This window comes from Brassica napus, chromosome C9, assembly GCF_020379485.1.
Source record: "Brassica napus cultivar Da-Ae chromosome C9, Da-Ae, whole genome shotgun sequence".
NCBI lineage: Eukaryota > Viridiplantae > Streptophyta > Magnoliopsida > Brassicales > Brassicaceae > Brassica > Brassica napus.
The window spans coordinates 31,915,637-31,980,185 of record NC_063452.1 but is presented as its reverse complement, the minus strand read 5'-3'; the positions used below and the strand labels follow the sequence as shown (position 1 = coordinate 31,980,185).

Genomic DNA, 64,549 nt, shown 5'->3' with positions numbered 1-64,549 from the left:
ACCTAGAGGATGAAAAAAAAACTATAACCGATACAACTTGGAATGAATGAGAAAAATGAAACTATAAAATTTAAAACATCTTACATTACATGAAAACAAGAATTGGTCTTCACTTGTGAAAGTTAAACCAATTATAATTTTAGTTCAATTATAAATTCCGAGATAATTATATTATTTAAATGAATAAATTAATGATTTAAGCTAAAACTAATAAAAACATGTGGAAGTTAAAATAATTATAATTCCAATTATAAATTTTGAAATAGTACACTATTTAAATCAATAAATTAATTAACAATTTCCAAATCTATATTTAAATTAATAAATTAAATATTTAAGCTAAAAACTAACAATAATATAACAAATAATTAAAATTTAGCTAAAATCATGGAGAATGTGACAAATCAGCAAAATCACTTATAATAAATAATAGAATAGATATATGATTCAAATTTAAAGTAAAGCATTTATTTATTAAAAAAATTATAAATTACTTCATCTTATAATTGTGAAAATAAAGTATATTAAATAAAATTTTAATAATTATTATCCGATAAATTATTTTAAATATTCTATAATTAGTTGACATATTATATTTGAATATATTTTATATCCCTAATAAAAAAATTAGTGCATAATGATGATTTATGAGAAATTTTCATGTTTACTATAAACACTAAATCTTAAACCCACAATTCTAAACCCTAACTGACTGACATAAGTACTTTTTGGGTCCAAAATTCTTTTACCCGAAAGAACCTGGAACCAAAAAGAACTGATCCGAATAGACTCAAACCCGAAAAGAACCGACCCAGATAGACCCGACCCGATAAGAACTGATTTGTACCCGACTTAAAAATATGTATATCCAAAATTTTGTATTCTATTATATATATATATATATATATATATATATATATATTATTTTATGAATTAGTTGAAATATCTTTTGTTAACAATATTTTTTATTATTTTGCAACATTTTTAAGTAAGGTGAAATTTTAAAATGAAAAACTTAGAGTTTAAAAATGTTTTAGTTTAATTATTGATAGTATAATTTAAAGTATTTTGTAAAATTTTAGATATATATGATAAATATAGACTAAATTTGATGGAATTTGATGGAATTTGAGTATTTCATGTCTTGTTTTAGATTTTAAATACTCAAACTCGATCCCGGCCTGAAAATTACATGTATTTTACAGGTATTTTAATTTGAGATCTGAACCGATCCGGACCCGAGAAGAACTGACCCGAACCTGAACCAAAAATTTATAAGTACCAATTGGATCTAAATATTTAAGACCCGAAAGGACCTGAACCCAAAAGAAACCGGCCCGAATACCCATGCATACACTAGAGTGTACACCAACGCAAAAAATACCAACGCCAAAAATACCACCCCGTACACCAGAAGGCATGTACACTTCAAGGACCGAGATATAGATAAGTATAAATAATGTCATTGTGACAAAGACGTGTTTAGCCAACTAATAATTCGTCATAAAAATAGTGTAGCAAAGGTTAATTAAGTAAAAATAAAAATCAGTGGTAATTCGTTCATCCATATCAGTCGGATTCTCCACTGGATTCAGAAGCGGACTTGTGATGTTTTTCTAGGTATTCCTGATAGTCTTCAAGATCTACCTTACTCTCGGACTCATTATCACTCCCTTCCACCGGATTCAGAAGAGACCACTCACTTTCATTATCAGCATCATGTCTCCACAACGTTTGTACACCTCAAGGCATGTACACCAGTAGGCCGTACACCACAAGACTCGTACACCACAATGCCCGTACACCACAATGCTCGTACACCACAAGGCATGTACACCTCGCACATAGTGTACATACGAGTGTACACCTAGTGAACTCTTAATCCATTTAATGAAGAAGACAAATGTTTAATTACAAAAGTAACCCTTGTTTAAAGAAATCATGAAAAATAACAAAAATGGGGTCTACGGTGATCGAAATCATGACCTCACAGTGCATAAAAAGACTATATACCGTTAGACTGCGCCAATTTCATTGTTAGATCTACCATAAACAATTAATTATATATTATTTTTAAAAAAAAAAAATATAGATTACACTCAAAATATCCTGAATAATACTTAGGTTTAAATTCACCTCATCTGTTGTCACCAATCAAAATGTCATGTATATTAGTAAATAAAAATATTAAATTAAAAATTGAAAAAAAATTGAAAAAAAATTGAAAAAAATTGAAAAAAAAATTGACACCAATTTTAAAGATGCTAAAACCGCCAGTTAAATCCTAAATCCTCAATCATAAACCCAAAACCCTAAATCTAAACCCAAACCCTAGAACTTAAATCCTAAACCAAAATTTACACCCTATACCCTAAATCCAAACCGTAAATCCTAAACCCAAACCGTAAACACTAAACCTTAAAATCAAACCTTAGATCGTAAACCCAAAAACTGCATATAAAAAGATCAACTGATGTTGTGAATTTGGCTAAACTTCAATTAGTATAAAGTGGTATCCCCTAGTTGTGAATACGTAGGTCACTTTTTTTGTCAATATAAAAAATATTAAATTAAAAAATAAACCAAAATAACTGAAAAAAATGACGTCAATTTTAATAACGCTAAAACTGCCAGCTAAATCCTAAATCCTAAATCCTCAATCATAAACCCTAAACCCTAAATCTAAACCAAAACCATAAACCCAAACCCTAGAACCTAAATCATAAACCAAAACCGTAAACCTTAAACCCAAACCGTAAATCTTAAGCCCTAAAACCAAACCTCTGTTCCTAAACCCAAAAAATGTATATAAAATGGATCAACTGATGCTGTGAATTTGGCTCAACTTCAATTAGTATAGGGTGGTATCCCCGAGATTTGAATTTCACAATAGGTCACTTTTTCTAATTTTTTAATTAAGAAGTTAGGTTTTCAATTTTATTATCGTCTTCCTCTTCTTTCTCACCTCTGCCGACTCTGTATCTTTTTGCTTTTTGATTATTTTGTTTATCAGAAAAATCGCTTACTACGTTTTACATGTTCTAAACTCTACTATGTTTCCCATTCCACGTCGATGTGATTTAGTGTTAGTTCATTTTTGTTATTAACACTTTATTATAATGATGTTTTATTTGGATTTGAAATTTAATTTTGTTATTCACATTAGAAATTTAAATATTTATGAATTTTAAGTTTTGATATTTTTTGTTAGATGTCATATATCTTAACTTGTTACATATTTTTGTAAATAATCTAAACTATTTTTCGATATTTTGTATGTTAAATGAAAATAAAAGTACAAAAACTAAAGATAAATATTTTTTAAATGTTTGAAATATTTTTAAACATAAGATATATACATATCCAAACTATTATTTTATGTTTTAAAAGACATTTCGAAAATACTTAACTTTATTTTCTATATTTTTATTTTCATAGTTAATATATTATTATATAATAAAATTTATTCATTTATTAACCCGCGGTCGGCCTAATGACTAGGTGAGATATTGAAGATGAAAATACAATGGAAGTTGTGAATATAACAATAGGTCACTTTTTTCTTATTTGATTTGTTTAAAAAAAAAGAAAATGGCAAGGCTGTAAATATATGTGTTTCTTAGGGATTACATAGATTTTTACAACACTTTTGCATAGGGTCAAAAAAATAGGTAGTCCTCTTTGCAAATTAAAATTTAGCATGACTCATATTCCTAATTGATAACTTACTCACCACACATTCTCCCAATTTTTCCTAAATTAATAATGTTAGGACTTAGAAATTTTCTTAATTTATAGAAATATTAATTTATAAAAAATTTCTTATTTAGATTTATTATTTTAAGATATATTTATTCTCAGATAAGAAACACATTTGATTTTAGTGCATAGACATTAATTGTTATTTTTTAAATTTTGAAATTTATATTAATTTTATTATATTATTTGGTGTATATTATATATATTGCATAAAATTAAGTGTGGTTTTAGGTATAATATTACTAAATCTCATTAAAAATATATTAAGTGTTAAGAAAATATAAAGATAATTATATTGTGAATATAAAACAAACAATATAATAATAGGTTCTTACTTATATAAAATATAAATACATATAAGTTATTAATTTATAATTTTAATGTGATCAAATATTTACATAGAATTTTCTAAAAGATTATTACCTTATTATTTTATCGATTTGTGTCAAATTTTGAACCGGCTCAAATTGGGACCGACAAAATTTATTAATTTATAGAAATTATTAATTTATTGAGTATTAATTTATAGAGGTTCTACTGTAATATGATTTGTGAGTCTATTTGAAAATTACATGATAACTATCTTACAAACAGTGGAAGCACCCTTACTTAAAGGCTTTTACACCCATGTATATGGTTTAAATCCCAAACTATACACTTTCTTGCAGATTATAAGATGCAAGCTTTCGGGGGTTCCAGAGTACTGTAGGCTGAGCAGTTCGTTGTGATCGCATGCTACGGAGAGAGCATGTACATTGATGATGCGTACATGCAGAACCGTCCGTTGATCCAAATGTTTTGAAAACAACTTCATCATGAATCCTTATTTGTGGAGTTGTTCATCAATATTATATATGTTGCAGGTCATTAGATATGGAAATTGGGAACCTGGACCCAGGCCTGGCCCAATATAATACAAGAAAATATAGTGACTCCCGACAAAATTCTCAAAGGAGAAAAATCCATCAGAAACTTCTAAAGGATTTCCGACCAAATATCGACAAAATAAAAAGTCTAGAATCCGTCGGAAATTTAATTACTAAAATCCGTCTGAATTTCCGAAGGAATGTTTTTAAAATAAATATTTATTTAAATCCATCGGTAATCGTCAAAAATTTCCGACGGGTTCCCAACAGATTTCGGGATTAAGGTTGAAAAATAGGTGTAAAATTCATAAAATTTGATTCATTATAGATCCATGAGTACTATAAAAACATTTTAAAACTCCATATGATATAACATATGGTCAATAAACGTATATTACTAAATTTAAATAAAATAAATCAAAAGAATCCCTTTGAATGTTAACATATCATATACTTACATGAATGATTTTGAGAATTGGTCCATAGTATTTTCAAATCTATATTAAAAGTGATTCCGAAGGTGTTCAACCATAAAACTCATTAAATCATTTGTATAATGAATATGGATATTTTTGATATGTTTTTCTTTGTATTTGCTAACTTTAAACCCCCCCTCCAAAATCGTCAGATATTCGTCAGAAATTCGTCATGAATCCTTCAGAAAATTGATTTTCGATAACTCGGTGTTTAGAGTTGTTGAACGAAAATAAAATTCATGACGGATTACAAATGGAATCGGGAATCTAAAAATCCCCCCCCCCCCCCGAAAAAAGAAAGCGCCAATTTTTTTGGCAACCGTCTAAAAGTAAAAATTTCCAACGGATTTCCGACGGATGCGGATCCATCAGGAATTTTTAATACATAATTTGGTCTCTTCTCTTCTCCTACTTCATTCTATCCTCTCTCTCAAATATACCAAACTCTTTTCTCTCTCAAAAATACATTAAACTTCTCTCTTCTCCTCAAGAACACAATCAAAATCAAATCTTTCTCTTTCATATTTTTCTAATATGTAAGTTTTTTTATTTAAAATAGATTGTAGAGTAGTTTTATGTTAAGTTGTTGGTTTTCAGGACTTGAAGGTGGGCAAAAAACCGAACCAAATCACGCGTCAAACCTTACCGATCCAAACTGAAAGTCTATGATCAAATAGTTTGGTTTAAGATTTTCCTAACCCGAACCAACCAAACCGAAACCAATCAAAACAGAACCGAACCGAGAAACCAATGTATTTTTGTTATTATTTTAATTAAACATACTAGCATTATACAAGATACTAAAACCCTAAGACTAATGTCACTAAACCCATATATTTTCCATTTTTATTCAATAGCATATATTTTCTAAAATAATATGTAATCCAAATTTTTGATTTAAAAAAAACTCTTGAATTATTTTATGTAAACGGACGCTGCGTAATACCAAAACTAAGTATCATTTAAAACAAACATTCTCCATAACGTCTCTTTCCCTCTCCATAATTTTTTTATTTACTTTAGTTAATTTTGGTTTGATTGTGTTTGTAAAAACTCTTTTTGTGGTTTTTAAAGGTTTAAGTTTTAGTTTTCTATTGACTTTAGTTTACATAGTTTATTTTATTATCACTTGCGTGATAATTTCATAACCATGCGTTTATGTTTTAAAACATTATTTTCTTAAAAGAACTAAACTAGAAGAACCCGATTAAACTGAACCGAAACACAAACCGAACCGAATACAAACCAAACCAAAACCACTCTAAACCAATCTAATTATGGTTTACTTTATTTGGAAAATTATAGAACCGAATTAATCAAATCGAACCGAACCGATAAAATAACCGAATCGCCCATCCCTAGATTTCATTGTTAGTTTTAGAAATTTAGATGTTAGTTTTAGGATATAAGTTTAGATGTTTGTTTTTCGATATAGATTTTAGTTTTAAGATTGAATTAATTTAGGATTTAGATGTTGTGTAAGATTTTGATGTTAATTTTAGGATTTGTTAGTTAAAGGATTTTTGTGTTGGTATAATATTCAAAAATATTTATAAAATATATTTTGAATTTAACGTAATTTTGTTATTTTAAAAACATTTTTCAAAACATTTATTATAATTGTACAAACTTATCAACGTTTTATAAATGCTTTTAGTTTACAAATTTTTTTCTCATATTTCATATTTTAGAAATACTTTTAATTATAAATAATATTTTACAAAACATGTAATTTATTCAATTTCCAAGACATTTCTTTATCTAAAACGATTTTCATAATTTATAACTTTTATTTATATATATATATATATATATATTATGGTATAATTAAAAATATTTTATAAATTTGTTAGTTTATAATTTGTTAATTTATGATTTTTTGTTTGAATTTGTTAGATAAAGGATATAGATTATAGTGTTTTTAAAAGAAACCTTTTTATAATTTATTTATATATTGGTATTTTTTTAAGAAAATTTGTATTCTATGTAATTTAAAATTTAAAATTTAAAACGTTTTATTTATTTTATTCTTTTGGTTATTTTTAAAAAAACTTTCCGACGGAATCCGTTGAAATTATTTAGTTGGAATTTTTTCGGAAATGTTTTTGACGGATTCCCCACAGATAATTTCCGATTATTTTCGGGAATCCATTAGAAACTTAGTTTACAAAAAAAAAAAATCCATTGGAAACTACTGACCAATTCTCAACAAAAAGTATTTCCGACTGAAATAGAATCGACGATACGTTTCGTTGGGTATTCATGGGGAATGATGATTTTGACGGAAATATCTGTCAAAAATGAGATTATTTTTCTTGTAGTGATAAGAACTGTAGCGGGGAGGTTTGGCCATCATTTTTTAAACCTAAAAAGAAACGGGCCTCGTGGGAAGGACCCGTGCGGTATTGGGCCATTTGCAGATTGGACTTGATTTGACCTGCGGGAAAAAGGAACCGGCAACAAACCTTTCATTTTACTGTTCAATTGGCGAAAGAACAAGAGAGAGAGAGAGACTCTGTCGATGGCGATCTTCACCGACAAGACTGAAGGGGCTCCGGCGATGGCAGTTCGAGGTCCGATGGTGGTCCTGTCTTCCGTTCGTCTTCCATATGAATACATGGAGTTTCAACGAATACTACTTTTGTCCTTTCTCAGCTGTGATGATACGCAAAGGTCTTATTAATGTTTTTTTTGGCTGTCTGTTTGATATTTGATTTTCGAATTGATGGTTCTTATTGTCTCCAACAGACCGTGTGTAAAATTGTATATATATGATATTACTCATTTTCTCTTCTCTAAATACTGTATTTTCCAATGACTGCAGAATCAACAAACTTGGAGCGTTCGATGGCTGCATTTTTGAGTTTCAAAATCGTGTCATCATTGTGCTGGACTAAGCTCATTTGCTCGCCACTCAGGTCTTTTCTCACTTAGTTGTTGAAAATTTCAAAGATGGATAAACAAAAAAATGGTAACAAAATACTCAGGCAAAGGAGAAATCTCCCAAAAACGTAAGATGCATCAAGGTTTTGAACTTAAGGTAAATAGACTAATAATTACCCTTCTCTATAACTTGGTGTCTCAACTTTCTGATGGCTACCATCTACATCAGCGATAACATAGAAGAGTCAGAGATGGAAAATGTCAAAATAGATCAGATTGCAACCTTAAAGTAAAAGCCACTATCTTTTGAAGTAGTGTCACGTTTTGCAGTTATGATACTAGATGTTGCAAGAGGTATGAGTGTTTTTTCTTTCTTAAAACTATACTTACTACTGAACTTAGGATTTAGAACTCTTCAATTAGTTATTAGCTGACATTGACTCTTCTCCAACAAAAATCAGGTGAAGCAAAGGGACAGGCTCTCTGTAACCAATTTGAAGAAAAAGATGATCCTATGAATGAAAAAGAAACAGTGTGTAAGTGTATTAAAGTGGTTTTGGATGCCTCAAGCTAGGAATAACTGTACTTGAAAACAGAATTCTCTAACCAGGTTCTCAAACCGGCTTTTTCATCAATATACCATTTTATCATACTCAGCTTTGTTCTGCTGACCATGAGCTCCTTTTTGACTCCATCAATGAACCCATCTTTGAGTTTTACAAGTTTCCTCAGTGGGTCTCCTTTTTTTAAACCAAGAACACAAGTCTTCTCACTCAGTGGTGAGTGGTGAGAGCATCGTTCACGAGGTTTAGTGTCGTCTATTCCCGTTGAAATTTGATATCAGGTGTAACCTAACAAAATAATATTTAAAAATTAAAACCAGCAGCTTAAACAAATATCCACGCCACAAGCTCACTGTAAAAAAGAGAGTTTGTTGAATACAAACATATTCACTCTTATCATTGAAAAAATGGATTGACATATATGATATACATAACGCAAGGACACGGAAGGTGTAAATAAAACTTAGAAATTCTTCACCGGAAGACGGCCGTGATTGACCAAGTGGTGCTGTGACGCGAACAGAAATGCGTCATTAGCTTAACACCGTCCAGCCTCATTACACCACCTCATTATAGGATCACCAAACAATCATGGATTTGGTCAACCTAATTTACTCGCACATGCACGTCACAGAAAATAAATAATCTAATACAAATTAAGTAAATGCATTATATTATTACAAATGTTAAACTCCATCACGTATGCAGCAAAATTGAAAACACGACCTTAGTGAAATCAGACATGAATATTTGGAATACATCTCATTAACTACAGATTGATTCTTCTACATAAGTTGACGGGAATTTACATGTCAGGATTAACATGTGAGTCAAAGAATAAGCTTTAATCGGGTAAGGAGGTATGAGTGCGAGTAATGAATCTCTCTCAAGCTGACTAAATCGAAGATGGAGGTGATTTACGCGAAGATAAATTCATCGGAGGAGTACAATATGGCGACCGGAGGCGCATGGGATCAAGTTATTTTTGACCATTCAGTAAATCAGGGATCCTAAAGACACAACAACAGAATCTCGACTGAGTCGATGAGATTGTCATCGCAACAGAACAAACAAGAGTTTATTCGAGTCAAGAAGCTTTGGGGTTCTATTCAGACAAAGCAGTGGCAATGGGATTCAATGCAAGGATAAACTTGGAGGTTAACGATGATGGAGTTGATGGAGTTCGTCGGTGTGGAGAAGAAGACGAAAGGGGGCTTTTGTTTGATTCTTGGTGAACCGAGAAAATAAGAGAAGGTTAAAGTTGGGTCATGTGGAGATTATTAAAGGGCCTCAATTTTAATTTTGTTACGCACCAGCTCACTCCAAAGCCCAACTTCAAGATACTTGCACTAAGACAAGTCGGTTAATTTCGTATGTGAAATAGGAAAATAAGACATTCATACAAAGTGTGGAACTTCTAAAAGTTTGTATCAATAGAGGATGTCCCAAGCTTTATGGATCATCCGGTGAATCATAAACACAAGAAACAAAGAGATAGAAGAAATTAAAGAACAAAAAAATCATTCGAGACATGTCGATAAAACTTTTTAAAAAGAAAACATAATAAAGAATAAGAAGATCAATAAAGCAGTGCCAAACCAACAAATGTACACGAATTTTAATTTAAATCCTTTTTTTTAACCACTTATTCTTAGGTTCGATTCACCAAACAATAGGATTGTGTTATTTCATATTCGAAATCTTTTATAAAAGAAACAAAATATTGTCAAGTTATACTATATTTTTTAAATAAAAAAGTAAAAAGAAATAAATAAAAAATAGTAACAATTACAAAAACATATTTTTTAACAAACAAAACACTAAACCCTAAATCTTAATCCTTAAATCCTAAATCCTAAACCCTAAACCCTTGGGTAAACCCTAAACCCTTGGGTAAACCCTAAACCCTTGGATAAATCTTAAACTCTAAATCAAAAACACTAAACACTAAAACACTCAAAGGTTTAGGGTTTAGGATTTAGAGTTTAGGGTTTTAGTGTTTAGTGTTTTTTATTTAGAGTTTATGATTAATCTAAGGGTTTAGGGTTTATCCAACGGTTTAGGATTTAGGATTTATGGTTTAGGGATTAGAATTTAGGATTTAGTGTTTTGATAACGACGTTAAAAATATATTTTTTAAAAATTATTTTTTCTGTAACTACTATTTTTTTATTTTTTATTTTAAAAATATAATATAATTTGATAATATTTTGTTTCCTTTTTTAAAAGATATCGAATTTGAAATAATGAAATTCTATTGGTTGGTGAACCCAAGAATAACTCATTTTTAACGACTTATTATTGGGTTCACCCCCTAGGGTGAACCTAACAACCAATAGAATTGTGCTATTTCATATTCGATATCTATTTAAAAAGAAAACAAAATATTGTTAAGTTATATTATTTTAAAAATGAAACGGTAAAAAAAATAAATAAAAAATAGTAGTAATAGAAAAAAGAAAGATTTAAAAAAAATATTTTTAACGTCGTCGACAATACATTAAACCCTAAATCCTAATACCTAAACCCTAAGCCATTGGATAAATCCTAAACTCTAAATCAAAAACACTAAACACTAAAACACTCAAATTTAGGATTTAGGGTTTAGGGTTTAAGGTTTAGGGTTTAGTGTTTTAGTGTTTAGTGTTTTTTATTTAGAGTTTAGAATTTATCCAAAGGTTTAGGGTTTACGTAAGGGTTTAAGGTTTAGGGATTAGGATTTAGGGTAGTGTTTTGCTGACGACGTTTAAAATATTTTTTAAAAAATATATCTTTTTTGTAATTATTACTATTTTTAATTTTTAATTTTAAATTTTTTACTTTTTTATTTTAAAAACATAATATAACTTGACAATATTTTTTTCTTTTTTAAAAAAATATCGAATATAAAATAACACAATTCTATTGATTGGTAGACCTAGAGGTTCATCCTAGGGATGAACCCAAACATAACTCTTTTTTAACATTGTTACAACGATTTAATTATAAAATATTTAGCGAGAAACATTAAGGCACACTACATATGAGGGGTACAAAACCATTTTCATAATAGCAAAACTGATGAATGTTTATAATATCTACACACAGATAAAATATATCACACCCTTCCGACGGGTCAATCAAAGTATATATATATATATATATATATATAAAAGGAAATGGTAGATTGCATCACCATAAATATATTTATTTCTTCTCTGTTTCTTCAGTGAATATTTTTTCAGAATGTATTTTTTTCTATAAAAAATGTTATAATTACAAAAAAAAAACACTTTCACAGAATTACATAAATATCATGATCTAAACTACATCACTTTCCGAAGCTGTTTACTTTTAAAGGCACTTTGGAAGACCTGATGAAACGTCTGATTTCTTTTTTCTTTATAGTTTCATGTATCTCAACCAGTCAACCAGTAGAAGTAGATTAGGATACATACCTGGATTTGGTCATGTCTAAATAATGAGTAGGATCAAAACGGCTGGGAGCAATATACACTGTGTAAACGGGATTGACTTTTATGCTCAGATACTCGACCTTATTGACCTCGTCCGCAGCCTACGCTATGCTTTGGGATTAATTATACTTGTTGAAAGGATTCATAAACCCCAAAGACATTCAAAGTCTAATAAAATTTCATAAATATTCGATTCAATTTGGACATAAGATCGAAGAATCTAACCGTCAAAAACTGAGAGATATCTTGGGTATTCAGAATTTAGGAAGAATGAGATCTTATTTGAAACTGCTAGAAAATCTCAGAGGATCTAAGATACAAGTCTTTGGATTTATTCAGGATCGCTTGAATAACAAGATTAATGGCTGGACATTTAAGTTTTTTACTAAAAGAGGAAAAGAAGTGATTATCAAATCAGTGGTTACACCTTTACCAAATCATGTGATGTATTGCCACCGTTTACCCAAAGCAACCACAAAGAAACTGACAAGTGTTGTAGCACAATTCTTGTGGAGCCCAGGTGGTACTCACTGGAAATCATAAGACAAATTATGTTTAAATAAGGATAAAGGAGGATTAGACTTTAAAGACCTAACAGATTTTAACACGGAGATGCTTGGTAAGTAATTATGGCGACTGATTTTGAAACCAAATACCTTATTTTCACGAGTTTTTAAAGGATGGTACTTCAGGAATGCATCACCTCTGGAACCGATTCGATCATATTCTCCGTCGTATGGCTGGCGGAGTATTGTTTTTGTTAGATCTCTGGTTAGCGAAAGACTAATTAAAATAGTGGGATCAGGATCTTCTATCTCTGTATGGAACGACCCCTGGCTCCCAGCCACTCGCCCGAGACCAGCAAATAAAAATCATCATAACAGTTACCCTGACCTTACAGTTGATTATCTCATTGATTCAGCTTCGCGAACTTGGAATTCACAGGCAATTCAGGCTTTAGTGGAACCCCATGATGCAAAAATAATAGAAAGCATACCTCTGAGCATGACTCATATGGGAGATAGGGATGGATTGTATGTTACCAATAATGGAAAATACACGGTTAAATCTGCCTACCAAGTAGAACGGGTCTATCCAGATAGGGAAAAACAAACATCAGTGTTTGGACCCACAATTGATATCTTGAAAGTGTTCTGTTCGAAAGTTAGGTGCCCACCAAAAATTCAACATTTCTTGTGGCAACTGGTGTCAGGATGTATAGCAGTTAAAAAAATGTGCAAGCGCGAGGACTACAAGGGGATATATGTTGTGCTAGATGAGGAACTTCAGAGGAATCGATAAATCATGTGTTTTTTTAATGCTTTTCAGCTCGTCATATTTGGGCCCTCTCAAAGATACCATTGAATCAAAATATTTTTCCCATTGGGTCCCTCTTCACAAATATTGATCATCTATTCTGGATAATTCACCCTAAAATGGATGATCACCAATTTGCATGGATTCTATGGTACATTTGGAAAGGAAGGAATAACAAGGTTTTTAGTAATCTTGACATTGATCCCCGGGAAACACTCAAATTGGCGGAAATGGAATCAACGCTTTGGGCTGAAGCACAAGTGTTGAAAACTCAGAGGGGAGTACAACATGTAGAGGTTTTGAACCTCCCGTCAATTCCCGGGCGCTGGTGTTTCATAGATGGCTTTTGGAAAGAGAATGAGTTGTTTTCAGAACAAGGTTGGTACAATACTCTATAGGGTTATGATTGTTTGATGGGAGCAAAAAATGTCAGGGCTAGTTTCTCCCCCCCCCCCCCCCCCCATCACTCAGGAGGTGGAATCGCTACTCTGGGCAATGGAACGTATGAGGAATTTGCGTCAGTTTCGGGTCACGTTTGCAACGGATTGTTCTCAATTGGTGAAGATTGTGTCAGAACCAGAAGAATGGCCCGTGTTTGCAAGTTATTTGGAGGATATCAAGGCCCTGCAAGAAATTTTCCTCAGCTCAGAGATCATTCATGTACCAAGAGCAAAAATTTTGATGGCGGATAGTCTAGCATGAAGTGTCAGGAAACAGCCGTCTTTTGTCGTTCACATGGATGCAGAGCTACCGATATGGTTCACAGAGTCAATATGAGTCTGTTTTTTATGACAAAAAAGGTCTCAAAAAAGATATTGCAAGACCCTAAAATTGTAAATTAACAATAATATTTTTTTCATCTCCAGGATATACTTGAAGTTGAAGATAATTCTAACGTAATAATTTTGTAGCTAAACTGTGTAGTTTTTAAATTGTCAACAATATCAAAGTTTAAAACATCATATAAAATGTTTTGTCCTAGTTTTGATGTTACTACGTTGTTGTTAACTTTACTATTATTGGTGATGGTGACAACCCGAACTTGGTGGACAAAGTGGAAGACGAAAAGTCGCCCATTTGGCTGAACTAGTGGATGAGGTAACAAGTATACGGTTACCAATTTTACTGGTGGAAATTCATCACTTCCTCCCATCCCTTTATTGGAGAACGAGGGTAACTCAACAAAGGAACCCAACCCACTTTTGTGACAGCCCTTTAGCAGACAGATTCGTGGTGGACGCAATGTAAAAGAGAAAACTGTTAGTTTTGTTCAGCCTTCACAACGTACATTCCACTCAACGATTAAACAATTGACATAAACGATGTTTAATTAACATGGTGTACATATCCAAGCCAATTCACATAAATCGTCGAGAAAGATAAAGATAAATTTGTATATTTAAGGGTGTGGAACTGAGACCAATTTTTATCATTAAAGAATAAATAATTTACATTTGTAGGAACGAAGATGACTAGTCAACGTCCAGATACATCACCCATCCAGCCTGCGTAAGTAAAGCGGAATGTAAAAACATTGTACAACAGTCCTAAAAATGTACAAAATATGTAGGAGTGTAATACATTTGAGTTCAACAGAAGAAACGTAAACATGTAGTTAATGATAATGATACTACAATGTATCATAAAGATGCACATATGCACATGTCTGACTTGTTTGGTAAGAAGATATCATTTTGGCTCAGTAAAATTCTTTCAAAAAAGAAGACTTTGTCTGCATAACGAATTTTTATCGAATGCATTACATGTTGATACGTTAGTTAAGGCTGTCATGGAAACATCAAAGGTCAGATCATACAATTAATCCAAATGAGTTGAATACCCATGTACCAAAAACCTACTTTGTGAATGAGATATCATCTGGATCACCTGAAATTGAAGATGACAAGGTTATACTACCTTTTGTGGATGTACAGTATATGGTGTTTTTTTATTTAGTCATTTTGTACATCATATGTACATGTCTTACAACCTATAAAGTGTGATGAATGATGTGGCCGATGGTTGTTTATAAATATGCACCTTTTTAAACTTGTATGCACCATTTCTAAATATTAGAGATTGATATTTGTTCGATTGTTACTCATCAATAATGTCGCTGATGGTTTTAATGTGGATAACTTGATGTAGTTTCCTTTAAGGAAGCTTGGGATGATTTTCGCTTGACTCAATTCTTCAAGAACACTAAAGAATCTATGGAACAGGTTAAAGCATAGTTTGATGAAGCTAGAAGTGCACCTTCAGAGGAGAAGAAACTCGCCAAGTTTGAGGACCCTGAGAAGTTAGTCGTTCCCTGCATTATCAACATTAGGTCTTGCTACAAAAGCTCCTAAGATTACTCTAAAATTTATAGACTTCTCCACCAAATATCATAATGGTGTTTGTGAGAACCGAAATTTGCACTGTCGATTTTAGTTAATGGAGGAAAGCCAAGATTCTCGACTTTTCCTGAGGATCTGGATTATCTGTGTAAACACACGAATACGAAAAAGAAAAACAAAATATCAATGGTAAATTGCGCAAAGGCGTTTTATTGAATAAGATGAATTGAGATACAAGGTTTCACCGAAAATAGATGAACAAGAAATCGTTAACAATGGAGTATCGCAAAACAAAGCGGAAAAACGTTTTAAGTACGGAACGCACTAGTCTAGCCACCTAAGTTCTAAGTTCTCCTAAAGCTAATAGAAATCTCCTAGGTCTAAATTTTTGGATCCCCTTTGCACTTCGTCTTGGCTCTCCTTATAAATACCTCCAAGGTCGGTTGCCTTTCCCTTCCTGTCCTTGATTTGAGTTTATCCCTTTGCGGAAATCTTCTTTATCCTTTCGATCTTCACGATTACCTCGAAAACTTGACACTTATCGTCTTTTCCATTTATCTTCTGTGAAAATTGAGCTTGTGCCGCGTTTTGGACATTTTTGGACCGTATTTTGACTTAAGCGTTTTTATGATTTCCTTCAATGAAATCACCTTTCGTATGATGCCAGTTCTCGTATTTCTAGTTTCCTGAGACGATAATATTAATCGTCTAGTCGAGATAACAAATGATGTTATGTTAACCGTTTTCGTTTTATATGATTAATTCAAACTTTTACGGAAAAACAATCTTTGCGGTTTTTATCGTAAAACTTCAAAGATGAATCCAATCGAGACGAAACAAGGATTGATCAATCAAGACTACGGAGGAAGGTGTCATGACCGCCCTAGGGCGGGGAAGAGAGACACATGTTGTGCCCGCCCAAGGGTGGGGAGGAGAGATAGATGTTGTCCCCGCCCTAGGGCGGGGAAGATGGACGGTCGCCGTGCCCGCCCCAGGGCGGGGAGGATGGACGGTCGTCGTGCCCGCCCCAAGGCGGGGAGGATGGACGATCCTCGTGCCCACCCTAGGGCGGGGAGGATGGACGGTTCGGCGTGCCCACCTTAGGGCGGGGAGGAGATGGTTCATCGTTGATATCACTCAGATTACCCCAATGAGTGAATTTTACTCTCTCAAATAAGAGGTTTAGTCATAGTACTTACGGATCAAGTCCACACGGAGTTAAGGAATACAATAGATCCTAATCAGTTTATGATTAAGGTAGGCAAACATAGTAAATCAATAAATAGCAGAGGTGAACAAGGTAGTTGTTCAGTTGATTGATTGGTTGGTTGAGGTTGTGAACAATTATGAGAAAGTAGCTAGATGTAGGGTTTTAGGAAATCATGATTATAATGATATAGATGCTTAGGTTGTCAATCCTAAAACTCGAATTTAATGAGAAAGTATTCCAGGTTCCGCGTGCAAATCAATTCTATTGACTAAGTTTAATATCTCAGCTGTCGCTTGTTGATATGGATCGAACGTCTATCGATGCTATGAGATTAGCATCGTTCAATGTTTCCTTATGAAAGCTTTAGCGAGTTGATCGATAGGTTCTCTAGTCTTAACTAAATCAGATGTCGCTTGTTTCTATCAATCCTAGGTCAAGAGAATTAATTCAGATAACAGACCATGCCGTAGCGTGCACCTAATTATCCTAAGTGTAGGGTTCTAGTTAGCTACTCTAGAACACAAACATTACAAACAATTATTTTAAGGATTTTTATCACCTTAACAGTTCTATAGTTTGGGCAAATCCCTCATAATATTTCACTTAAACCCTAAATCTAACAATAGAAATTACTTAAACATAACAAAGCAGAACATAACAAGTATCTGAATAGAATAAGGTAGAAAAAACTGGAGTGCCAATACAAAGCTCTAAAGAAGTCTTGGATATTTTCTCCAAACTACTAAAAACTCTAAATATATTTACTGTGAAAGTAAGAAAGTATGAAAGCGTGTGTTGTCCAAAACAAAGGCAGAGCACATAAATATTAGGTTAAAGTTGATCAAGGGTATTTTTGTAATTGATGTGGAACTTGGGCTATAAGTCGGCTGGGAACCAAGTTGGACCTTGCGGGCTTCGCTGTTGATCAACGACAAGAGATGTCTGCCGATCGATGTTTGACTCTGAATGTCGACACTGGACTTGTTCGACGGACCGGTACGAGTTTCTTCTAGTTTTATCTCCAAAATGCTCCAAAATCACCACATATTTCCAAAACAGTCATGAACCTGTAAATACTCTAAAAAGACTCCAAACATAATAAATATATTCTAAAATGTCTATACCTTGGCTAAAAACTGGTAAAATCCATGGTATATCAACTTTTTCAAACTTATTCTTTTGCTTCTCCTAAAAGAAAACAAGACAAAAAAAACAAGAGTAGTCGCAATGAAAGATATTTTTGAAAACAACAGGAACTCAAATAATTTAAAATCATTACTCTTATTTATGCAAATATGAGACGTGAAAGTGAATCATTACTAACATTGGATGATTTAATGTATTACATTTTAACTTAGTCACCGGTGTTAAATAAATTTAAATAGTTATTTAACAACAAAAATTATATAGTAAAAAGATATATATATATATATATATATATAATATCATTTAGTATAAGATTATCTATGTGTGATGATTGTGTATTCTATTAAAACAAAATAATTTGTAAGTAATATCCAAATTACAATTAAAAATCAAGGGATAATTAAAAAAATTGTGACATATTATGTTATATATATCGTAAATTCGTATTATGATTTTGTTTTAGTAAGATAGATAGATTTCAAACTTTTTTAATGAAGAAATATAAATACAAGAATAACTAATAACAAAAATTAAATAAAAATTTTAACTTTCAGTATACCACCCTCGTAGTAACTTATTTTAACTTGTAACGGAGTATAATTGTTTCATAATAACCACCTCCCTAGAAAAAGATATGAAAAGAGGAAACAAATTTAAAGATAAACCACGATATAAAAAAATAGAAGTAAAACAAAATGTCTAAAAGGTGAGGAGGGCCAACCATATCCATCTCTCGTCCACTTTGCTAATATGTCCCTCTCTCTCATATCCTAATCTGCCAATAAAATTTCAGAACAATCCTCAGTACATATATCATCATTATCCTTAATAGTTAAAAAAATACTATTATTACTTGTTAGCCATATTGATTTTTAAAATATATGGGTTCATATAGATTAATCCATGAGTTGGAATCAGTTAACTCTTTTATTATGCTACACGATTCTTATAAATTTATTAGAATCGATTCCAGAGACCAAAAGTATCAGATTCTTTTTGTTATTTTTGAACATAGAAAATGGGAAATTTATAGCGGAAGTGAATGGAAAACTTGTGAGTCACAGTTGATTTGATTTCCACTGGATAGGGATAATATTTCAAGTGGGAGAAATACAACCCAGATAGAAATAATAACAAAACTTGTGGTGGAAAATAATTCTATGAAATCTCGTCGTGTGAACTGAATCATTTTTCCTAGTGTCCACTCTCTCTCTCTCAACGTCCAAGTTCTTTGTTTTTTTCTCTACAAAATTATTTGGATAATTAATCTAATCTATTAAAACTGAAATACAATTAGAAAATAACACTGATTTTTTTCTAAATATTTACAAAAGAATGCCACCGACATTAAAACAAATCCTAGGGCCTAATGATAATCAAACCGGCTGTACATTTTCTATTAAATATCACATGCCTTATATGTATGTAACTCATTAATCTTTTTAAACGACATTACTATATTTATCAAGTAAATCAGTTTTGTCTTCTACCTATATATTACAAGATATGATCACACTGTATAAATAATCATGACTTTAAATTTATTGCATCTGTAATGTACAATAAAATAATAGAGTTGTTGGTTGTTGTTTTGATACAAAAAAAATTATGTGAAAAAAACTTACACCATTTATAATGGTTATCGGCCTTTCGTAAACTGTGTTAGTGTTTCAGTGAATTAGTGGTTTCGTAAATTGTGTTAATGTTTCATTGAATTGGTGATTGGTTTGTGTTTTAGTTTTCTAGACGCATGTTAAAAACATTGGTTTAGGGTTATACTGATTTTGTTTTTAAACCATAGATATTTGATATCATATGTTTTAAGTAAATAGATTTTAATCTATCATTTTGTTTAGTATAACCAATGGTTCCTAAAAAAAGTACGTTTTGAAAAAAAATACTCAGAAACTTCATAAATTCCACAAAATATATAGGAGATATTATTAAAAAGAAAAATAATTTAACGATTAAATTGTCTGAATATTCTTTACTTCCTAAAAGTATTCTTAATAGTTATGAAATGATTAGTGTATAACTCTCAATTTTCTAAAATTTAGCTCTACTACAACCATAAAAGGCTTCAAATCTTTTAGTTCTCACAAGAAAATCTAATAATTAAAACTAGAAATCACAATTTTATGATCGTAATTGTCACAATATTCTTTACTACCTAAAAATATTCATATTATTTATGACATGGTTAATGTATAACACTCTGTTTCCTAAAATTTAGCTTTACCAAAAACATAAAAAGCTACAAATATTTTAATTCTCATAAGAAAAACTAATAAAAAATCAGAAATCAGAATAGTCCTATAGTAATACCGAAATATATCAAATTTCAATGCAGTTATACGTTCACTTTCCAAAAGCTACGATATACATTAATTAATAATAGAACCGAGAGTAAAAATGAAAACAACTTAGATACCTTTTATAAATCTTATACGTACACTTTCCAAAAACTATGATTTCATAGTAGGGCTGTTTAATATGGTAAAACCGAACCGTACCGAACCGAACCGAACCGAAATAGACAATATGGTTTGGTTTTGGTATATACCATATAAACCGAATGGATATAATTTTATAAAAACCGTAGGATTTGGATATGATTTGGCATATAACCGATTAAACCGAATAAACCGAACAAAACCGATTAAAAGTAGAAACATGTAAATATGTATTTATTTTATAACAATACATGAAAATCTATTTGTTATATAAGTTAAATTTGTGTTAATAACTATTACCATAATGTTATAGTAATAAAGAACCTTATATAATTTGTAAAACACTTGAACTATAATTAAATAACAATACATCGCAATTCAGACATCTTATTTTCTAAGTCTTTTTTTTTATTTTTTTGCTTTATTTTAGTATTCACTAAATTAATATGAAAATGATAAATTTGATGGAAAATAATTAATGGAAAATTTTCACAACTTTTTTCTTATCTATAAACAAACAGAGTTTCGTGTTCAATCGAAAAAGCATGACTTTAATGAACACTAAATATGGAAGAATGGAAAAACTTTTCTTTCATGTTTCTGTTTTGTTTTATATTTTTATTTTCAAAATTTTAGACTCTGATTTTAATTATAGATTTGATGATTTTATTTGATGGTAGAAGCATTTTTACGTTTTTGTTCATTTATTTGAACATGTAATATATTTTTAATAAATGACTGTGTTGATAATATGACTCTAAAATTCATTTTATATGATCTCAAACTAAATAATTATGTTTTTTGGTATAAAACCGAATAAACCGAAAACCGACGGTATATAAACCGAACCGAACCGAAGTAAATATGGTTTTAGAATGGTAGTTATATTTTACTAACCGAAATACCGAAAACCAAAAAAAAACGAACCTAAACCGAACCGATATCCGGATTGAACAACCCTATTTCATAGTGTTACATAACCAATTGGACATAATCTAATATTTCTTATCTTTTTTTTTACAACAGTCTAATATTTCTTATCATATTGGTCCTATTAATTACATTTACGAGACTTACCCATGGCCCATTTTATTATAATCCATATTTACTTTGTCCATTATTTATACGATGTGTCAAATAGACTAAGAGCAACATTATTGGTAGGACTAATTTTTAAGTCTTTACCTTATTTTATTATTATTTTTATGTTACAAAGGTAAGAGACAATCCCAAAAGTGTAGATTATTGGTAGGACTTTTTGTTGTCTCTTAGTAAATTAATTATTTATTTTAATAAGTAATGGCATATAAAAGATAAGTTTAAAATAAAACATATAACATTAAAATTGAAAACATAAGAAAATTACAGAGTTGCCAAAAAGAAACAAGAAAAAAAAATTACAAACATCATAAATAAAAGCAAAAAAACATTTTATTGAATTCATAGAAACTTAAACATTATATGTTATTTGGAAGATGTCTAAATTCATCCCATATATTTTCAATCAAATCTTCTTTTAATTGTTGATGGGCTTCATTATCCCGAACTTCTGTTCGGCGACCAATTGTATTGCCGTGTTTTGTAGTCTTTTGACGGAAAATGTTTGATCCACATCTTCTCCTTGTTGAAATTCTAAAACGTTATACTGAGTGTATGAATCTCGTTCATCTTCGACAATCATATTATAGACTATGATACATGCTCTCATAATATTTGCTATTTTGTCTTTATCCCATAACTTAGATAGATTTTTGACAACGGCAAATTTAGCTTGCAGGACTCTAAATGCATGCTCAACATCTTTTCGAACAGCTTCTTGGGTTTTAGAAAATAATGAATTCTTTTCACCTTGTGGTAGTCGGATAGATTGAATAAAATTCGCCCATTTCGGATAAATACCATCCGTGAGATAATAAGCCAAATGGTACTCCGTTCCGCTGACATAGAAGTTTACTTGTGGCGCAATTCCGTTAATGTCATCAAAAACAGGTGATCGATCAAGAATATTAAGATCGTTCATAGTACCTGGAGCTCGAAAAAACGCGTGTCATATCCATAGGTCATATGAAGCTACCGCCTCCAACACAATTGTTGGTTTTCCGGTTCCTCGTGAATATATTCCTTTCCAAGCGGTGGGGCAATTCTTCCACTCCCAATGCATACAGTCGATGCTTCCAATCATCCCTGGAAATCCACGTTGGTCTCCAATATGGAGTAGTCTTTCCAGATCCTCCGGTGTGGGACATCTTACGTATTCATCGCCAAACAAGTTGATTATTCCGGCGGTAAAATTGTGCAAACATTTTCGAGCTGTTGTTTCAGCAAGTCGGACATATTCGTCAACTGTATCAGCCCCACCACCATATGCCAATTGTTGAATTGCTGCAGTACATTTTTGTAAGGGTGATAGACTAGACCGTCTGGCTGCATCTTCTGTTGGTTGAAAATACGGTACTTCTGTGGAGAGACGATGCAGAATACACAAGAACAATGATTTGTTCATTCGAAACCGTCGCCGGAATAACTTGGAAGGGTATGTTGGAGTATCGCTAAAGTAATCATTCCAGAGCTTCTCGTGGCCTTCTTCCCAGTTTCTCTCGATAAAATACGTTTTTTTCGCTCTTTCGGTTCTGGAATAGAAGCATAGTTGTTAAAAAAATTCTTCAAATGGGGATTCAAAATCAGCATCATCATCTTTGTGGTAATGATAATGGGAAGAAGATGCCATTTAAATGAAAAAAGAGAAATTGTTTGCGAAATGAGTAGAAGAGAGAGGAATTGTGTATGTGTAATGACACTAGAAGTACTGATGTGCCGTGGGGTAGCACACCGGACAAAACAGGCATGCATGGCTTGATCATGGAAAGCAGTAAAGATATATGTTCATTGTTTGACTCATATCTTCCAAACCACGAGGCTTCTACGCATGAAATCACTTGGAGAATGTTCTCAACTCAATTACGGAGCTCCTTGAAGAAGAATCAGATCAAACGGAGTTCATATGTGATAGTTATGCTATTTACAAATCAGGTGATATTCAGTTCTCGCGAATTCAGACCACCCGAGAAGCTCGAAATGGCTAACCTTCTTTCTGATGAACCAACGGTCAATTCAATCATGACAAAGGTCATTATTCATGTTCTAAATGTTCAAGAAAGCATTGGGCTTGATGGTTTTCAAAAAGATTCAAAAACGAACTTGTTTGGGCCAAATGGAGAAACCGATAAATATTGGCTAAGGGAAAAGATGGATTTCGACCAAGCCTCAAAGGGACATGTCTTGGCCCATATCAGGAGTATATTCTTTACCTTTCAAAGTCCTGGTCGTGGCTATATGAAGAGGTAGTCCAAGTTTCAGTCAAAGACTTTATTTAGTCAAGTCTTTGTTTCTATTTCCAATGTCTTGTTTTTAGCACATTTTTCTTTGAATCTCTACAACTTGTAATCCTATAAATAAGGCCTTAGAGCCACGAAATAAAACAGATTGTTTTTCCATTTTTATGAGTTTCTCTCATTGTTCTTTGTTTAGAACACGTCTTAGTTTCTTGGTGAGGTTATCTCCAAGTTTCGATCTTTCTTTTGTTGGACCGGTGCGTCACATCCGGCAACGATCGATGTCTGGTAGTATCTTTGGGCTATTCCGCAACCCTTAGTGTCACCCCTCGATCCATCAGTTCTCAATCCTCTCGGATCTGAGTTCATATCAACCTTACCGAAAGAGTGATCCTTATTTTGGGCGTATCAAGTGGTATCAGAGCTACTCTTCCGGTAACTCTATTATCATTCCATCTTCTCATCTCTCCATCTTCTTCAAACACTTCTTCTTCTACCTTTCTTGAATCCGGGACCCTCATTACCATCCATTTATAAAAAAAAAAAAAAGATTTACGATTTGATTCAAAAAAATAAAAATAAAAAAAAAAATAGAAAAAGTTCAAAGTTTGTTTTGTGGATTGGTGGTGGAAGAGAAAGTCTGCTGGCTGAGGAGAAATCCAGCATTTGAGGTGGTTAAAACGGATTTCAAAAATCAAAAATCTCTTATCTATCTATCTTGAGAAAAACCCTTTGTTTGCTTTGGATCTACCCATTGAGATTCTTGATTTGTTCTCTTAGAACCTTGAGGAGACTCTTGAGTGACCACTAAAATCTTAGAGAAACACTTGTGTGGGTGAGATCAAACACTTGAGAGTGTGAGGATTATTTTATCTGTTAACCCTTTTGTGTTAAGTAATTTTTCAGGATAAAGATGTTTGGTCTTCACAAGGGAAGTAGCAAGAAGAAATTCCAGCGAGAGGCTAACTTTAAATCTTCATCTCAAAATTCATTGAATGTTTTTGATGATTTTGTTCCTGTGCAGGAAAGACTAGCCCAAAGAAGACCACATAAGATGCCGAACAGGAGGTGCAAAGAGCAGTTCAAAACGTCCAAAGGCGAAGCTGATCCAAAAAGGAAACATTTTCAGTTTGATGTCCAACAATTTTGTGATAACTTTGTGAAGGGTGTGGACAAAGCCCTCAAGGACGTCAGCAAGAGCCAAAAGAAGAGCACACCCACACGTGCCCCAGTAGCTGAGCCATCAATTTTCATCAGTTTAAAATCCAAAGGTAAATCTGAAAACAACCTTGAAGATCTAAAAGATTTTTCAGATTCTTTACCAATTTTTGATAAGTATGATGAAGAGCTAATGGAAAGTTGGATCACTTGTGAGGATGAATGTGATCTTCCTTCTCCAAAACCTGATCTTATGTTTGATATTGATAATGAAGAGACTAATGGACTAACCTGTTTTGAACCGGAGCATCCGAGTAGTCTTGTTCTAGTTTCACAGGTTTTTGAGGAAGAACCATTGAACTACCAACATCAAGGACCACGTCTTGAGACTAGGAGACCCTTGGACAATGATCTTAGTCCCATCTTTGATGAAGAAGACGAGCTTGATCCAATCTTTGATGAGGAAGCACCAAGCACATCATCCATCATCATAGAGAAACATCTTTGCTTTGATCCAGGCACAACTTCTACGCCTTTGCCTAAAAAGCACTGTGAGAAACTTTATTTACTTAATTCTCTGCCTGAAATGTTTGTTAAGATCAGTTCTCCTGTTGTAAATCGTTTTGGTTTTGACAAAGTTAAAGAATTTTGTGTTTCAAATTCTGTTTTTGATAACATGATTCATTCTTCTGAGAAATTTGAACTTGACGGAATTCTTGATCAAAAACGTTTTCAAAATGGCAATGACATCCATTTTGGATTTGTTTTGAGTCTTGATCAGTTTTTGAAACATAGCAAAAGTTTTGATCATCTTGAAAAGTCATTTGAGCTTGATTTGCAACAGTCTGATTTTTGTGCTAGAAAATCGTTTGATTCATCTGTCTTCAAAGAAAATGACTTTAATCTGAGCCCTTATAGACATGAACTGATCACTGGTAATTTATTTGCATCCACTTGTGCCTTGGACGAATTTTTGGTTAAGAAGTTGCTGAAACAAAAATCACATAGAGCTGAAACCGATTTTATTTTTGATTCTGTTTTGAAGCTTGATAACTTGTGTGTTGAAACTGATAAATCTTGGCATAATTTGAAACCAATGTTTGAAAATTTTGTGTTCTTGAGCTTTGATGTCATCTTGGTTTACAACACATTTTTTTGATGATTATCCTAAGAGTTTGGATCATGTTCTTGATGTCCTAAGGATAGAGAAACTCTTTGATTATTTCTCTCGCATATTTGATGTGGTTTCCCTAGTTGTTTTGAAAGTACAGGATAAGTATGATCAGTTCCCAAGGAGATAAAACACTGGTGAACGCCAAAGTTCTTATGTATCAGGGACATAGAACTGGAAGTACTTGAGGAAAACAAGTCCAAAACTCCAAGGAACTTTCTGTCCATACTTTTCCTTCATTGAATTTTATATGATTTTAAAATTCGTTTTCTCTTATTCATTTCCTTTTGATAGAGGTGAAATGGATTTGAGGTCAAATCCTTTAAGAGGGAGGGAATGATGTGCCGTGGGGTAGCGCACCGGGCAAAACAGGCATGCATGGCTTGATCATGGAAAGCAGTAAAGATATATGTTCATTGTTTGACTCATATCTTCCAAACCACGAGGCTTCTACGCATGAAATCACTTGGAGAATGTTCTCAACTCAATTACGGAGCTCCTTGAAGAAGAATCAGATCAAACGGAGTTCATATGTGATAGTTATGCTATTTACAAATCAGGTGATCTTCAGTTCTCGCGAATTCAGACCACCCGAGAAGCTCGAAATGGCTAACCTTCTTTCTGATGAACCAACGGTCAATTCAATCATGAAAAAGGTTATTATTCATGTTCTAAATGTTCAAGAAAGCATTGGGCTTGATGGTTTTCAAAAAGATTCAAAAACGAACTTGTTTGGGCCAAATGGAGAAACCGATAAATATTGGCTAAGGAAAAAGATGGATTTCGACCAGGCCTCAAAGGGACATGTCTTGGCCCATATCAGGAGTATATTCTTCACCTTTCAAAGTCCTGGTCGTGGCTATATGAAGAGGTAGTCCAAGTTTCAGTCAAAGACTTTATTTAGTCAAGTCTTTGTTTCTATTTCCAATGTCTTGTTTTTAGCACATTTTTCTTTGGATCTATACAACTTGTAATCCTATAAATAAGGCCTTAGAGCCACGAAATAAAACAGATTGTTTTTCCCTTTTTATGAGTTTCTCTCATTGTTCTTTGTTTAGAACACGTCTTAGTTTCTTGGTGAGGTTATCTCCAAGTTTCGATCCTTCTTTTGTTGGACCGATGCGTCACATCCGGCAACGATCGAAGTCTGGTAGTATCTTTGGGCTATTCCGCAACCCTTAGTGTCACCCTTCGATCCATCAGTTTTCAATCCTCTCGGATCTGAGTTCATATCAACCTTACCGAAAGAGTGATCCTTATTTTGGGCGTATCAAGTACCATACTTATAGCATCATGTGTGAAACTCCCGTGATGCTGATTTTTTAGAAGTATTCATCTTGTGATACTTAGTTGTTTTCTTGTGGAAGAAACAAACAAATACATGTGGTCTTTTCGTTACAAATGTCAAAAGAAACAAATACATGTGAACCTCCTTGAAATATCTTCAAGTAATCTAGCATTGTTGTCTTTTACCAAAAAATAAATAAATCTACAATTGTTGTTCTTCTTGTTGGTCTTTCGGTTATGAATTTTAATGGTCTTTTAGCTGAAAACATTTGACATGTTCATTACCACAAAAAGTCGCTCTTGTCACTTTACCACAACAGAATACATATTACAAACATTGGACAATCGAAAACATTACAAGGACATATTACATAGTCGAAACATTGGACTTGTTCTGTTCCATACATTACACACATATTACAATAAAAACATTCTCAACATAAAACAATCCTATTCATTAGGAAACATTAGACAGCAACAACAATTCGTTGAAAACATTAGACAGCAACAACGAGTTGTACGCCACTCGTAACCCTTTACTTAAACATGAGGACCATTCCAGCAACAACTACAACGAAAACCATTACACCAACAACGAATTCTAAGCCATTCCTAACCCTTGATTTCTTCTTAGCTAAGTCACATACTATCTTCTCAAGCCTAATCAGTTTCTGCTTATTGTCATTATGGAGATCCTTAACCTGCCTAAGGTGTGTCTCATAATCACTCATAAAGTTAAGATAATCTACCTTTTCAGACAGCTTCCCATACTGTCTATCCATGGCTCTCATCTCCTCCATAACCGCCACATCCCACCACTTCCAAACATGGCACTCTCCGTCGTCAACATTCTCACACGTGTAATACCTTCGGCCTGGATCATTTCTGGTGTAAGAGGTTGCTACAAGAGGGTCGCCACCACAGTAGCATGTCTTCGGGAATCCAAACTCAACCTCAGGCTGCGGAGGGTACTGACGTCGCGCGGCATCAATCTCAGCTTGGTCCAGTAGTATATCATCTTCTGTTTGGCTGTAGCCACTGTCTGCTGAGTTTTCACCATACTCCTCCGATTCAGAAGGCTGGGTATAGCTGTAATCCAGTCCCATTAGTTCCTTAACCTGCAAAGAATTTAGAATATAAGTACATTCACAAAAAAACCATGATTCAATACTCTATTAAGTACACAAGCCGGAAGCAAAGAAACAAGCATGACTAAAATTTTTGCATCACAGAAACAAGCATATAAAGCAAGCAGGAACATCACATTCATATAAAACAAGAAGTACAATCATCATAACTTAAAACATAACATTTTAGAAATTACACAAGAAACAACCCGAAAGTACAAACATTTTTATTATAAACTACAAACATAGTTAGAAATACTCGGCAAGGAGTTTATTCTTGACAACTTCTTCAGTCTCACTAAGTGATTCCTTTTTAGCAAGGAGAGTGTCAAGTATGGCGAGCTTGGATAGTTTCTCCTTCATCGCCAAATCTTCCATCTTGAGCTCCCACACGCTCTTATACTCCTCAAGAGCCTTCCCTTTAGCATTATTCCTTCTTGCTTTTGCAGCCTTGATACCTTCGAGCCGCATCTCATGGTCACCACCATTGGTGCTTGGAGATTGCGAACCGGCCTCACTTGTTTTTCTCTTAGAACTGGCAGTAGCTTTAGGAGTGTTCAGGCTTAACCATTTCTGTTCAGACCTCAACACACACCACACATGCTCAAGGGTAAACTTCATGGTGTGGTCGGAGTAGAAGATGTCATGAGCCACCTTTAGAACATCGTTGTCATTCTGTCCGCTGGTGATTTGTCTCTCTGCAGCAGCGAATGCTCCACAGAACTTGTTTGTCAGGTCATTAATCTTATGCCACCTCTGCTTACAATGGATATGCTCTCTGTTCTCACCACCCTGTCTAGCATGAGGACTTGTCTAGCATGAGGACTTGCTGCGTAGTATTCTCCTACTCGTTTCCAGAAGGTGCCTGACTTTTGATCATTTCCAACAACAGCATCCTTAGATGTGTTTAGCCAGGCACTGATTAGAACCTCGTCATCAGCTGGGGTCCATTTCTTTCTCTCCCGACGCTCCGTGGGTGTGTCTTCAGGTAGAGTTGGAGCCTCAGATTGTTGGGAACTGAAAGGAGGGATTTCTGAGGCTCCAATGTTTACACTAGAAGGAAAACTTTCATAAGGAAAGTTTTCATTCACTACATTTTCTCGTTGACTGTTAAGAAGCCCTACATAAATAGAATACTGGCTATATGGATTCCTTGAATCCATAGTACGAAGAACAGAGATGAGAGTTTCGAAAATAAAGCAGAATGGTTATCAAAGAGGAGAGAAAGAAGAGTATGGAGATTATATGAAAGAATGAACTATGGAAGGGATTTAATATGTGAAACGGTAACAAGTAATAAGTAACAACCACCTAACCATTATCTACCAAAGTCTAATCAGAAGTTATTACACATTTCACAATTTCATTAAATTAAAAAGAGATTTGGTTTCATACGAACTTCAATACAAAATACAATCAGACTTGGCAATGCAATTTAGTTACATCAAAACAGAACTACAAAGCTATCGTTCAAAACATACTTAACTTCTAGCCTTGTCAATTCATTTTAGCAACTATCTAGCGCAAAAGAGGATTTGGTTGCCTTGTATATTCAGTTTAGCATTAACAACTACAGTCAAATCACTAGCAATTTACCAATACCTACGATCGGCAAATCTACCAATAACAACTACTCTAACTCGAGCTCGAATGAATGTGCAAATGGGTGTTCTTGTTCATGAAAGTAGATCGAAAATTACAACAAACGGGAATCATATCATCGGCGAATCTAACAAACGACAAGTAACCAATACCTATAATCTATGAATCTAACAATAAGAACTACTGGATCTCAAATTAATTTATTTAAAACGCAAACCATACAATCACAAACGGCATTCTTTTCATCATAACAAAAACCAACAAGACCCGGATGCGAAGGAGGTAGAGCGACAATAACAAGACATAATCTCAAAGCGGATGAGGAAGACATACCTTTTCGATTGAAATCGGTGGAGAAGCTTTCGGTGAGACAATGGATCGGTGTCGAGGGAGCGAAATACCCGAGAGGATTTTGAAATCGGGATGAAATGGGGGGGGGGACGATCTCTGTCGAACTCTTTCGCCGTCGAGAGAGAGAGAGTCGGGAGAACATGCAATTGATTTTCAGACGGCAAAACGACATTGCTCTACACCACTTCCACACCCAATCGTATTCAGCCAGCTAGCACTAAGGACCATCGACAAAACTTCTTAATTAAGGACAATCGACTTCCGTTTCTTTGTAATTAAGCCTTTTTGATTTAATTTTTGGCCCAATATTCCTTAGAAATCAGGCTAAGGACGCCGATAATGTTGGTCTAATATAAATCCCACATGGATTTATATATAACTGAAATAATAAACCAATAAATTTAAATTTTCTGATATAACATATTTTATGTGTAGTTCATATTTTTATTGCTTTTTAGCTAATAACGAACAGTCGCTAAATATTAATGTAGATGGAAGTTTCTTAAGCTTACTTATAATCTTTTCATTAGCTATATGTTTCACCTTAAGCAGATGAGATAATAGTCCAACAAAATATTATTTATAGTATTATAGTCTATTCTTTAATATCTATCACTAATAATAAAACTTTACAAACCCATGTAAATAATCAACTTGAAAAAAAAATATTAAATAAAAATGCTTGTTTAAATATGTTATTTTATGTATATTTTATATAACTATATGCCAATGCGAATCTAATAAGACAAATTATAAACACTAATTTAATTGACAGTTAGATAAATAAATAAATTACTCATATAAATAAAAAAATTGGTGTATAAATGTTATATTAAACAAATATTTAATACCAATAAATGTAAAAAATATACACTAACAAAAACTATAGAAAAATATTGATATATATAACTATAAAAACAAACACCCGCATGGGCGTGCGGATCAAAATCTAAATCTAGTTAGTAATTATATTTCTAAGTGTAACGTAATATTAAATACAATGATGAATACTAAATTTCAGTCCAAAATTAGAAAAAAATCTTTTTGGGTGAATAATTTCCAAAAGTATAGTTGCATTTTGCCAGAGAGGCACTCACACAAAGATATTCGATAAGATAAGCTTTTTTTTTCTTTTTTTTCTCATCAAAAATATACACCAAAGGGCTTCGATTCTTCTGCAGACTGAATAAAAAAAATCAGTTTGCTGCAGCCGTAAGAGCTTTAGGATTGGGAGATGTCTAATTCATGTTCAGGTGGTGGTGGGTGTAGTATTGTATGGTTTAGGAGAGATCTAAGAGTTGAAGATAATCCAGCTTTAGCTGCAGCTGTAAGAGCTGGACCTGTAATCGCTGTGTTTGTATGGGCACCAGAGGAAGAAGGACACTATCAGCCTGGTAGGGTTTCAAGGTGGTGGCTCAAGAACAGTTTGGCTCAGCTTGATTCTTCTCTTAGAAGCCTTGGTACTTGTCTCATCACCAAGAGATCTACCGATAGTGTTGCTTCTCTTCTTGAAGTTGTTAAATCCACTGGTGCTTCTCAGATCTTCTTCAACCATTTGTATGGTCTGTGTTCCTCCATCTCCCTTCCCTCTCTTTCAAATCTAGATTAATGGTTTACTTAAAAGATTTCATTTTTGTGACTGAAATAGTCTATATACTCTTATGGGTTATGTTTTGTTTTGGTGTACTTATGTCTCTTGTTCTGAGTTTTGTTTTTTGGTGTACTTAGATGCATCTGTTATGTTCCATATATATTTAAGATATTTATCCACTCTCAAAAGATATAAGTTTTTGATATTTCAGATCCATTATCCTTGGTCCGTGATCATCGTGCCAAGGACGCTCTGACAGCGGAAGGGATAGCGGTTAAATCATTCAACGCAGATTTGCTTTACGAGCCATGGGAAGTGACTGATGAATTAGGCCGTCCTTTCTCAATGTTTGCTGCCTTTTGGGAAAGGTGCCTTAGCATGCCTTATGACCCTGAGTCTCCTCTTCTCCCACCCAAGAAGATCATTTCTGGTTTGTTTCTCCACCACACACACACACACTTGTGACTATCTGAAATGTATCTTATCCACTTTTGATAACTCTTTTATGTTAGCAGGTGATGTGTCCAAGTGTGTTGCGGATACATTGATCTTCGAAGATGAATCAGAGAAAGGAAGCAATGCACTTCTAGCTCGTGCCTGGTCTCCGGGTTGGAGTAATGCTGATAAGGCTCTCACAACCTTCATAAACGGACCACTGATTGAATACTCTAAGAACCGCAGGAAAGCTGACAGTGCCACAACCTCGTTCCTTTCTCCACACTTGCATTTTGGGGAAGTGAGTGTGAGAAAAGTTTTCCATCTTCTTCGGATCAAACAGGTTGCGTGGGCAAACGAAGGAAACCAAGCCGGGGAAGAAAGCGTGAATCTTTTCCTCAAATCTATCGGTCTCCGGGAATACTCTAGGTACATAAGCTTCAACCACCCCTACTCACATGAAAGACCACTTCTCGGCCATCTTAAGTTCTTCCCTTGGGCTGTGGATGAGAACTATTTCAAGGCGTGGAGGCAAGGCCGGACGGGATATCCCCTGGTCGATGCCGGGATGAGAGAGTTATGGGCTACTGGTTGGTTGCACGATCGCATAAGAGTAGTTGTTTCAAGCTTCTTTGTCAAAGTGCTTCAGTTGCCATGGAGATGGGGGATGAAGTATTTCTGGGACACACTTCTTGATGCAGATTTAGAAAGTGATGCTCTCGGTTGGCAATACATCACCGGTACTCTGCCGGATAGCCGGGAGTTTGATCGCATAGATAACCCTCAGTTTGAAGGATACAAGTTTGATCCAAACGGTGAGTACGTAAGAAGATGGCTTCCAGAACTTTCAAGACTCCCCACGGAGTGGATACATCATCCATGGAACGCGCCTGAATCTGTGCTTCAAGCTGCTGGTATTGAGCTTGGATCAAACTACCCTCGACCAATTGTTGGATTAGATGAAGCAAAAGCACGGCTTCATGAAGCACTTTCACAGATGTGGCAACTAGAAGCTGCCTCAAGAGCTGCAATAGAGAACGGAACCGAAGAAGGACTTGGAGATTCTACCGAGTTTGTTGAAGCTCCTATCGAGTTCCCTAGAGACATCACAATGGAAGAGACTGAACCAACCAGACTCAACCCAGTCAGGAGATATGAGGATCAAATGGTTCCAAGCATTACTACTTCGTTGATCAGACCTGAAGAAGACGAAGAGTCGTCTCTGAATTTGAGAAATTCAGTAGGAGATAGCAGAGCAGAGGTTCCGAGGAACATGGTCAACACCAACCAAGCTCAGCAGCAGGAGGCAAGAGCTGAACAGGTTTCGAACCAAGTCACTGCTATGATTCCAGAATTCAATATTAGAATTGTTGCAGAAAACACTGAAGAGTCGACAGCAGAATCTTCCAGCAGCGGAAGAAGAGAGAGGGACGGAGGCATTGTCCCCGAGTGGTCAGGGTACTCGGAACAGTTTGCTAGTGAAGAGAATGGGATTGGAGGAGGAAGTACAACATCTAGCTACTTGCAGAACCACCATGAAATAGTTAACTGGAGACGGCTGTCACAAACCGGGTACGTAACTTGCAAATCTCACTTTGTTCGAAAGTCTTTTATATTTTCAAAGGAGTGAAGTTAAAAGTACGATTTTCCTATATTATTCAAGTAACCTGATATACTTGTTTGGCACGTGGTAACACTTGTTAAGCCAATTAGTGTCGATTTTAATCTCCAAAAAACTTTTTGTGGTCCGTCTGACTTTACAGGTAACGAGGCACAAGGAGAGGAACTTCATAAGGACTGTAACTCCGGTTAAACGTGGGTGGACTTGTAAGCCGAGTATACATTTGTTATGGTTAATGTATTTCCGGTTATGGAACTGGAGTGAAACTTTGTAGGACCTTATCTGATGTACATCTTGCTATGTATCAGGTTTCATATTGTAATAAAATACTGTATAGTATCTCGACTGTGGTAATAGACCAAATCTCATACTTGTTGGCTTTCAAGTTTTGGTCATAGTCAAAAACTCCTGCCAATTCATAATCTTTAAAAAAACATCTAGTATTGTAAATTTATGATTAACTAATAGTTTGCAACTGTGTGTAGAACACTTATCTTTTGGGATATGAATATCAGTTATTGAGACCATAAAAAACATCTAGTATTGTAAATTTATGATTAACTAATAGTTTGCAAGTGTGTGTAGAACACTTCTCTTTTGGGATATGAATATCAGTTATTGAGACCACACACACACATGGGGATTAAGGAGCTCAAATCAGACAATCTCAACATCGTGCTTTCATTTGGGTAATTAGAAGTGAACGCATTTTTTTTTGGGGGGGGGGGGGGGGGGGGGGGGGGGGGGGGGATCACGGTATTGACACAATTGTACCTATTCTAGCTACAATTTGAATAGTTAGAAGTTTGTGAATGAATGAATGAGTTGCACAAAAAAAAAGTTTGTGAATGTATTTTCAAGCCAAAATATATTTGAACAAATACCAGTAAAGCTGCCTAATACAAATCCATAAAATAGAAGATTACAAAAATAGAAGACATCAGGTCCAAAGGCTATTGCTGCTTTCCAGTTAATTATTCTTTCATCAGTTTCAAACAGTTCTGAACAAGACCTTTTCTACATAAATATTCGAGACCGTAGAGTTTTCATCTTTTAAATTCATTTTACATGTGGGTTCATCTATCTCAGAACATGATCAATTTTGGTTTTGAGATGGAGAGATTGGAGATGTCTGGGCGACAATGTCATTCCTTCAGTTTCTTCTACAAGACAATTATGGTATTTACCATGATTCCTCCTTATGCCTATTTTTGAAGTTTCTGATAGGGTTTTTCGTTTTTGGTGCTTTAATCATTCTTCGTGCCCCTTAATTACTGCTTTTGAGAATGCTTGGATCAATTCGCTGAATCTTCTTTCCCATTTTACTTGCGCACATGGTTGGGAATATGTTCTCTATGGTTCTGCATTGATATTTCGTCAGCTTCTTGTAGCATGCCTCTCTTGAAAACGGAGATGGCTGACATTTGGGAATGAATATCTTTTCTTTGTTGAAGTGCACTATGTAGCTACGCAATAGTACATCTCGGTGTTGCGGGATCTTGTAAAGATTATCCGCCGTCTTTTTAGGTTCATGCTGCTCGCAAACTGCTCTACAAACTGGTCGGTTATGCAAAGGAGTGTATCGATCCTTATGCAGGTTGATGTACCACTGTTGGGCGGGTACGGTCAGAGTTGAGCCAGAAACATGGTAGCTTCCCGGAGTTCTTTGTGGATAGTTATAGTAAGCATCTAATTTTTATATTGAGCCATTTCATTATCCAGGTCATTGGTTCCATTATACATCCTCATGTTCAGAAATGAGAAATTCTTTGGCATCTCTATCAGGGTGATCTCGTCCGCAAAGAGAGTGTTTGTGTATGAATCAGAAGCACTTCTTCTAATTGGGGGAGCAATACATGGAAGCCTCTCTATCAATGATTGGACCGCTTATAATTTATTGGAATATGTCTGTTATATGTAGGCTGTTACCACCACATGAAATATGGGTATTAGTAGTAGTGCATTGTAGCACTAATTCACCAACTGCTACTAAAACTGCTAAAATCTGATTCAACTTTTTGGTAGCATTAAATAAGTGCTAGGAAAATATTTTATTAAGCGGAAACATATAAATGACTACAATAGCTGTAAAGTGTTTTTGGAGGCAAAATACTTAGCCATTTTTTTTTATAATTTTCCGCCATTCTCAGACTCGAGCATGCAAAAACAAAACCTAGTTTCAATTATTTTCTGAAATTAAAATCAAATCCTTTCCTGCCTGAGCTGCTCTTGTCTTGGCCGCTCTCTTCCACAGGCGATTTAATTCTAAGTGAAACCCAGTTTGAATTTTTGTTTATGAACCCTAGTTTTAATTCCTAATTGAAAGTATCTTCGATTTCTCTATAATTTCAGTTACCTCTTCGATTTCTCTGATAATTTCATTGATCTAAATTTCAATTACCTCTCATTGCAGGAATATTTAATGCCATAGAGTTTAATTTGAGGACATGAAGATAAGCAAGAGAAAAGTTAGGATATACATTTTCAATTTTATCATGATATTGTATAATCTATTAAAAGTGTTTCAAATTTTTAGTTTATATATTTTTATATAATTTGGATATAATGATATTTCCCTCTATAAAACAAATTTTATATTATTGTATACAAAATAACATTGGTTGTTTCTAAAATATAACTACAGTAAAAACTCTGTAATTTAATAATGTTGGGATTTTAACATTTTATTAATTTAAAAAAAATTATTTTACATTTTTTAATTTTGAAATAGTTTTAAAAAAATATTGTTTATACTTTATATACATTAATTACATTTTTTCAATTCAATATTCATATTATTTTATTGTATTATTTGGTGAATATAAAATTTAAATATGGGTTAGATATAATTTTATTAAATATTTGCAAAATATATTGAAGTATAAAGAAAATATATAGATAATTTTATTGTGAATATAAAGCAAACAATAAAATTGTTTGTTTTTATATATATAATGTATATATACATAAATGATTGATTTTTTATTTTAAAGGAACAATATGTTTGCATAATTTTTTCTAAGAAGTTATTATCTTATCGATATGTGTCATATTTTGAACCGGTTCAACTCGAGATCAGAGAAATTTATTAGTTTATAATGTTATTAATTTATGAGTATTGATTTATATAGTTTCTGCTACATAAACATAAAGATATTGAAATTGTTTATATACAAAATAATTTTTGCACCTTTAAAGGGGGAATCAATATTTAGTATTAATTAAATTGTGTATATTTCAGAGATAAAGACATGTCAATGAGAAATATGAACTAATCATTTATCTTATTTTGTTCAATAAAATTATCAAACATTAGTCAAAGGTAGGCAAAACTACAATTCACATTATTTCAAGGTTTCGATATTCTAAATAATCTCAAATACGTAATAGATTGAATCTTCGGTAATCCAAAAACCAATCATCACTATATCCTTACAATTGTGGCTAGTTGTTTTAATGAAAGAGAAGTGAACAAACTGTATCAACAGTTGTAACACAAGTGCACAAAAATTAATGTCTACATGCTCAAGCAGAGCGAAAATTAATGTCTACATGCTCAAGAAGAGATTCATTTTTTGTCTTGGCTGCTTCAGTAAAATATTTTTGATTACCCAAGCTTTGTTTCACTTCCTCAGTAAAATATTTTTGACCTATGTATCTTTGCCAATATGTTTCTGTTTGGCAAGTGGAACGTTATCAATAGGACTCTCTTATGTTTGTCGAATCTTATCTTTGTTCCCATCAGTCACTAGTAGCCTAACGTAATCAAACCACAAAGCGTAGTTCAAAGGGTTCTTCCTGACCATCTTCATACTGAAATCTTTTGACTTCCTGAGCATCTTCATCCTTAAACTTCTTCTTCTACACACTTTTAATTTAACTCAGCTCTAACAGAAAATAGTATAAGATATTGTTTTCAAGTGCTAGGGATTTCTTCCATCTTTTGATAGTTGGCATAATACTTACCTCGGTCATGTGTTCATACAAATGTGAGTAAAACGTATGAAATGGAGCTACTTGAAACAGATCAGTGTCAAACAATGTCAGAAGTTCTATAAACAACACATCAGAAAATATTTGTACTAAACTCAACTGAATAAGTGAATCTATGAGCATGTTCGATTGTTCAAACACCATGAACAGTTAACATGATCATGAGTCTAACAGAATTTCATCACAAAAGATATAACCTAACTAAAGCTTTAAAATATGTGGTCTCGTTACTTAATTCAGCTTAATATCAGAACATGATAAAAGAGTTGTGTATGCAGCCTGATATCAAACTTGAAAATTAATATTAAATATCAGCTATTTCATTTTTTTTAATTTTAAAATAGTTTTTAAAAGAAAAAAATAATATTTTTTTACGGTATATACATTAATTACATTTTTTAAATTCAATATTTATATTATTTTATTGTGTTATTTGGTGAATATAAAATTTAAATATGGTTTAGATATAATTTTATTAAATATTTGCAAAATATATTGAAGTATTAAGAAAATATATAGATAATTTTACTGTGAATATTAAGCAAACAATACAATTGTTTGTTTGTATATATATATATAATGTATATATACAAAATTATTGGTTTTTTATTTTAAAGGAACAATATGTGTGCATAATTTTTTCTAAGAAGTTATTATCTTATCGATATGTGTCATATTTTGAACCGGTTCAACTCGAGATCAGAGAAATTTATTAGTTTATAATGTTTATTAATTTATGAGTATTGATTTATAGAGTTTCTACTACATAAACATAAAAATATTGAAATTGTTTATATACAAAATAATTTTGCACCTTTAAAGGGGGAATCAATATTTAGTATTAATTAAATTGTGTATTTTTTAGAGATAAAGACATGTCAATAAGAAATATGAACTAATCATTTATCTTATTTTGTTCAATAAAATTATCAAACATTAGTCAAAGGTAGGCAAAACTACAATTCACATTATTTCAAGGTTTCGATATTCTAAATAATCTCAAATACGTAATAGATTAAATCTTCGGTAATCCAAAAACCAATCATCACTATATCCTTACAATTGTGGCTAGTTGTTTTAATGAAAGGGAAGTGAACAAACTGTATCAACAGTTATAACACAAGTGCACGAAAATTAATGTCTACATGCTCAAGAAGAGCGAAAATTAATGTCTACATGCTCAAGAAGAGGTTCATTTTTTTTGTCTTGGCTGCTTCAGTAAAATATTTTTGATTACCCCAAGCTTTGTTTCACTTCCTCAGTAAAATATTTTTGACCTATGTATCTTTGCCAATATGTTTCTGTTTGGCAAGTAGAACATTATCAATAGGACTCTCTTATGTTTGTCGAATCTTATCTTTGTTCCCATCAGTCACTAGTAGCCAAACGTAATCAAACAACAAAGCTTAGTTCAAAGGGTTCTTCCTGACCATCTTCATACTGAAATCTTTTGACTTCCTGAGCATCTTCATCCTTAAATTTCTTCTTCTACACACTTTTAATTTAACTCAGCTCTAACAGAAAATAGTATAAGATATTGTCTTCAAGTGCTAGGGATTTATTCCATCTTTTGATAGTTGGCATAATACTTACCTCGGTCATGTGTTCATACAAATGTGAGTAAAACGTATGAAATGGAGCTACTTGAAACAGATCAGTGTCAAACAATGTCAGAAGTTCTATAAACAACACATCAGAAAATATTTGTACTAAACTCAACTGAATAAGTGAATCTATGAGCATGTTCGATTGTTCAAACACCATGAACAGTTAACATGATCATGAGTCTAACAGAATTTCAGCACAAAAGATATAACCTAACTAAAGCTTTAAAATATGTGGTCTCGTTACTTAATTCAGCTTAATATCAGAACATGATAAAAGAGTTGCGTATGCAGCCTGATATCAAACTTGAAAATTAACCCCCCCCCCGCCCAATTTTAGAGAGACGCTTCACCGCCCAATCTGAGAGAGACGCTTCACATGTAGTTTGCGGTTGTCACCGACACTAACAGCCAAGAGGATGCTAATTGACTTTCCAAAAGAATACACATTCTTGGCAATTGGCGGTGCAGTTTGGTTTGGTAACTGCAATCACATGAACTCTTTCAGAATGCTCAATTTTTATTGCCTGCGCAGATGCACAAAACATAAATTTTGCCTCACTGCATATTTAAGTTGAAATTCGCTAACAAATAGAAAAACAGAAAGGAGTATATTTTCCATATCTTGCCAGCAGCTCTCAGAACAATAGTAGAATCAGAACATCCATATACTTACACAGTTATGGTTTAACCCCATCTCACCTTCATTACTCTCTCACCTCTCCACATGATTCAACCATCATAATAAATTCCAATCCAATTTAGTATTCATAAGATTCACAAAATTAGAAATCACAGAAACACATAAGATTACCTTTTTTTTTTTACACTGCTTAGAGGTTTTTGACGCAAGCTCCGGCGACAGTAAGCTTGAGGAAACACAAATAGGTTTAATCTAATGATTAGATAAAACTACAGCCGTCAAAACTAAATCTTATGAATCGGGAACCATGGGCCTAGCCAGTAACCAAAAAATCTGGATTTAAGCTGGGTGTACTCGGCGCCAAGTTTTAGGCTAATATATTAAGTATGCGAAGAATAATTATTTAGATAACACATTCTAGTGGTCCGTGTTCTTGTCAACCTGTATATAGGGACTCGAGTTCAAGTAGGCAACGATGCAATTTGCATCATTTTTTTATAATTTTAGTTTAATGAATGAGAAAATACAATTTTACTCTTATCTTCAACCTCTTCCTTGCGTTTTCCAGATCTCAAATATCTTCTTCTTCATTTTTTTTCTCACGATTTCATAGTATTTACAACTAATTCTTGTGAATTTCAGCCATATATAGTAGATTCATGAGATAAACACATATTTAGCGTTGAAATTTCGATTTTTGAAAGTTTTTTTGTTTCAGTGCCTAGAACCAGCGAATACCTCTTCCTCACCATGGCAGCCTTCCGACCACCATTTAATCAGGCGAATAAACGTCTAGACGGGCGCGTTTTTGAACATAAGGTAAAACTATATTTTTTTTCTTGACAATGAACAAATATTTTATTACTCAAATTTGAAATGGTTTGGATAACAACCAATGAAACAAAGCTCTCTAGATAAAACTACGTTAAAAACTAAATTAACATTAATGAAATCATTACAAATATAAATACATAGATTAAAATTTTGAAGATTTGAGCCAATATAAAATTGTATAAGAAGCTTGTCTTTATATCTAGTCAAAATATATTTAATAAATTTAAATTAAAAATATGTTAAGGTAAAATTTAAATAGACCATAAATTAATAAATTAGAAAATTCTGTCTTTTGTGAATACGTATTAATATTAAGTATCGTATGTGCCAATCGGTTCTTTACTGTCTATATATCTTCTTTTTTTTAATTACATCGGTTCTGTTTGAACCGAGAACTGTCGATAAACCAGTGAATGAAAGGAGACGAGGACTCGTCGGTGGGTCAAAACAAAGGCGTTTTATTAGATCAAGAGATTGCTCAGTCGAGTTACAAAAGAGGGAAGAAAAAGGGAAACAAGCCGGCGAAAGCTAGTTCGCCGGAGAATACAATTCGACGAGAATAGAGAAATGAAACCCTAGTTTCTAGCTGAAAGTAAGTGTGTAGTGATTTGCGGATCCCTTCCTCGTTGCCTCTCTCCCTCCTTTTATAGGCGGTAGTTTGTTAACCTAATTCGTCTTGACCTAATGGGCCTTTTCGTCGATTGGACCGAGCTGTTGGGCCGCTGCTTCGAGTCATCGTGTCGACTGCTTCTAGTCGCTCGCTTTGTCGGCTAAAAGCAGTCTTAAGTCGAGCCGATCGGTCCCTCGCGAGTCGACACGCCGAGTCTCTCCTATATGGTCATGTGTTAGGAAAATCATTCTGTGGGCCTTTTGGGAGGGTCAGACCCATACCCAACAGTAAGTTCCCCCAGTTCACTGGTGAGTAGCGTAGCCGACTCAGTGAATTTGGAAGTAAGGTCTGAAGGATTGATGTTCTGGACTCGTGATCTCACTCGACTCTTCGATCGGATGCGTGGCTTGCTTGTTGTGACTCGTGATTTCACCGGTTTGGTCTGACTGACAGTTTTCTTTGGTTTTAGTCATAACAGCTAATCTCTGTCCAAACCGGTCTTGGTTTACCTCGAGAAGTCGAATCGTCGCGAGACGATGTGAAGTTCACGCGCCTAAATGGGCTCATCTAGACCTAATGATGACGCCTCGGGGCGTGCGGCGCTTCCTTCTTATAAATACCCTTCTCGCCTTTCATTTTCTTCATTCTTCATCTGACTCAGGTACTTTCTCTCTCTTTCTCTCTGCTTCTCTCTCTAGCCTTTTAGTCATAGATTTCGAGAATCTTGTCATGTCGTCGGGCGGTAGACTTTTCAAAGAACAGAAAGGAAAGGCGGTGGCGACTGAATCGAGTCCTGCGCGAGTTGTCGACTCGGACCCTCCTTCTGATTTCGAGGCGATACACCGTGAAGCTATGATGGACACAATGAATATGGATACTGTTAGGGAATTTTTGTGTAGGATCTTTTAGAGTACTACGAAACGATGGATAAGCTGGGTTTCATATAGATTTATAGGTATTTCGTAAGGGTTTATGAGAGATTAGAGAAAAAGAGACTTGAAGAGATCATTATTGAGTAGACAAGCAAGGATTACAAGTATTTTTGTTATGAACCCTAACCCTAGCCGTCTAAGTATAATCTATAAGCCTAAAAGTGTCGATACCTTATTCTAGGGTTTGGGTCCCCTTTATATAGTCGTCTATAGGTCGGTTCTTGTCGGTTGGAGTAGATGGAAGTCTTCCATATTCGGAAATATGGAAGATTCCCCTTATCGGCAATTTGCCTTTTCTTGGAGCTGGAGGCGGTTCCTGGAACCGATACCGGGGTACTCGATACTGGGGACCCATAACGTTTCTGGAACGGGGATCCGGAGATCAGGGTCCTGCCTGGGGCTCGGAGGAAAATGATACCTGAGTATTTTTCCCCAACAGTTTGCCCCTTATTTTTCGATTTCGTCATCGATTTCGGGGAATAACCTGTGCACTCAAGTCAACTGGGGTTGCTCTCAGCAGGTATCCCTCGGGCAGGACAGCGTTCCAGGAGCTCTCATCTTTTGGGTTCTTCGTAGGCTGGAATTTCTTCTTCTGACCCAAGTGAGAGACGGTTTCTCTGTAGAGGACCCAGCCTTGGTAGTGTTTCTTCAGGTTCTTTGAATCTGCCATGGAGGACAGAGTCTGGAGTTTCGATGATCTCTTCCGGAGATTCTTGAGATCCGATATCTTGAAGAGGACATCTCCGGCCTTTAATCCTTTCTCGCGGCGTATTCCTTTTTCGCGAAGATCGTCCTTTCCTTTTCTTCCAGGCCTGGCCACTTTTGAGGATCCTTCAGAATATCGGACAATATGAATATTTCCTCTTTTCAGCTCTAGGGGAAGATAAACTTGGTGTATATAAAGATTTGCAACGCATTCGAGTAGCTCCAACCCGTCTTGAGCTTCTAATCTTCTGAGATGAATCCCAATACCTCAGCTTTCCCGTCTTCGTTCGTGGGTGGACGTACAAGACCGCGTCGTCTCTCCGCCGACCCTTTCTCATCTCCTAACTCCGTCTGGGGAGAGATTTCGGAAGCTGATAATGAGGCAGTTCCGATGGCACCCCTGAGGCAGCGTTGCTCCTACTTCCTCGATGATGGCCCACGTTCCGAGATCCAGGAGGAGAGCCTTATCAATATCCAAAAGAAGTTTGCGATTCCTCCCTCGGTGGTGATGAGATGTCCTTCCGAGTTTGAACGGGCTCCGGATGGAGGATCTGATGAGATAGCTATCTATGAAGGGTATCTGGAGGCAGGTTTCCGAGTTGGCGTCCCCTCTATCGTTGCCGAGGTGACTTCATTTTTTGGCTTCGGTCATTCTCAGCTTACTCCCCTGACCTGGAGAACTCTAATGGCTATTCAAGTTCTTGGGGGAATTTCATGGCTTTGTCGTTGGAGTACATGAGATCTTGTACTTCTACTATTTTGCTCCATTGGTGAGCAAGCCGGGATTCTATCACCTTCGGTCTCGCGATGGTACTCCTTTGGTAGAGGAGCCTTCAAGGGGAATCAAGGGTAACTATCCCTTTGGAGACGATTGGGACAAACGGTATTTATTTGTGAAGATTCCAGGATCGTCTCCATATCCTTCGTTTTGGCATGCCGTGGGTAAGTTACCTTCTTCGTCTTGTTTTTGCCGCTTGTCCGGAACTGATGTTTTATTATGATGACAGATGTAGCTCGTCCAGTGTCTTTCATCGGGGAGGTAGTGGCGAAGCTCGTGTTGGGAGTTCCTCAATGGTTCCGGTGGGTGAACTTCCTGATGAACAAGGAGGCTCTACGCCATAGTCGTGTGTGGGGTGAGATTCCGTTCTTTGTTTTTTTCTTGCTGCAATTCTTTCTTCTAATTTTTCGTGCTGTCTTTCTTCAGGGAACGTTGCGAGGCTTCCGGTTTCGATTATCTATGATGAGTATCAAAAGGCAAAGACCCGAAAGAGACGACCCTTTTATACTCCTCCCCCAAGATTGGTTAGAGCTGCTTCGTCGGTCTCTGGTCCTTCTTTTGTTCCTCCGGCTGGTACTGAAGCTCCACCCGCTCGTATCTCTCCTATGGCTGTTCATCTGAGATTGCTCACCGAATTGTTTTTCCTTCGTAACCAAGTGCGGGGTATGGCGTTCTATAGGGACCAATCAGTCCTCCGGGCGAGAGCTACGGCTAGATGGGAGCTTATGAAGGAGTGGCTAGAGAAGAAAGTGGATCACAGGAATCCGAAAGAAGAATATCGCCGTTACCTATTCTGGGCTGAAGGAGTTGACCAGCTGATGACTAGAGGACCGGTTCAAGCAGCTACCTCGGGATCTGCAGCGGGATCGCGATACTCGGGAGATCCATCTTTTTGAACGTTTAGAGACGCCTTTTTTTTTATGCTGGTGTTTTGAGATTTTTTCTTTTGAGTAATGTCTTCTACTATTTTGAACGTTGATCCTTTGCGGTCCCTTTTTAAGAGATTGTTGCTTTTGACTCCTTTCGTGCGTGTTGAATCGTTTCTTGGTGGGAATCACTCCTTATTCCTTGGGGCCGTGTGGCTTTTTGGAGAATTCGGGGATCCGGTCGGCCTTGGACCCTGAAGTTTATGGGTTCCTGGGACCGACCCCTGGAATCCTAGCATGACTATGGACCTTGGGTCCGTAGTTTATAGGTATTTGGACCCTGAGGTCTTTCAAGATTTCGAGAGTTCTTGGGATTTCTCGTGAAAGTTTTGTTATAGGACGCGTGGGCCTGGACCCGGGTTTCGTATTAACCCGGAATTATGGTTTTGCATGGACCGTATTCCGCCTCCCTAGGAGAGACTACTACCGGTACCTGTTGGGATTTCGCATTCTACCGCTCAGAAACTGGTCACTATCGAGTTCCTGTGCTGCATGCTGCCTCTGCAGAAGCCACTATCAGACTTATTAAAGTTTTACTGGTGTGGATGAAAATCTAAGTGCCAGACTTTACCACTCTCCACGTCTGGTCAAGCAGTCGAGTGCTCCCTGTATGTCACAGTACTTTGGCACTTTTATATAGTGTCCCATGTATCGTATAGCCTGGAGCGTTTTAATACAGCTACTTGCGCGTATGATTTTTGGGGACCCCGATATGTCTTAGGCTATACATGGGTTTTAGGTAGTATCGACAGCATACTCAGGTTTGCGCAGACCCATTCCTGCTTTATGTCTCATACCCATTTGTTTTCACGTGGAAATACCACGTATCAGTGAGGCTGAGCTGGGATTCGAAGGTTTCGTGGAACCTGATCCAGCCCTATATGCCCCTTTAAGTATTGTGGCTTTCCTACAACTTTTATAGTCGGAACTATTTCATTATATAAGCTTTGTCTGGAGACTCTTAGCATACATATAAGTAGGAAACCAAAATGCTTAAACAATAGATAATAGAGTAATATAAATCGAGATCTGGAGATCCTAATATAGAATAGTTGGTTGCAAGGTGTTCCAAATAGGTAGACTACGTTTTACCTTTGCTTTTTGATAGCTCGTGGACTCTTTCCTGTCGTAGAACCTCGTCCCCTTGTTGGGAGATCCCCGTCTCAGCTTGTTCATCATGGCTCCTGGCCGTGTGCCATCAGTTGGGTTGGTCCCAGGCCGACAGCTTGGCGTTTCCTTGGATGATGAGCCTAGGGGTTGTGCTCAATGAAGAGAGGGTTCCTCCTTTCATTGTCTGAGGGATAGTCCGTCGGGGATCGAATACTACAAGTGGTTTCACTACTAGTTTTCTCCCAGGGCTTATCGGGTTCTCTTATGACCTATGGGTCCTTGCATTGCTCGTAGGTTGAGCTTGCCCCAGGGATTCTATAATGATAGCTATTTTCTTCGGGACCTTGGGGGGTTTAGAGATCATCTCCCCCGGCGTCATGGATGATCCTGCTTCGAGGTGCGTGCCCCTCCTTTGGAAAGGCCAAGGTGTCGTCGGGGATTTAGGATTCCTTGGACTGGGTCTGCGATCGTCTACACCTGGTTGATTGAGGACTTCAAAAGCTTTCTGAGGTCTGATCCGTTCCGAGTGTACGCAGAAGATTGGTCTCCCGAGTGGTCCTTTAAGGGGAAAATGAGGTATCTCATCCTGCTTCTTGGTACTCCTTATCTGGCCGGAGTTTCGGGGTGCCGAGGTATCTGACAACATGTGGAGATGACACCTGCGGACCGTCGCCCTCTCCCAGCTGGGGAATGAAGCTTCTCTGGGCCGAACCTGCTGGAGCTTGTGAGTTTAGCGCGGATCCTCGACCCTGAACTCTTTCCTTGGGATTATCCTCGCGGGGATCCGGTTTTTCAGATATGATGCTTTGTATCTGGGCCTTGAATCGAAAGGACTCTGGGTTTTGACTACCTCCGAACTAGCTCGATTCGAATCCAAAAGAGACCATGCGAAGCAGTCGATGTTAAGCCGGGGAGAATTCCTCGGCCTCCTTCTCTCGTTCTAACTCGTCGCGTACCTTTCCTGTTGTTAGTCTCTAGTCCGAATACGTGTGGAGCTCGAGACCCACGCTGTAATTGCTATAAGACCTTTGTCTTCCCCTTTAAGGTGGTCTGGTAGCAGGATCGAGAATTTTCTTGATCACTCCTGACGGCCTTGATGCCCCAGGGAGTAGGGAACTTCACCATTCGATGGAGTGTTGAGGGGACAGCTCCCATATCATGGATCCATGGTCTTCCCAAGATCATGTTGTAGGATGATTGGCAGTCGACGAGCAGGAACATAGTTGACATGTTGATTCCTTCAGCATAGACTGGAAGGACCACTTCACCGGCGGTTCGCTTCACCTCTCCGCTGAATCCCACGAGTGTGGTTGTCTTTCTAGTTAAGGCACTTTCATCCAACCCCATGTCCTGATAGGCGGCCTGGAAGATGATGTTGCTGGAGCTTCCGTTATCTACTAGGATCCTCCTTACCAAGCAGTTTGCTACGGTAAGCGATACTACTAGAGCGTCATGATGGGGAGCCAGGACCTTCTCTTTCTCCTTCGCCGTGAAGCTTATCTTGTCTGTTCCCAAGAGTAGCCATTTTGATTTAGACGTCTCCAGACCAAGTTTGGCGTTTTGAGTGCTCTTCTTTGCAGCTGCATGGCTTATGCCGCTTATCTCTGAACCTCCGGATATGACATGGATTACTCGGTCTTGGCGAGGTGGTGACGCGGGCTTCGTTTCAGCAGATTTCGTGGGTGTCTCCTTGCTTAGGAGGTTCTTCACCTTTTCTGAGAGGAATTCCCGGAGATATCCCTTTTGGAGGAGCTTGTTGACTTCGATCTTTAATGCGATGCAGTCCTCCGTCTTGTGACCATGGTCACGGTGGAACTCACACTAGAGGTCGCGGTTCCGGAAGGAATCGGGTGCCCTCATCTTCGGGGGCCACTTAACCTGTTGACCCATCTGCCTTAGGGCGTTAATTAGCTCTGGTTGGGATACAGACAAGTGTGAGATATCTGGCCAGGTAGACACCGGCATCCCTTCCGCTCTCTCGAGTGGACGGCTCATGTACCTGCCCCGGTTCCTGCCTCCTTGGTCTTTCGTGGGTTTCTTGGAGGACCTCTCGTCTCTATCATTTCGGTCTTGCCTGGCTGCTTTCTGATCTTGTTTCTGTTGAGCCTTGGCGCGGCTTGTGACATCCTCTTCCCATTTCACTTGGGCCCACGCTCGAGACAATACGTCTTCCATGGTCTTGCACTGGTACTTGGTGAGTTCCTTATAGAGATCCCCGTCTGGGAGCAAGCCTCTTTTGAAGACTGAGATTGCCGTTGTGATGTTGCATTCGGGGATCGATACCTTTTCCTGATTGAAGCGAGCTATATAATCGCGAAGGGGTTCGACCCGATGCTGGAGGATTTCGTAGAGGCTGTCCGAGGTTTTCTCCAGGCTCCGGCTACTTGCGAACTGCTCTACGAACTTATCGCTGAGGGCCGCGAATGAAGATATGGATCCGATGGGTAGGTTGATGTACCATTGCAATGCGGGTCCGATCAGGGTTGAGCCGAATCCCTTGCACATGGTAGCCTCGCGGAACTCCCTTGGGAGTGCTACAGCTAGCATCCTTTGTTTGTACTGAGCGATGTGGTCGTCTGGGTCACCGGTGCCGTCATACATCTTTATGTTGGGGAAGGAGAACTTTCTTGGCATCTTGATCAGGCCAATGTTGTCTGTGAAAGGAGTATCGGCGTAAGAACCGGGATTACTTTTCCGAATCAGAGGTGCCACCCCGGGGAGCCTTTCTATCATACATTGCATGGCGTCGAGCTTCTTGGAGAACAACTGCTCTAGGTAGGTGGTCAATGAGGACTGCAATGCCACGGCTCCTTCAGATGCTTCCTTCTTGGAGTCTGGCTCAGAGTCGCTGGATATTGTTTCATGGACTCGCGTATCTCCAACTTTTTCTCCTGATGCCCCGGCTTCATCTGAAGGTTGTCGGGCGATACCTCTTGCGGTGTTGGGTGTGTCCAGGCGCAGCATGGATCGGACCTGTGTGCGGAAGCGGCGTTTCTTGTTGCTTGCCGTGTTGATGGCTTGATTCTTGTCTCGGAGAACAAGGTTTTCAGAATCGAGCTGAGTAAGCTTCTCAGCACTTTGCTCCAGCTGCTTCGAGTGTTCGTCTAGCTTTTCCTTCAGGCTTTGGACTTCGGAGGAAAGCTCAGGGTTCTCGGTAGCTTCCCGAGCCTTGTGCAAGTCGGTTACCTGGCTTTGTAATCCTCGAGTTGCCTTTGTAGCTCGGCTTCTCTTGGTGTAGATTCTGACGGGTTGTCTTGCTCATCTACCGCCATCGTCACGTAGTTTAGATTACTCCCCTCCTTCTAGCGCCAAACTGTTAGGGGATTTTTGTGTAAGATCTTTTAGAGTATTACGGAACGATGGATAAGTTGGGTTTCGTATAGATTTATAGGTATTTTGTAAGGGTTTATGAGAGATTAGAGAAAAAGAGACTTGAAGAGATCTTTATTGAGTAGACAAGCAAGGATTACAAGTATTTTTGTTATGAACCCTAACCCTAGCCGTCTAAGTATAATCTCTAAGCCTAAAAGTGTCGATCCCTTATTCTAGGGTTTGGGTTCCCTTTATATAGTCGTATATAGGTCGGTTCTTGTCGGTTGGAGTAGATGGAAGTCTTCCATATTCTGAAATATGGAAGATTCCCCTTATCAGCAATTTGCCTTTTCTTGGAGCTGGAGGCGGTTCTTGGAACCGATACCGGGGTACTCGATACTGGGGACCCAGAACGTTTCTGGAACGGGGATCCGGAGATCAGGGTCGTACCTTGGGCTCAGAAGAAAATGATACCTGAGAATTTTTCCCCAACAGATATGCCTCAGCGAGTCCTTGTTGCTGAGTCGGCGCGTCAACTTCGCGAGAGATGGTCGAGGTGGAGCGAGTGATGGAGAGATTTCTCCTCCCGACTTTGTTCCGTGCTGTTACCATCCTGGAGGAATTTTCGAAGATCTTCTGGCGTTGGCGCCGGAGCTGATGCGTCCTCCGACCGTAGAAGGAAAAACGTGGGGAAACGTTGAGGAGACTAGTTCGACTCCAAGTAGAGTGAAGATTTTGTTGAGGGACTGTCTAGGAGTTGGGGTGACTTTTCTGATTCCTACGAAGGCTCAGAGGCCGTGGTCTCCTCTGGTGGGATTTCAATGCGTTTATGAATCCTATTTTCAGAACGAGACTAGGCTTTGGTTCCCGATCCCTCGACTCGTTACGTCTTATGTGAGACGTCGTGATGCGGCGATCAGTCAATTATTAAACGGTTTGCTTCGCCTCTCCATAGCATTGATGGTGATGGCAGCTGAGGTCGACGTATCGATGAACGTTTGAGCTTTCGAAGAATTGACGTATCTTAAGTCGATGGGAGAAGGGCTATACTCGGTTCAAATGAAGCCGAACTACAACGTTATCGTTGGGCATCCCAACATGATGAATAACTGGCAGCGCTTCTACTTCTACGTTAAGTCAGACGAGTTTGCTTTCGAGGAGCCGCCCGGCGCCACCTTCCGTTTTTTGTGGAGCTCTGAACTTGGTAGATTGTCGCTGATAACTTGCAATTGTTTCCTTCTTTAATCTCATTAATTCTCTTTTCGATGCAGTTGATCATCCAAACACAGCTGCATACACCGAAGAGTTCATAGCGAACGCTCGCGCTGTCGCATCGCTTGCTCAGGAGAGTTGGAAGAACATTACCATCGAGAGGATTCGACGAGCCGTTGATAGGATCTCGAAGAGTGAGTCTTTAATGTTTTGTATGTACCGCTCTTCACTCTTCTCGTGTCTTGACTTGTCAACCTTTTTACAGAGGATTGGAGGTCCGATCTGCTACCGTTGGTGTTGTAGCCCTGAAATCTGTGGTTCAACCAGAGCCTCACCAAACCTCCCAAACCTCCCAAACCGGCCACCTAGGAGACACCAGCGACAAACGTTCAGTCCAAGGAGCCTATCTCAACAACCAGAAGGAGTTTGTTTATGAAATCAACTTTTATAGAAGTCTAACTAACCAAGGATTCGGTGAGGCTTGGAATTTCAATAAAATCTTCAAGGACAAGAAAGTTATGAATTTTACAAACTGGAGCTTCTCCAGCCCATCCAGTTGCGAGTATCAGCCCTTAGAAGTGGATTTCAGCCCAACCATGAAGTGGCCTTCTCCAGAACCAGCCATGGGATTCAAGACAGATGTCTTAGCTTTCCATAAAGCCCAAAATCAGCCGAATTGGTCAAAGAAAAACCAAGATGCAATCAATTTCCCAAAACCGACCAAACCGACAACAATTTGGGAAAGTCTCCAACCAATTCGATTTGGGTCGATCCAGAGTTATCTATGGAAGACAGCAGATCATCTCAACCATCCATAAGACATCCTAGACGTCCTTAGCTGCACCAGCACCCAGAGATCAGGCGGATTCTCATTTACCTCAGTTTGCTTTATTTGGAGTCTTTGGCAATAACTCTCCAACAGCTACCTAAACAGGTTGTGCACGACTTCAGCACATATCAAATCCATCAAGAAGATTCCCAGGAAGCTCTCATATCCACTCAAACCGTCCAGGTTCAAGAGGAATCAAATTCCCCATTTATGGCCAAGCAAATCTCATTCCAACGGCCATATTCCTCCATTGAAGACTAAACTTTATTTTCAAGTTAATTTCTTTCCTTGTATTTTTTATGACCGTTTGGTCTTGTCTAGAGTCCCCTAGGAGAGCCTATATAAGCTCCAGTCGTCCATCATTGTAAAGCACCCATCTTTGAAAGTATTATGAATTATTCAGTTTTTCTAGTTTCTCAAAACTATTGTTCTAAGTCTTAGAGTATTGTGAGAAGCAGCTCTTGAGCATCCATCCAGACTTATCAAAGCCTCCTTTCACAGAGATTTGTGGCGTCCATCATCCCATTTCCATCCACCAATCGATCTTGAGAGTGATACACATCCAGCAAGACCGGTTCCATCTTCATTTATCTTCCATCCATTGATCCTTGTTGAGAGTGATACACATCCAGCAACAAAGATCCCATCTCCATAAATCTATCCCTTTTCTATTTGATCTTATTCATATTATCATTTTGATTCATATTTATATTTGTTTCTGTTTGCATCACAAAAACTCTAAAACTCATAAAAATCGGTTCTCATTGTTTTCAGGTTGTAGCCTTGGATCCATTATCTATCAATTCGTGGGTTACCCCCCCCCCCCCCCCTTGTGCCCACAACAGTTGGTGACTGGCAAGAAACGGGAGATTCTCAATCTTTACCAGAGCAGAGCATAAGAAGATAAGTGCGGCCAGGAAGATGACAACCTTGCCAGATCTAAGTGCTTTGTTAGGAAGTCGTTTGGGAGGTTCGTCGAGCAATGAACCGATTGTGGTTTCTGGTGAGGCGACTCGAGGAGAAACTTTGACTGTGAGCCCTCGGTCGATGATGGTCCCCGATCCGATGGTTTCCGAGCTCCCGAAGGGGAGTCTCGCTCCAGAAGTCATCGAACCGGAGAAAACCAAGAAGAAAGGAAAGAAGCGGGCAGCTTCTGGCATTTCCGTTTCATCGGTCGAAGGGACTTCGGCAGAGGCGCAATCCGACGAGCCTTCCAAGAAAAAGACGAAGAAGAAGAAGAAGAAGAAGTCTGTCGAAGAACAGGCCGAGCCCGATGAGGGTACGGAAGGTTGAGATATTGTGGTCCACGATGGTTCTGGCCGCGATGCTGCTGCACGTGCTGAAGGTGGATCGAATGATTCGCCGGGTGATCCTCTAGAGAGGAAGAAGAGAAAGAAACAGTCTGTCGACCATGATGCACCGGTTCTGACCGAGCGAGATAACTCTCACGCGTCAGAGGAGAGAGGTGAGGCGGGAGTTCGTCGTCCTACTCCTCCGCGGGTTGCTGCGCCGACGATCGGGAGCAGTGGTTTGGCTCCGAGGAAATCTCGGATCAAGTTTCCCGATCACGTAGAGTTTAAATACGACGGGGACATTCCTCTCTCATACGCATCGGCTGAGTACGCTGAACTTATCCGCCAGATGCGGGGCGGGCCGAGGGACATGCCAGCGGTGAGCGATCTGATCTTCAAAGAAGCTTATGTTGACGCGACTTGAACCAAAGTTCTGGTATAAAGACTCCTTTCTTTTGAACTCCTTTGCCCTTTCTTCTTTTATTGATCGTTGTTCTTGCTTCGTGTAGAGTGACGGGAGCATGAATTTCGCCATCGAGAAGTACGACACGGCGTTGAAGGACACACTGGCTCAGCTGGGTAAGGCCGAGAAGCTGGCGCGGGTGAGGGGCGAGGGGCCCGTAAATCGAGTGAGTTCAAGAAGACCATTGATCTGGCTGTTGTAGAGCGCGATCGACTGCTCGCGGGAAACAAAGCCCAGAAGGAGAGGTTTCTGGAGAGATTTGGAGAGTTGAAAGACAAGTTTAGATCGTCTCGTGAAAGGGTTAAGGAACTCGAACAAGAGAAGACCGTCTTGGAAGCAGAGAAAGCTACTCTAGAGGAAGAGTAGAGATACACATCCCTTAGATGGGTGAGGGAGATCAACCGGGTGAGGGAGATCAACCGGCTGAAAGAGTCTCGGAGTTTCGAGGTTACCCACGAACGGGTAAGGGTTCATACAGAAATGATCGCGAAGAGTAATCGTCGGTTCAACAATATTCGCAACCGGGAGGTCCGTCGTAAGGATTTCGATCATGCCCGTCTCTTATACAGTCAAGCCTTTGGTACGAAGAAATGCCTTGAAGCTTTGAAGGCAAATGGGCGTGATATCCCGCAAGACATCATCGATGTGTTCTCCGAACAGGAAAAGCATTTTGAACTTGAGGCCAAGCGACTTGACGTCGGTGAGATCCCTGAGACCGATCTATCTCTTTCTCCGCTTTTACTCGACTCACCGTTCATCAACAAACATGTCTTGGCGGGACTCGATCCTTACGGGTCGAACACTGGACTTGTCGATCCCGGGACTGTGGTTTCTCTCCGAACTCCGAGTAGCTCTCATGGCGAACAGTCGGGTGATCGTCTTGATGATCCCGCACCCTTCGTTGAATTTGAGACTGCGCCTGCTGCAGACGAGCTTATTGCCTCCAAAGAAACCTCTGACAATGCTCCGCAGTTAGGCGGCAAGGTCGTAACCTCTCCGGGAGGTACGCAAGTTGGTGAAGGGGTCTTGGAGATTTCAGACTCTTCTTCAGAGGATCGGAGTGAAGGGGACCCAGTTGAGAAGACAACGGGTTCGGAGTTGGGTGACGCGGAGAAGAGCCCGGGCGCAAGGTCGAAACTTATCGAGACTATAGAAGCCACACCCGTCGATGAACAAACAGAAGGGATCAGCGTAGACCACCCAAATTCTTCCGCCGACGTCCCAGACAGATCAATTCCTCCAGTTGCCAATGCTTCTGAAGATTAACCCCAAATGTTGTTGTTGTTCCTCTTAGTCTTTTGCTTTCTTTTGGCCCTGAGAGGCGTTTGGTGTTGTAACTCTTTTTGTTTAAACTCTACTTTGAACTTCGTTAAATTTCAGTAAGTCGTTTCGTTGTTTCCTGACAGAATTTTCAACGAAATTTCCAGTAAGCCGTAAGGCGAAGTTTTCGGACTCAGAATTGCGACGGTCTTTTCAGTGAGTCGCTAAACGTTGCTTTAGACTTAGGAATTTTAACGATTTTTTAGTTAAGTTGTTTCGTTAGTCTTGAAGTAAAGCAGATAATCGATTGGTAGTTCGACGGTTTATCGAGACTGAATGCTCAGTACCAACTGTTCGGGTCATCGTAGCGTTCAGCTCTGACTGCGAAGAAAATCGTCTTATTTTTGAGCGACAACGGTTTTCGGTCAGTCTTAGGATAGTCTTAAAGTATTCGGTCGGCCAAACCTGACTTAAAGAATTATAAGATGATTGAAAGTTATCGTCTTGATCGTATTGGTTGGGGCCGCGATACAACCGAATGTCCCCCGAGCACGAGTCTGATCAGGACGTGTTCAATCGTGGGGTGCGAGTGCTAGTACGTTCGTTCGAGGGATAAGGGTCGCGCTTGTGCGTAAGCATCGCCGAAGCAAGTCATGCTTCTTCTCGTTGAGAGAACTTTTTTTGATTTTGGTTATAGCTGGACCGGTTAAGGTTGCCTACGTACCTCTAGGAGAGGATCAAGCCATTCGTAGTTCTTTTTTGATGAGTGAAAGTGGCAGTGGATGCGCATTCACAAGGGGTTTTTTTTTTAATGCGGGTGAAAGTGATGGTAGGTCATTCACTCGTTAGTTTTGAAGTTTGATCGAGTAAAAGTGGCAGTGTGTCAGTTACTCGATGACTCGATACTTTCTCAAGAGTAATATCTTCGGAGATGCATGGAGTTCCATGCTCTGGGAACGGGTTCACCGGTGGATGTTTTGAGTCGGTAAACTCCTGGTTTGATAACTTGAACGATTTTGTATGGTCCTTCCCAGTTAGTCCCGAGTTTGCCGGCATTCAACTCCTTGGTGTTTTCAAACACTTTGCGTAGGACGATGTCGCCTAGCTCGAGAGGTCGAGGTCTGACTTTCTTATTGTATTAGTTCTCGATCTGATGTTGATAATTCTGGATGCGGAGCAGTGCTTGGTCGCGTCGTTCTTCGATAGCGTCCAAGGCGTCGAGTAACATGTCACTGTTAAGCTCGACGTTTAGTGGCATTTTTGATCGTCGTAGGCTGGTTACGTTCACCTCTGCGGGAGCCATAGCCTCGACTCCATGGGCCATCGAAAAAGGAGTTGACTTAGTCGCTCCTCGAGGAGTCGTTCGGTGTGAACAAAGGACGCCGTCAAGTTCATCGGCCCAGCATCCCTTTTTCAAGTCGAGGCGTTTCTTCAGTCCATCGATTATTATCTTGGTGGACGCCTCGGTTTGACCGTTACTCTACGAGTATCTCGGGCTTGATGTATTGAGGCGGATCCTCCACCTCTCGCAGAATCCTCGAAACTTGTTCGATATGAACTGAGAGCCATTGTCGGTCACTATCTCATAAGGCAGGCCGTGGCGACAGATGATGTTCTTCCAGACAAACCTTTGAACCTCTTTTTATGTTATGTTGGCGAAAACTTCTGCCTCGATCCATTTCGTAAAAAAGTCATTTAAGACTAGGACGAAACGCTTTTGTCGGGAGCTCGGCATGGGTCCGATTATGTCCATTCTCCATCGCATGAAAGGGTACGGAGTCGTCATTGTCCGCAAGAGTTTCGTTGCTCGATGGATAGTCGAAGCGTGTCGCTGGCATTGATCACACTGTTGAGCGTATGCTTCACAGTCCGTATTCATCGTTGGCCAGTAAAACCTAGGCTTTTGACTTTTGAGGCGAGTGCTCGTCCTCCAGAATGATTTCTTGCGGCACCTTCGTGCGTTTCGGCCATTACGAGACGGGTTTCTTCGCCATGGATGCAATTCAAGAGTACTTTGGTTGCGGTCCACCGATGGAGTTCTCCATCCAGGATGACATAGTGAGCGCTTCGTGTTTTGAGCCGTCTCGCAATCCACTTCTCGGGAGGTAGCTTTCCATCGACAAGGTAATCGATGAATTCTGTCCTCCAGTCGGGGGCTTCAGTCTGTTCCGTCGCTGGATCTTCTTCCATGGCGACAACTTCTGTTATGGGTGCTACGATGGTCGTTTCGCTAGATGTCAGCTCGATGCTCGGTTTTTCGATTTATGGATTGGAATGGTTCGTTTCACCTGATCGCGTAGTCTGCTGCCTAAGGCGGCGAGGGCGCCGGCGCACACGTTTTCCCCTCTAGGGACTTTGGTGAGTTTGAAGAACTCAAAGTCCTTAGCGAGTGTTTGGACGACTTAAGGTAGGTGTCCATTCGTTCGTTACGGGCATCGTAGTCGCCGCTGAACCGACTAGTGACGAGTTGCGAGTCACAGTACGCACTGAGCCGTTTTGCTTTGATTGCCTTAGCAAGTTGTAATCCTGCGATGAGCGACTCGTACTCCGCTTCGTTGTTCGAAGCGGTGAAGCCGAAACTGAACGACTGTCTAATTAACTTGCCTGTTGGTGACTGTAGTTGGACTCCTGCTCCCGATCCTTTGTTTGTCGACGAACTGTCGACGTGGAGAATCCAGTTTTGACTTGGAAGGATTAGGTCTTGCTCCAACTATGGCGCGAGCTCGATCAAGAAATCTGCGAGGACCTGTGACTTTGCCGCCGTTCGATTTTTGAACACAATATCATGCTCACTGAGCTCGATAGCCCACTTCGATAACCGTCCAGAATGGTTGGTGTTTTGCATTACGGTGCGAAGGGGTTAATTCGTCAGTACTTCGATCGTGTGCGATTGGAAGTAAGGGCGTAGCTTCCTTGCTGACGTGATAACGGCAAGGGCCATTTTCTCAAGCGTGGGGTATCGTGTTTCTGGGTCGGTCATTCACTTGCTCGTGTAGAAGATAGGCTTTTGTTCACCTCGATCTTCTCGAATGAGGACACTGCTAACCGTGGTAGATGATACTGCGATATAGAGAGATAGTGTATCCTCGGCTTCTGGTTTGGATAGCACGGGAGGAGTCGTTAGGTACTGTTTGAGCTTTCCAGACGCTTCGTCGCACTTTTTCGTCCCAGACGAAACGCTTGTTACCGTGTAGCAGCTCGTAAAATGGGAGACACGTGTCCGTAGATCTGGAGATGAAGAGGTTTAACGTTGCAAATTCTCCCAGTTAGTCGCTGGACTTCTCGGCCATTCTTAGCAAGGTCAAGTATTGCGGTGATCTGCTTAGGATTCACTTTGATTCCTCGTTGGGTGACAATGTAACCCAAGAACTCGCCGGAAGTGGCGCCAAAGGTGCATTTCGCCGGGTTGAGTTTCATACTGTACTCGTTCAGCGTTTTGAAGCATTCCCTTAGGTGATTCAGATGGTCCGCCGCGCAGAGTGACTTGACCAGCATGTCGTCGATGTAAACCTACATCGTGTTCTCGAGTTTGTCGGTGAACATTCGATTGACGAGTCATTGGCAGGTCGCGCCGGCATTCTTGAGGCCGAATGGCATTACTTTGTAACAGTAAGTCCCCCTGTCAGTAATGAACGTTGTCTTCTCTCGATCGTCCGGATGCATCATGATCTGATTGTAGCCCGAGAAGGCGTCCATGAAAGTCAAGAGTTCGTTTCCAGCAATCGATTCGACTAGTCGATCGATATGCGGAAGCGGGTAACTGTCCTTCAGGTAAGCATTGTTTAGGTCGGTGAAATCAACGCAGACACGCCATTTTCCGTTCTTCTTCTTGACGACGACCGGGTTGGCCTACCACTCTGGATATCGCACCTCTCCGATTGAACCGGCTGCGAGCAGTAGCTCGACTTCTTCGTTGATGGCTTTGCTTCGCTCGGGGCCGAGTTTACGTCTTTTTTGGCGGATAGGCTTGATGGTTGGATCCACGTTCAACTCATGGGACGTTATGGCGGGATTGATTCCCTTCATGTCTGAGGTTGTCCAAGCAAAAGTTGACATGTTCTGCTTCAGGAAGTCGATGATCGCGCATTGCATTTCATTAGAGAGGAATGCGCCGACTCGGACTACTTTGCTCTTGTCGGATTCGTCAACCGGAACTTCTAGAATTTCGTCTTTCTAGGGCTGGATCTGCTTTGATATCGCGTTGATGCGAGGAGTCGATTGTTGCATCTTTACAATTGCAATCAGTAGGTCGCGTGCGGCCTGCTGGTCTCCTCGAAGTATCTGTACTTGACCGTCGGGCCATGGGAACTTCATGCGTTGATGGTACGTGGATGATATCGCCTTCATCGAATGCAACCAAGGGGTTCCGAGGATCGCATTATATGGAGCCCTTGTTCGGATGACGGAGAACTTAACAGTGCGCATTACACCACACGTGTAGACTGGGATCTTGATTGTCATGATCATTGTCTCGGAAGCTCCGTTGAATCCTGTGAGAAAGCAAGACGACGGCTTCATGTCGCGCAGGTCGACTCCCATCTTATTGAGTGTATCGCGAAAGATCAGGTCGACTGAGCTACCAGTATCAATCAGAACTTTGGTGACGTCACACTTTACGATTCCCAACTCAACAAGTAGAGGGTCATTATGAGGTAGGTGGACGCCGATGGCATCGTCAGGCGAGAAAGTGACCGGTGATCATTCTCGGGTTTTGATGGCCATTTCTTTGAGGTTACTGCCTGTCGTTGATAATCTTTAATTGATTGAACCGAGTCGCCACAAGGAGGTGAGCCCCCCATAATTACATTTAGGAACGGGGCGCGTTCGGCCCATTTGTTATGCAGCTGGATCCTCAAGTCGCTGGACGAGTCCTGGACGATAGGCTCTTGTTTGTCGTCGGTCTTGGCTCTCGTCTCTTCCAACTTTCGTCTTAAGTCAGAACGCTTAGGTCGATTGAGCTTGATCCTGAGATCTTCTGATTTCGAATTAAGCTGATCGCGAAGGTCGACGCCTCGGGGCTTTAGATGAGGTCGAATGCTGGTGCTTTCGACTCTTTTAGCTCTGGATTCTTCGATGACTGAGTAAAGATCGTCGCTGATATGGTCGTTGGAGTTATGCATGTTGTCAACTGTCTGTGATTTTTGCCTGAGCTTACTTCTCAAGTCGCATGCTTCGTTTGGTCCGCTGTTCTCGCTTGGTCGCTTGCTGGAGCGTTCGTGCGAGTCACGAACTTTGTTATCTTCCACTTCGTCTGATGAAGAACTTGGTCGCGCGAGGATGACCTAGACGCGTCGAAGATTACGAGGTTGCTCTTCCTCAGCATGTGTCTCGTCCTCGTCTTGCTCGTCTGGCTTGTCATCCTCTGTGCGTTTGGGTCGAGCTTCGGCCATGTCTTGAGACTTCTTGGCTTTTATGTCTTTGTTTTTGCTCCAGCTCTTGGTGTTGTTCGGTCTTGGCTTGGGTAGCTCGACATTCGACGTTCCTTTTTCGTAGGATTAGAAGAGGGCGTCGATTAGATGCCTGCAGTTTCTCGTATCGTGCGCTTTGGAATTATGGTAGCTGCACCATTGGTTTAGCTTGGTTGAGCCAGGACTCGAAGTTGGAGGCACCGAAGGAGTTTGCGGCTTCTCGTCGTTTTCCTAGACGTTCCAACCTTTCTCGCGTACGACGACGGTCGATCCTGAGAGATCGTTTTCATCGACTACGTAGACGAAGTTTTTCTTCTGGTTGGACTTGTTGCTCAGGGTGTGCTGTCGAGGTTCTTGGCGGGCCTCAGAAGCTTTCAGAGCTGTTGATTTTGTGGTCCCATTCATTTTCTTGAGTATCGTTGTTGTGTCTTCTTCCATCCGGATGAAGTTATTCGATCTGGCGATAGCATCTTGAAGCGACTTGGTGCGGTTTCGATAGAGATCTTCGCGAAAAAGGGATTTGAAGTAGAAGGTGTTCATCAGAGCGTCAACGGCGATGTTGTCCGGGACATGCACTTTCGAGGCGACAGCTTTGAACTTCTCCATGTAGTCGCGGAGGCTCTGGTTTGCACCCAGAGAAAGATTCCACAGGTCGGCGAGAGTTGCTCCTTGTCTCGTGAACATGATGTATTGTTTGAGGAAAGCGGCCGACAGGTCGTGGAAGTCGTTGATGGAGTCTTGTTCTAATCCAGTGAACCAACCGAGCGCTGGTCCTTGAAGACTCTCGACAAAGAGTCGACAATAGCCAGCGTCTCTTTCTTCATCAGAAAAGTTAGTTCGACCCATCGCAATGTTGAAAGCGGTGATATGGTCTGTTGGGTCAGCTTTTCCGGCGAAAGTCGGTAGACGGATTTTCTCTGTTGGTCGGTACAGCGTTTGTATTTGCCGTGGTGTTTGGGATAGTTGTGAGATCTAGACCGCTAGGTGTTTGGGTCTGGACGGCGTTTGTATTTGTCGTGGTCTCGACGCCGGCTGTTCGATAGGTGTCGAACAGCTGTTTTCGAACCGTTGTGGCCGGATCTGCCGAGTTTCCAGCTAAGGGAGCTAAGATTGCGGCGATAGCGGCAAGTTGCTCGTTCGTCGTCTTCTGAATGACGTCTTGCTGAGCCATTCTTTCTAGTATAGTGTCTTCGAAAGCTGCTGCTGTCGGAGCAGCTTCTGTCGGTGGTGACTCGTCGCCAGACGGCGAGCCTGAGTGAGCCATGATCTTGCTGACACTACTTTGTCTGCCCCACGGTGGGCGCCAACTGTTTGAACTGAGAACTGTCGATAAACCAGTGAATGAAAAGAGACGAGGACTCGTCGGTGGGTCAAAACAAAGGCGTTTTATTAGATCAAGATATTGCTCAGTCGAGTTACAAAAGAGGGAAGAAACAGGGAAACAAGCCGGCGAAAGCTAGTTCGCCGGAGAATACAATTCGACGAGAATAGTGAAATGAAACCCTAGTTTCTAACCGAAAGTAAGTGTGTAGTAATTTGGGGATCCCTTCCTTGTTGCCTCTCTCCCTCTTTTATAGGCGGTCGTTCGTTAACCTAATTCGTCTTGACCTAATGGGCATTTTTGTCGATTGGGAAGAGCTGTCGGGCCACTGCTTCGAGTCACCGAGTCGACTGCTTCCAGTTGCTCGCTTTGTCGGCTAAAAGCAGTCTCAAGTCGAACCGATCGGTCGCTCGCGAGTCGACGAGCCGAATTTCTCCTATATGATCGTGTGTTAGGACAATCATCAAGTGGGCCTTTTGTGAGGGTCAAGTTTCTTTTGATATTCCGACAATATCACGATTTTAAATCCCTTTCTGGTTTGCTGTTAAAACCAGCTTTTGCGGATTGTACTTTCTAGATATTTTTGTTTGTATAGCAGCAACATATGTCCAGGTTTTAAAACCTCTTACTGTCCGAAAAGATTAAAATCCATAATGTCTCCCCTTTTGTCTCAACGATTTCACTAATCCAGCAAATGTAAAAGATACAACTAATCACCTCGATGACTCGTTCAGAGGTTTTAACCAACGTTGTATATCTCAACTTAACAAATAGCAAAATGAGTAAGTTTATCTATCAGAGGGCTTGAAGGAGGGGCCATGCACAAGATTGCCCACCTCACTGCTTCCACCTGCCATGAATCAAGCCACTAGTTTGTATGCCACCAATATCAGTTTTAGAGAAATGACTATAAGTGTCCTTCGGCTAAAAGGATTATCTTTCTATTGGGTGAGAATCATTGTCCATCTGCTGCATATCTGCAATCTTATACAGCTTTTCATTAAACAAAACCTGCGGATCTTTACGGATCAAAACACCATCCCCGTTGTAACCATCTTTCAAAAACACGGTCCAGTTCATCTCAGTACCAGCCAAGTAAAAGGTTGAGGGCTGCTTCTTAAGCATCTGGTAAGTCTGTCTAGTCAAGCTAAACTCGTCTTTGAATTCCACAATGTGATGAATCGAAGCTCTTTTCTCTAACGTCAAGCTCAAGAACTCGTGCACGATCCCTACACGGTACTTCTCTGCTTCCAATGTCCACACATCCAGCTTCCAACCATCAGAATAAGGCGAAACCAAAGGTAAAGTGTTCAACTGGTTCAGCTTCCTCGTATCTTTCTCTTCCAGTTCCAGTTCTATACCATGTTTCAATGGAAACTTAAACGCTCTTCTCGCTTTATCTTCGTCCACCATGAATGTTCTTTCAAGCTCACTCACCGAAAGATTCAGGTCCCAATTCACCAACTCAAGAATCCGGTTCCCATCTTGACCCGTCACAACCCGGAAATAATCCGGGTATTTCCCAACCCGGTCTCTGAAATCATCTGGAATCCCAAAAAGCAATCTAGTGTGATGGATTTTGCTAAGTAAGATCCGTTTATCTTTCGTCATCATCAAGAGCTTCCGTACACGATTAACTCTATCAAGCTCCATCGAGTCCATTAAAGCTCTCTCTTCCTCTAACAAATCCTCCATGAAATCGGAAAACCCTAACCACATCTTCCCATCGCTGTGTCGATACGTCTGAAAGATAAGAGGATGTTTAGGGATGTAACGAGTCACCTTACGGCCGCGTGGGAACCCTAGCTCACGGTAAAGCTTCCCTGCGTCGTCGAGGCGGAGAATCCGATCCGGCTGTTTCGTGATGAATTCTTTGGATCGGGTTAGGAATCGTAAATGGGCGTCGCGTGTGACGAGGGATTCGAAATGTTGGAGTCGGGTTGAGTCGTGTTGAACGGGTTTGGTTCTGGCGGATTCGGGTTTCTTCCGCTTCTTTTTGAATTTATCTGGCGTTTTGGTGATGAGGAATGAGGTGGAGAAAGGTTGGGTTGTTAAATTAGGGTTTGGTTTTGGGGAAGACGAGGAGATTTTGGGAAGTGATCGAACTATTGGCTTGCCTGATTTTAGGGTTCTAGAGAAGAGACGGAGCCAAGCCATTTCTGTGAGTTAAACCTTGGTTATCGCAACCGTAGCTGAGCATTATCGGACACCGCTTCTCTCCAAAAAAACTCCAAATATATAATTTTTTTCACTCAGAAAAAAAAATTCAAAACTCTTAGTAATAAAATTTTAAATTTGAACACGTCGACGTAATTATTACACAAATTTAAATATTACAACAATACTAACAGTCTGGTAAATTTGCTTCGAAACCTCCAAAATTTCTAAAACATTGTCCAATTTTTTTTGTGTAACCAAAAATGGAGTACAAAAATAATTTTATGGAATAATATCGTATTTTGTTTGTAGTTTAATATTTAATTATGTATTTCTATATATAATCTTATATATTTAATGTAAGATTTTATTAATTAATATTGTTGTAATATTTTTAAATATGTGATAGTTATTTATAAATGTTTTATGGATTTTTATTAATTATAACAAATATAAGGATCATAATGTAAAATACAAATACTTTTGAAGTTAAGTTTGAAGTTTTGCTTTTGGAGAAGAACACTTTGAAACTTTAAATTTAGAGTTTTGCAAACTCTAAAATAGAGAGTCTTTTTGGAGATGCTCTTAGTGAGCATCTACATACTGATTTTTAAAAGAATTTAATATATATACATTATTAATGATTAACAATAATCACTAAATCTTTATTAAAAATTAAAATACTATTTACAAGTATTAAAATAAATTATTTTAAGAAAATATAACAATACGTACTGAAATTTAACAATAAATAATCACTAGTAAATAAAACGCAAATAGCAACGGAGATGCTACAATTCGTAGTAAAACCAAAAAAGCTACGAACCTGTCACGTTTTTGGTACGAAAAAAAATGCAGCAAATCACAGCTAAATCGTAGCAAAATTTCTATGCTTTTGCTACGAAAACTAAATGTGGCAAAGTTTTGCTACAAATTAGTAACGAAAAAGAACGTGGCAACTTGCTACGAAATAAGAACGTGTCATTCGTGTGTCAAAAATCTACGCTTCGCTCCAATC

At 38.2% G+C, this 64,549-nt stretch overlaps 6 protein-coding genes and 3 long non-coding RNA genes across 13 annotated transcripts; 3 read left to right on the top strand and 6 right to left on the bottom strand.

The window, feature by feature from the left end:
* The first annotated feature begins 4,266 nt into the window (after nt 1-4,266).
* LOC106422088 lies at nt 4,267-10,025 on the top strand. Of its 5 annotated transcripts, none has more exons than XR_002661148.2 (4): nt 6,966-7,774; nt 7,926-8,338; nt 8,446-8,520; nt 9,364-10,025. It is a non-coding gene; the product is annotated as an uncharacterized LOC106422088 (long non-coding RNA). The 5 variants fall into 5 exon arrangements; XR_001284351.3 differs by lacking the exon at nt 9,364-10,025 and having other exon boundaries at nt 7,145-7,774; nt 7,926-8,141; nt 8,214-8,338; nt 8,446-8,636; XR_007329134.1 differs by having other exon boundaries at nt 6,939-7,774; nt 7,926-8,520.
* On the bottom strand, nt 8,447-9,365 carry LOC125593188. The gene is made up of 2 exons (XR_007329135.1): nt 8,625-9,365; nt 8,447-8,496 (listed from the first exon to the last, which is right to left on the bottom strand). It is a non-coding gene; the product is annotated as an uncharacterized LOC125593188 (long non-coding RNA).
* A 17,298-nt stretch (nt 10,026-27,323) lies between the features above and the next one.
* LOC106422103 (uncharacterized protein At4g04775-like) lies at nt 27,324-28,556 on the bottom strand. Its single transcript, XM_013862933.2, has one exon. It carries the CDS (start codon nt 28,519-28,521, stop codon nt 27,952-27,954), a length of 570 nt encoding a protein of 189 aa, XP_013718387.1. The 5' UTR covers nt 28,522-28,556; the 3' UTR covers nt 27,324-27,951.
* Nucleotides 28,557-28,791: 235 nt separating this feature from the next.
* On the bottom strand, nt 28,792-29,705 carry LOC106422104 (glutathione S-transferase T3-like). Its single transcript, XM_013862934.1, has 2 exons — nt 29,307-29,705; nt 28,792-29,265 (listed from the first exon to the last, which is right to left on the bottom strand). The coding sequence occupies exons 1-2, from the start codon at nt 29,703-29,705 to the stop codon at nt 28,792-28,794; spliced, it is 873 nt and encodes a 290-aa protein (XP_013718388.1).
* Nucleotides 29,706-31,002: 1,297 nt separating this feature from the next.
* Nucleotides 31,003-34,527, top strand: LOC106422131 (cryptochrome-1). Its single transcript, XM_013862959.3, has 4 exons — nt 31,003-32,057; nt 32,298-32,516; nt 32,602-34,093; nt 34,285-34,527. The coding sequence occupies exons 1-4, from the start codon at nt 31,730-31,732 to the stop codon at nt 34,286-34,288; spliced, it is 2,043 nt and encodes a 680-aa protein (XP_013718413.1). The 5' UTR covers nt 31,003-31,729; the 3' UTR covers nt 34,289-34,527.
* Nucleotides 34,528-38,141: 3,614 nt separating this feature from the next.
* Nucleotides 38,142-46,897, bottom strand: LOC106422124. The gene is made up of 2 exons (XR_002661496.2): nt 40,416-46,897; nt 38,142-40,266 (listed from the first exon to the last, which is right to left on the bottom strand). It is a non-coding gene; the product is annotated as an uncharacterized LOC106422124 (long non-coding RNA).
* Nucleotides 46,898-47,294: 397 nt separating this feature from the next.
* On the bottom strand, nt 47,295-49,549 carry LOC106422106. Its single transcript, XM_013862936.1, has 3 exons — nt 49,464-49,549; nt 48,156-49,398; nt 47,295-48,098 (listed from the first exon to the last, which is right to left on the bottom strand). The coding sequence occupies exons 1-3, from the start codon at nt 49,547-49,549 to the stop codon at nt 47,295-47,297; spliced, it is 2,133 nt and encodes a 710-aa protein (XP_013718390.1).
* Nucleotides 49,550-50,288: 739 nt separating this feature from the next.
* LOC125593187 lies at nt 50,289-54,989 on the top strand. The gene is made up of 2 exons (XM_048769438.1): nt 50,289-53,358; nt 53,432-54,989. The coding sequence occupies exon 2, from the start codon at nt 53,866-53,868 to the stop codon at nt 54,649-54,651; it is 786 nt and encodes a 261-aa protein (XP_048625395.1). The 5' UTR covers nt 50,289-53,358; nt 53,432-53,865; the 3' UTR covers nt 54,652-54,989.
* Nucleotides 54,990-62,293: 7,304 nt separating this feature from the next.
* On the bottom strand, nt 62,294-63,755 carry LOC106422085 (protein WHAT'S THIS FACTOR 1 homolog, chloroplastic). The gene has a single exon (XM_013862912.3). The coding sequence runs from the start codon at nt 63,529-63,531 to the stop codon at nt 62,308-62,310; it is 1,224 nt and encodes a 407-aa protein (XP_013718366.1). The 5' UTR covers nt 63,532-63,755; the 3' UTR covers nt 62,294-62,307.
* Nucleotides 63,756-64,549: the final 794 nt, after the last annotated feature.

Excerpts from the sequence above, each read along its gene's own strand:
- LOC106422103 (XM_013862933.2), bottom strand. The coding sequence starts at position 28,521 with ATGGGACTGGATTACAGCTATACCCAGCCTTCTGAATCGGAGGAGTAT.
- LOC106422104 (XM_013862934.1), bottom strand. The coding sequence starts at position 29,705 with ATGGATTCAAGGAATCCATATAGCCAGTATTCTATTTATGTAGGGCTT. Across the intron at positions 29,266-29,306 it reads GAACAGAGAGCATATCCATT|TTCTGTGGAGCATTCGCTGC; the intron begins GTAAGCAGAGGT and ends CTGACAAACAAG.
- LOC106422131 (XM_013862959.3), top strand. The coding sequence starts at position 31,730 with ATGTCTAATTCATGTTCAGGTGGTGGTGGGTGTAGTATTGTATGGTTT. Across the intron at positions 32,058-32,297 it reads CTTCTTCAACCATTTGTATG|ATCCATTATCCTTGGTCCGT; the intron begins GTCTGTGTTCCT and ends TTGATATTTCAG. Across the intron at positions 32,517-32,601 it reads ACCCAAGAAGATCATTTCTG|GTGATGTGTCCAAGTGTGTT; the intron begins GTTTGTTTCTCC and ends TTATGTTAGCAG.
- LOC106422106 (XM_013862936.1), bottom strand. The coding sequence starts at position 49,549 with ATGGCGGTAGATGAGCAAGACAACCCGTCAGAATCTACACCAAGAGAA. Across the intron at positions 49,399-49,463 it reads CTCGAGGATTACAAAGCCAG|CCTGAAGGAAAAGCTAGACG; the intron begins GTAACCGACTTG and ends CGAAGTCCAAAG. Across the intron at positions 48,099-48,155 it reads TAAGGCAGATGGGTCAACAG|TGTGAGTTCCACCGTGACCA; the intron begins GTTAAGTGGCCC and ends CGCGACCTCTAG.
- LOC125593187 (XM_048769438.1), top strand. The coding sequence starts at position 53,866 with ATGATCGCGAAGAGTAATCGTCGGTTCAACAATATTCGCAACCGGGAG.
- LOC106422085 (XM_013862912.3), bottom strand. The coding sequence starts at position 63,531 with ATGGCTTGGCTCCGTCTCTTCTCTAGAACCCTAAAATCAGGCAAGCCA.